Source organism: Rhinopithecus roxellana, chromosome 6 (assembly GCF_007565055.1).
Source record: "Rhinopithecus roxellana isolate Shanxi Qingling chromosome 6, ASM756505v1, whole genome shotgun sequence".
NCBI classification, from domain to species: Eukaryota; Metazoa; Chordata; class Mammalia; order Primates; family Cercopithecidae; genus Rhinopithecus; species Rhinopithecus roxellana.
The window spans coordinates 55,943,663-56,015,751 of record NC_044554.1 but is presented as its reverse complement, the minus strand read 5'-3'; the positions used below and the strand labels follow the sequence as shown (position 1 = coordinate 56,015,751).

At 36.2% G+C, this 72,089-nt stretch overlaps 1 pseudogene; it reads left to right on the top strand.

Annotated features, from left to right (window-relative positions):
- The first annotated feature begins 47,339 nt into the window (after positions 1-47,339).
- On the top strand, positions 47,340-47,901 carry LOC104656625 (annotated as a pseudogene).
- The last annotated feature ends 24,188 nt before the right edge of the window (positions 47,902-72,089 follow it).

Sequence of the window (72,089 nt, the reverse complement as noted above, 5' to 3'; positions counted from 1 at the left end):
TCTGAAGTTAGAAGATTCAGGCTGTATTATGTTGTGCCACAGTAAAAACACTTCCAAAATTCAAGTGGCTAAAACGTTGCTTGTTTTACTTATTGATCATACAACAGGCTCATCTCACCTCAGTCACACAGGAACTCAAGATGGTGGAGCTTCCACCATCTGGGACTTTGCCAGACACCAGTGAGAGAGGAACATAACAAAACATGTACTTGCTATTAAATACTTTTTTTTTCTGGAAGTCACACGAATTATGTCTACTCATAATTCATTAACCAAAGCCAAGCCTAATGGCCATGGCTATCATCAAAGACAGAAGGATTCCAATCCTCTCAGGTTTGCAGAAGGGGGAGAACTAAAAGATCTGTAAACAGTTCTAATGACTACCACAGTCTACACTTCTGGTAAGAAAATATTTAGCTATTTTTCCCACATATAAAATATGTCCTCTGCCTCCACCAAGGGAAGCAATCAAAAGTCTCTCCAGTCATGGCATCAATTTTACAACCCAGGATAAAAGAATGAGGATAGACTTGTACAATATCTTGATATTAGTTCTGGATGTGAATCTTCTTGATTTTAAGACCTATGGACTCTTCCAAAATCCAAAATATAATAAGGAAACCATGACAGACAATTGCAGTAAATATTCTAGAAGGAATGGGAGCCACATAGCATACACTGGTCCCACATAACAGAGACTTATCTACAGAAATCCTGAAAAGCTTCCGAAAAGACATGTTGAGGATTCCCCCTATAAGTTGGTAGGTATGATTATTGAATAGTCCTTGATTCTCCTCTTTGGGAATCATTAACCTGTTGAATTTTCTCCCTGGATCCACATGCTGTGTGATTCTTCTCTTTTTACATAAGCCTCCTTGGCTATATGTGAATCGGACATCAGCAAGATGTTCTTCTTGGAACCTGAGCAGTTCCCTCAGCTCACTTCTTGTCTGTAGATAGTTGGGAGCCCCAGGATCTTTTTAAGTCTCAGTCATGGTCTATTTTAGTTTCTAATGTTGATTCTTTTGACAGCACAATTCTCTCAAACATATTTTTGGCTTCTCTATTTTACTGCAGTTGGCTCTATGAGCAATGACCACACCCGTTTCTTTTGAGTCACAATTCTCACTTTGAATATTTTTTGCTTTCTCTTCCCCTTGCCTCTCTTTCTCAACTTAACTATGGGTCTAGGGCATATACAACCACACAACAGTATGAATATCTCATACTGTCTGCTAAGTTTCTGTAGTTGCCCCTTTTACCAAGTATTTAGCCATTCCACAACAAGGACTCCTACCCTCTTAGTCTGTAATAAATTGTCCTTGCTATCTACCATTTAACCCATTAAGTCAATACCACATATTGAAGATTGTTTCATAGCACTCCCTATATCAGGGTACTAGGAGCTCTATCAGTCGGCATGAACCAGATTTTGCCATAGTAAAACAGTCCCCAAACGTTGGTGATTTAAAAATACAAAGTTTTATATTTTGCTTATAATTTGGGATTGATGGTGGCTCTTCTCCTGCTCATCCTCACTCAGAGAAACAGGTTAATGGAATCTTCACTAATCATTTTGGCAAGATAAAGAGAATGTTACAAAACACATGCTGGCTCTTAATGGCTTCCATTCTCAACGAACTGGCTAAAGCAAATCACATGATAATATTTAACTTCGACAAGATGATGATATACAATCATGCCACATGCCTGGAGGAAGGAAAACAAAGCATATGGGAAATTATAATGATGCCTACTAGATGAACCAAATTAAAACAGTTTTTGTTCTTTTTCCTACTGAAGAAGCATGGGGAAAAATAATTGGATGCAATTGTTGGCTAAGATTGTTTCAGCTCTGACAGTGATGGAAGACTCAGGATATTATACGCACTGCCTTCCCGGTCGATGCTGTCCTATGATAGAGATGGAAGCACCAAGGCATTAGGTCTGACACCACTAAACATTCTTGACATCATACTCAATAATTTAATTCTGATTCATGCTCACCAAATTATCTTCTAATAAGTTGTCTTTATATGTAGCCTGCTCACAAGAATAAAAAATGCACCAACAAGGGAGATATAAACATTCTGTCTCTTTATAGCCATAATTTCCAGTGAAATTTAGTAAATCAGCATTCAACTTTTGTACTTTGTGTGAAATTTGTGAGCATGAGTCAGCATCACCAAATCTGACCAGCTCGGCTACACTGACACGATGAAACTCAGAAATGTGATAAATTCCAAAGTAAATTACTGCTGGAAAATCTAGAGGCAGGGGATCAACTTGATGTTTTACCCTTTCCTGGGAACCACATGAAAAAGTTTTTTTTGGGAAAACAGCAACAAACAACAACAATGAAATCTTGTATTTCTTCTTTTCTTCAAAAGATGTAGAGTGAAAAAGGAATCGTGGAAGAAAGAAACTTCATATTGTGTTTGGATCATAATCAGGTAGCAGCACCTGCTTGTGGGGAAAAAGCTGGGCACCAGATCAGAGCCTACAGCTTTTAACAGAAAAGGAAGTCAGAAAACAGATGCTAGTATAAACCACAGTGCAGAGTTGCTGAGGACAGTGAAAATCAGACCTGGTTATTGGAAGAAACCAAGACAGGACATAGAGCAGGCCTCAGCCAGTTTCAACTAGTGTAGAACACACTCAATTATCCCTGCTTTGTTGGACTTTTTGCTGATTTTTATACACAACAAGCTCAGTCTCATAGATTTTGAATTGATTATGACATCTGCCTGGAGTGCATTCTCACCAAATCCTTCAGCATAATTACAAAGCTGAGCAGGAGGTGGGGATTTGGGGGTCTAGAGTGAGAAAGTTCTGACTGTGCCAGCAAGTCTCTGTGCCATTTTTGTACCATAAAAGTGACATTCTATGATTCATGAATATTTATTGAATGAATGTTATGGGAATAAATGCTAAGTCATTTATTCCTTTATTAAAAGAGCAGGCCGGTTCTTGATTCCACGCTGGCAGAAGCCACAGAGAAACAAACACTAAACCTGCAGACATAATATCTTTATAAAAAGTAGGCTAATAACTGTGACAAAATGTAGGACAATAAGTGAGAGTCAGGAAGTTCTGAGGTTTCCAATCTTGGTCAGTTAACGACAAATCAATGCTATACAACCACACAAAATACCTATTATATGAAAGGCTTCACTGCAGTGACTTGTTTCTAGCCTGGGGCAGGACTTGCATCTACAACATGAATGGAGGTATGTTCAAAGGCAATCAAGGAAGATTTAAGATGCCTATGTCTTTCTGTTCTCCACCACTGAATTACTGTATCTATTCTCCATCAAGAGCAGTCTCCATCGAGAGAGGAGTAAAAACCAAAAATAGATGATCATGGGCCTGTCACACTCCAGGTAAAAAGAAAAAAAGAAATATATCCCCCAAATGAAGTACACTTCTAGTTGTCAGAAAAGTACCATTGGTTTTTCTGTAAACTGAAAAAAAATTGTTTAAAATAATGACTTTTTTAAAAAAAGTTAAAATTAAGAAACGAAAGAACCCATTGCCTAAGGGAAAAAAGGACCCAAGTCACTCATGCAGGCTCTTAAGTAAGAAATGCAAAAAGGAGATAAATATTTAGTTTCCAAAGCTCTGGGGGCTTGGGAAATAGAAGAGATAAACTGTACTTGTTATAAAAATGGAATCACATTAAGAGGGGAAAAAAAGAGACATTACTGAAACCATAGTCAAGAACATATAGAAAACAGCATGAAGAAAATAATGGGAAAATAAAAAGGAAAGGAGATTAAATTAAAAAGCAGGAACATAAGAGAAGTATAAGAAGAAGGGACAACATAAAATATATCTAGTGTCCATGAAGATAACAGAACTAATATAAAGGAAAAAACAGTATAATTAATGATTAATTTCTTGAAATAAAATAAAGCTTGCTCTACCAACGAATGATCCCAGGAGGTGCCAGGAAAACTTTAATAGAGAAAGATCCTTAAGAAGACAGATGGGAAATAATATTTAGTTCCTAAAAGATGGAAAGATATTAATAGGTTTTCTGGCAAAATTTCCAGTAATTTCTAAAGACAGAAAATTCAAGGCGACACGTGCCTCTCAACATCAAAACACCGATCCAAGTGTTTGATCTCCATCCAAACTATCACTAAAGTAGAAAAGCATTAAGCAGACTGTCTAAAAAATACAGGGACTAAATAAATTCAATATCTCAGTTTGTTGTCTGTTGTCAATAACAGAGTAGTTCAAACTGGGTAACGTGTAAAAAAAAGAATTTATTTCTTACAGTGATGGAGGCTGAGAAGGCCAAAATTGAGGGACCTCACCTAGTGAAAGCCTTCTTACTGGTGGAGACTGCAGAGTCTTAAGGTGGTGCAGAGCATCACATGGAAAGGAGGCTGAGTGTGCTAGCTCAGGTCTGCCATCTTCTTCCCCAGTGCCACTCCCATAACCCATTAATCCATCAATCCATTAATTCATTAATCCATGAGTGTATTAATGTTCAAGGAATTCTCTGCCTCAGCCTCCCAAGTAGGTGGGATTAGAGGCACCCACCACCATATCCAGCTAATTTTTGTTTTTTGTTGTTGTTGTTTTTTTTTTTTTTTGTAGAGACGGGGTTTCACCATCGTATCCTGGCTGATCTTGAACTCCTGACTTTGTGATCCACCCACCTCGGCCTCCCAAAGTGCTGGGATTACAGCCGTGAGCCACCACACCTGGCCTCATTTTTAAAGGTTTTTATTGGCATTATTATAGATACATACTACCTGTATTATTTATAGGGTACATGTGATAGTTTGATAGAAGAACACAATGTACAATGATCAAGTCACAGTAATTGGGGTATGCATCACTTCAAGCATTTATCATTTCTTTGTGTTAGGAACATTCCAATTCTGCTGCTAGTTATTTTGAAATACACAATATATTTTTGTTAAGATCTTTTTAAAGTCCTCATAAACTTTGTAACACTTGCATTAAAATCCTTGTATGCTATTCTATTACCTGTGTTGTCTCATCTTTGATTACTACCAACTATGTTTTCTTTGTAATATAGGTTATATTTTTTCTTCTGTTTCTTTAAATATTTAGTAATTTTTTATGGGCTACTGCACATTATGGATAATACATTGTAGAAACTCTGGATTTGAGTTTCTTTTCTTTGAAAAGTGTTGACTTTTGTTTTAGTTTAGCAGCCAGTTAACTTAGCTAAACTCAGACCCCTTGGTGTGTTTCCTCCATGGTAAGTGGTGGCTGAAATCTCTATTCAGTTCTTCAGACTTCTAGCTGTTGCTGTTTACTGGTGTGTCTCCCCAGTGCATGTCACACACACACACACACACAAAGGGTGGAATATTTACACAGATTTAATGTGATACTCTCCTTTTCCAGATTTTCCTCCTAATTTTCCAGTGGTTGTGGAAGCCACAAACTATGCCTCCCAAATCTTCAATCCAGTAAGGCTATGGTTTACTCTGAGTCCTTGTTACCTCCTTCTAAGGCAGCTGGAATTGCCCTCAGACAAAAAGCCATTTACCTGTGAATATCACTGGATGTAGCATATTTTTTTTTTCACAGTTGACTCCTCTCTTATTCCTGCCTGCTTTTATGCTATGCTTGCCTTTTAATAGTTAAATAAAATATTTTGTCAAGAATTTATACTTGTTTCCTGCACATGTATGAGTATGATTTACGCTACTTCCTCACTATTGGAAATAGAATATCTAATACATATTAAAATTTACATTTAAAAAGCAAATATCATGTTACTATCAAAGCTACAACAATTAAATGATTTATCACTGCATCGGCTCTCAACATATGATCCCTAAAAAAGATATGTAAAGGAATGTTAAATTAAAACAAACAAAGTCTTTAACTAAATTGTTTAAAAAGTGTCCTATGACACAAAATTAAACAGCTGTTTTAATACAATTATTTTCCTTACAGTTATTTCTTTGACACAAAAATTGTTATATAAACTCAAACAAGTGCTATAAAATAGTAATAATTTTTGACCTTGGTAACTTGGTATTTTACCTTTTGGGATTATTATTCTATGGAAATCTTTTTGTGGAATTAATAGTCTGTAGAATAATATTTTTTTTTTTTTTTATTTTTTTTTTTTTTTTTTATTTTTTTTTTTTTTATTATACTTTAAGTTCTAGGGTACATGTGCATAACGTGCAGGTTTGTTACATATGTATACTTATGCCATGTTGGTGTGCTGCACCCATCAACTCGTCAGCACCCATCAATTCATCATTTATATCATGTATAACTCCCCAATGCAATCCCTCCCTCCTCCCCCCTCCCCCCTCCCCATGATAGACCCCAGTGTGTGATGTTCCCCTTCCCGAGTCCAAGTGATCTCATTGTTCAGTTCCCACCTATGAGTGAGAACATGCGGTGTTTGGTTTTCTCTTCTTGTGATAGTTTGCTAAGAATGATGGTTTCCAGCTGCATCCATGTCCCTACAAAGGACGCAAACTCATCCTTTTTTATGGCTGCATAGTATTCCATGGTGTATATGTGCCACATTTTCTTAATCCAGTCTGTCACAGATGGACATTTGGGTTGATTCCAAGTCTTTGCTATTGTGAATAGTGCCGCAATAAACATACGTGTACATGTGTCTTTGTAGTAGACTAATTTATAATCCTTTGGGTATATACCCAGTAGTGGGATGGCTGGGTCATATGGTACATCTAGTTCTAGATCCTTGAGGAATTGCCATACTGTTTTCCATAATGGTTGAACTAGTTTACAATCCCACCAACAGTGTAAAAGTGTTCCTATTTCTCCACATCCTCTCCAACACCTGTTGTTTCCTGACTTCTTAATGATTGCCATTCTAACTGGTGTGAGATGGTATCTCATTGTGGTTTTGATTTGCATTTCTCTGATGGCCAGTGATGATGAGCATTTTTTCATGTGTCTGTTGGCTGTATGAATATCTTCTTTTGAGAAATGTCTGTTCATATCCTTTCCCCACTTTTTGATGGGGTTGTTTGTTTTTTTCTCGTATATTTGTTTGAGTTCTTTGTAGATTCTGGATATTAGCCCTTTGTCAGATGAGTAGGTTGCAAAAATTTTCTCCCATTCTGTAGGTTGCCTGTTCACTCTGATGGTAGTTTCTTTTGCTGTGCAAAAGCTCTTTAGTTTAACTAGATCCCATTTGTCAATTATGGCTTTTGCTGCCGTTGCTTTTGGTGTTTTAGACATGAAGTCCTTGCCCATGCCTATGTCCTGAATGGTACTACCTAGATTTTCTTCTAGGGTTTTTATGGTATTAGGTCTAACATTTAAGTCTCTAATCCATCTTGAATTAATCTTCGTATAAGGGGTAAGGAAAGGATCCAGTTTCAGCTTTCTACTTATGGCTAGCCAATTTTCCCAGCACCATTTATTAAATAGGGAATCCTTTCCCCATTTCTTGTTTCTCTCAGGTTTGTCAAAGATCAGATGGCTGTAGATGTGCGGTATTATTTCTGAGGACTCTGTTCTGTTCCATTGGTCTATATCTCTGTTTTGGTACCAGTACCATGCTGTTTTGGTTACTGTAGCCTTGTAGTATAGTTTGAAGTCAGGTAGCGTGACGCCTCCAGCTTTGTCCTTTTGACTTAGGATTGTCTTGGCAATGCGGGCTCTTTTTTGGTTCCATATGAACTTTAAAGCAGTTTTTTCCAATTCCGTGAAGAAAGTCATTGGTAGCTTGATGGGGATGGCATTGAATCTATAAATAACCTTGGGGAGTATGGCCATTTTCACGATATTGATTCTTCCTATCCATGAGCATGGTATGTTCTTCCATTTGTTTGTGTCCTCTTTGATTTCACTGAGCAGTGGTTTGTAGTTCTCCTTGAAGAGGTCCTTTACATCCCTTGTAAGCTGGATTCCTAGGTATTTTATTCTCTTTGAAGCAATTGTGAATGGAAGTTCATTCCTGATTTGGCTCTCTGCTTGTCTGTTGCTGGTGTATAAGAATGCTTGTGATTTTTGCACATTAATTTTGTATCCTGAGACTTTGCTGAAGTTGCTTATCAGCTTAAGGAGATTTTGGGCTGAGACGATGGGGTTTTCTAAATATACAATCATGTCATCTGCAAACAGGGACAATTTGACTTCTTCTTTTCCTAACTGGATACCCTTGATTTCTTTCTCTTGCCTGATTGCCCTAGCCAGAACTTCCAACACTATGTTGAATAGGAGTGGTGAGAGAGGGCATCCCTGTCTTGTGCCAGTTTTCAAAGGGAATTTTTCCACTTTTTGCCCATTCAGTATGATATTGGCTGTGGGTTTGTCATAAATAGCTCTTATTATTTTGAGGTACGTTCCATCAATACCGAATTTATTGAGCGTTTTTAGCATGAAGGGCTGTTGAATTTTGTCAAAAGCCTTTTCTGCATCTATTGAGACAATCATGTGGTTCTTGTCTTTGGTTCTGTTTATATGCTGGATTACGTTTATTGATTTGCGAATGTTGAACCAGCCTTGCATCCCAGGGATGAAGCCCACTTGATCATGGTGGATAAGCTTTTTGATGTGCTGCTGAATCCGGTTTGCCAGTATTTTATTGAGGATTTTTGCATCAATGTTCATCAGGGATATTGGTCTAAAATTCTCTTTTTTTGTTGTGTCTCTGCCAGGCTTTGGTATCAGGATGATGTTGGCCTCATAAAATGAGTTAGGGAGGATTCCCTCTTTTTCTATTGATTGGAATAGTTTCAGAAGGAATGGTACCAGCTCCTCCTTGTACCTCTGGTAGAATTCAGCTGTGAATCCATCTGGTCCTGGACTTTTTTTGGTGGGTAGGCTATTAATTGTTGCCTCAATTTCAGAGCCTGCTATTGGTCTATTCAGGGATTCAACTTCTTCCTGGTTTAGCCTTGGGAGAGTGTAAGTGTCCAGGAAATTATCCATTTCTTCTAGATTTTCTAGTTGATTTGCGTAGAGGCGTTTATAGTATTCTCTGATGGTAGTTTGTATTTCTGTGGGGTCAGTGGTGATATCCCCTTTATCATTTTTTATTGCATCTATTTGATTCCTCTCTCTTTTTTTCTTTATTAGCCTTGCTAGCGGTCTGTCAATTTTGTTGATCTTTTCAAAAAACCAACTCCTGGATTCATTGATTTTTTGGAGGGTTTTTTGTGTCTCTATCTCCTTCAGTTCTGCTCTGATCTTAGTTATTTCTTGCCTTCTGCTAGCTTTTGAATGTGATTGCTCTTGCCTCTCTAGTTCTTTTAATTGTGATGTTAGAGTGTCAATTTTAGATCTTTCCTGCTTTCTCTTGTGGGCATTTAGTGCTATAAATTTCCCTCTACACACTGCTTTAAATGTGTCCCAGAGATTCTGGTATGTTGTATCTTTGTTCTCATTGGTTTCAAAGAACATCTTTATTTCCGCTTTCATTTCGTTATGTACCCAGTAGTCATTCAGGAGCAGGTTGTTCAGTTTCCAGGTAGTTGAGCGGTTTTGATTGAGTTTCTTAGTCCTGAGTTCTAGTTTGATTGCACTGTGGTCTGAGAGACAGTTTGTTATAATTTCTGTTCTTTTACATTTGCTGAGGAGTACTTTACTTCCAATTATGTGGTCAATTTTGGAATAAGTGCGATGTGGTGCTGAGAAGAATGTATATTCTGTTGATTTGGGGTGGAGAGTTCTATAGATGTCTATTAGGTCCGCTTGGTGCAGAGATGAGTTCAATTCCTGGATATCCTTGTTAACTTTCTGTCTCGTTGATCTGTCTAATGTTGACAGCGGAGTGTTGAAGTCCCCCATTATTATTGTATGGGAGTCTAAGTCTCTTTGTAAGTCTCTAAGGACTTGCTTTATGAATCTGGGTGCTCCTGTATTGGGTGCATATATATTTAGGAGAGTTAGCTCTTCCTGTTGAATTGATCCCTTTACCATTATGTAATGGCCTTCTTTGTCTCTTTTGATCTTTGATGGTTTAAAGTCTGTTTTATCAGAGACTAGGATTGCAACCCCTGCTTTTTTTTGTTCTCCATTTGCTTGGTAGATCTTCCTCCATCCCTTTATTTTGAGCCTATGTATGTCTCTGCATGTGAGATGGGTCTCCTGAATACAGCAGACTGATGGGTCTTGACTCTTTATCCAGTTTGCCAGTCTGTGTCTTTTAATTGGAGCATTTAGTCCATTAACATTTAAGGTTAATATTGTTATGTGTGAACTTGATCCTGCCATTATGATATTAACTGGTTATTTTGCTCGTTAGTTGATGCAGTTTCTTCCTAGCCTCGATGGTCTTTACATTTTGCCAAGTTTTTGCGATGGCTGGTACCGGTTGTTCCTTTCCATGTTTAGGGCTTCCTTCAGGGTCTCTTGTAAGGCAGGCCTGGTGGTGACAAAATCTCTAAGCATTTGCTTATCTGTAAAGGATTTTATTTCTCCTTCACTTATGAAACTTAGTTTGGCTGGATATGAAATTCTGGGTTTAAAATTCTTTTCTTTAAGAACGTTGAATATTGGCCCCCACTCTCTTCTGGCTTGTAGAGTTTCTGCCGAGAGATCTGCTGTTAGTCTGATGGGCTTCCCTTTGTGGTTGACCCGACCTTTCTCTCTGGCTGCCCTTAAGATTTTTTCCTTCATTTCAACTTTGGTGAATCTGGCAATTATGTGTCTTGGAGTTGCTCTTCTGGAGGAGTATCTTTGTGGCGTTCTCTGTATTTCCTGAATTTGAATGTTGGCCTGCCCTACTAGGTTGGGGAAGTTCTCCTGGATGATATCCTGAAGAGTGTTTTCCAACTTGGTTCCATTTTCCCCCTCACTTTCAGGCACCCCAATCAGACGTAGATTTGGTCTTTTACGTAATCCCATACTTCTTGCAGGCTTTGCTCATTTCTTTTTCTTCTTTTTTCTTTTGGTTTCTCTTCTCGCTTCATTTCATTCATTTGATCTTCAATCGCTGATACTCTTTCTTCCAGTTGATCGAGTCGGTTACTGAAGCTTGTGCATTTGTCACGTATTTCTCGTGTCATGGTTTTCATCTCTGTCATTTCGTTTATGATCTTCTCTGCATTAATGAGTCTAGCTGTCAATTCTTCCACTCTTTTTTCAAGATTTTTAGTTTCTTTGCGCTGGGTACGTAATTCCTCCTTTAGCTCTGATAAGTTTGATGGACTGAAGCCTTCTTCTCTCCTCTCGTCCAAGTCATTCTCTGACCAGCTTTGATCCGTTGCTGGTGATGGGCTGCGCTCCTTTGCAGGGGGAGATGCGCTCTTATTTTTTGAATTTCCAGCTTTTCTGCCCTGCTTCTTCCCCATCTTTGTGGTTTTATCTGTCTCTGGTCTTTGATGGTGGTGACGAACTGATGGGGTTTTGGTATAGGTGTCCTTCCTGTTTGATAGTTTTCCTTCTGACAGTCAGAAGGACTCTCTGTTGGTCTGTTGGAGATTGCTTGAGGTCCACTCCAGACCCTGTTTGCCTGGGTATCAGCAGCAGAGGTTGCCGAAGATAGAATATTGCTGAACAGCGAGTGTACCTGTCTGATTCTTCCTTTGGAAGTGTCCTCTCAGGGGTGTACTCCACCCTGTGAGGTGTGGGGTGTCAGACTGCCCCTAGTGGGGGATTTCTCCCAGCTAGGCTACTCAGGGGTCAGGGACACACCTGAGCAGGCAGTCTGTCCGTTCTCAGATCTCAACCTCCGCGTTGGGAGATCCGCGGCTCTCCCCAAAGCTGTCAGACAGAGTCGTTCGCGTCTGCACCGGCTCCCGCTACTTCCCCTGTTGGTCTTCAGCTGTGCGCTGTCCCCAGAGGTGGAGACTACAGAGACAGGCAGGCTTCCTTGAGCTGCTGTGAGCTCCACCCAGTTCGAGCTTCCCAGCGGCTTTGTTTACCTACTTAAGCCTCAGCAATGGCGGGCGCCCCTCCCCCAGCCTCGCTGCTGCCTTGCGGATAGATCGCGGCAGACTGCTGTGTTAGCAGTGAGGGAGGCTTCGTGGGCGTGGGACCCTCCCGGCCAGGTGTGGGATATATTCTCCTGGAATGCCTGTATGCTTACAGCGCAGTATTGGGGTGGGAGTTACCCGATTTTCCAGGTGTTGTGTGTCTCAGTTCCCCTGGCTAGGAAAACGGATCCCCTTCCCCCTTGCGCTTCCAGGTGAGGCGATGCCTCGCCCTGCTTCAGCTCTGGCTGGTCAGGCTGCAGCAGCTGACCAGCACCGATTGTCCGGCACTCCCTAGTGAGATGACCCCAGTACCTCAGTTGAAAATGCAGAAATCACCGGTCTTCTGTGTCGCTCGCGCTGGGAGTTGGAGACTGGAGTTGTTCCTATTCGGCCATCTTGCTCCGCCCCCTCTAGAATAATATTTTTAAAAATGTTTTCTATTTCCATCCCCTAAGAGAACCATACTCTAATACTTTATATAGTTTATAAATATGCATATCCTATGGGTGATGCTATTTTTGTGTATAGTTTATGTACATTTTTGTATGTTAAAATGAACATATGCTAAAATTGTATTTAACTCATTAATCATTTAATGAGGAAATTAGGGGGATGACAAACCTGACTCAAAGAAACATAATAAACAGAATATATATTATATACATTCAGAGAAAGCAAAAATAAATAACACTGAAATAAGATTACTCAACTAAATCCCAAACTAGTTCATCTTACAGACAGAAAACATGAAACCTTTAGATTTACCATCTTTTATGGAAAAAATTATTGCCATGTTATTAGCTTCCTACAAATTAACATCTAACTCTAAAGAGTTGTAATTTGTTTGCTGCTCATCAGTGGTAAGTCCAACAAAAGCATATGTCCTTAGAGCAAGTAGATTCTTAAGCAAGTTTATTAGCATAGCATGACAATGAAGGTCATGCTGTCATTCTTTCTCCTTATTTCTAAGTTTACAATAATTTTTCTTAACAGTCCTTCCTAATGATTAAAAAGCAATCTCTAAGTGATGTTTAATTTATATAAATGGTATTAGGATATAAATGTTTGAAATCATTTATTTTTTCCTTTCAACATTATCTTTCTTTTGCATTAGATGGATAGATAGATAATAGATCGATCTTGTTTTATACTACTGCATGTACCACATAGTGTGCCTTCACCAGGTGGAGAGCTATAATCACGGAGCGGGGAAGAGTTTGATGTGGCTGAAAAATAAGGTCAAGGGAGAGAAATCCAGAAGACAAGGCTGGTAAGGTCAACTAGGGACATTTTGTAAAGGTCACACGTATAATGAAAAGTAATATTGTTGTCAAGGTTATAGTACGTTACCGGACAAAGGACAGGAAGTGCACTAAACCAATCTCAGAGAAATAATTAAATGACATAAAGATTCTCACATAATGTTACTCATAATGTTTTATGCAACAGTGAAAAGTTGAAAAATAAGTCAATGCTAAATACAGGCAGATGATCATGTAACTAAGAGTAGTATTTCAACTAGTTGCTATATTATTCATCAAAAATTACATTACAAAGAGTTGCAACAGTACACAACAATATGGGAAACAAAACAATATATAACCTTACAATATACTGATCAATTATAATGGTACATTTTAAAAAGCTTAAACACATTATATTTTCAAGAATTTTACTTACATAAAAATGTATAAATGGACTTGACACTACATGCAATAGTCAAATCAAGTGCTGATAAGCTCAAAAATATTTTAATTTTTTTGTTATGTTACATAATACTGTGAATATACATATTTAAGAATTTAATCCAAATAATCTTCAGTTACCTAAGAAATAGAAGATAATAATAAAATTTTAAAGTACAACTTACTATTTAAAATGTATCATACTTTAACTGGGCATCTAAATGTAAGTTTGTGTTTTGCAAAAACTGAAGTTAGGCTCCTAATAGCCATGATCTTTAGACATGAGTCAACAATAATTCTGATTAAAGACAAAGCGAGCATGGTTAATTTGGACCCTGGGATGTATAATAGCAGCGAATTGCCATAGTAGGGCATTTCTATAATCAGGAGGATTTTCCAGGTTTAGCTTCTCCTTTACATATTTACATTGACTCAAACTAAAATATGAAGAGTAAAAGGTCCATCAAAATGCTTACACAAGCTCACAGGTGGCTTAGTTCCAACTCTGCTGATTATGTCAATTAGGGCTCCAATAAAACTATTTTAGCCATTACAACATAATCAACCAGTGAAAAATATTTAAAAATCTGTACACTATTGGCATAATTAATAAAAATAAATAGTTATTTTCAATCTCACTGCATATGAAGTGTACCTTATCTTAGAGTTATAGAAAACTGAGATATACAGGCTACTTGATAATCAGTCAAGTTCATCCCTTCTACCCACTCTGTCTTAAATTTACATTTGGATAAACTAAGTGCCCTACTCCATGAAGAGCTTTTCAAAAGATTGGTATCTCAGAAATCAAGTATTTCAGTTTCTTATTTTGTACTGTCTCCACCTTGGAAATACCTTGGTGCCTTTTCTCATCACTTATCCAATAAATTATTTTCCAGATTCAAATTACAAATCACATTTGTGATTCCTTCCGTCTGGAAAACAATGCTGTCAAGTACTAAATTAAATTACGTACACATCAGCAAAATACCTCAAGTTCTGTTGATCTGTGATATTGTACCATGTATCTCTACCTCTTATGTTCTATTTTTCTACTTTAAAGGCATGGAATTCTTGACCCTCTCTTGTCCTTTTTCTCACTTCAACTTCATATTCTGGCTCATCTAGGAAATCTTACCAATCTGAGCCAGAAGGACTACCCAGTCAGAGATTCCATGAAGTTTAGCATATGCATACCTGGTCAAAATGTAGTAAAAAGCTTGGATTCCAATCCCCCACTGGCAGCAAGCAAAAAGAAAAAAGGATAAAATACACAAAATGATGTTTTGATAAAAACTAGACATCAGGCAGCAAAGGACAGTTTCCAGAGAAATGGAACAAATATTGTGAACTCAGTGATTGCACATATTACTACCTTGAAAGAATTCCTAGGCTTTGGCACAGAGAGGAGGAACACAGAAAAATCCTAACAGACTTGCTGAGTTGAGAAAGCAGAACTCAGAATCTAGGAAGATTTTTCAGGGCAGAGTAACAGAGAAAAGAGAGTGGTACAGAGATAACACTGGAAATCTACAGAGGGTCCCTCTGGACTATTCAACTGAATATTGATCAACACATGAGACCAAGGAAAGAACCACTGTAAAGCACTTAAAAGCATAAGAGGTGAGAGTATTCAGTGTTCATACAGGGGAGTTCCTTCCAGACACACTGAAAAAATATTTATAAGCCATTGTGTAGCATACATGAAGGTACTTTTCTCATTAAGGAAAAATAGTTTGAGCATTGCTCTGGTCTCATTTAAAAAACTGTAATTTAAAAAATTGTAAAGGTTGGCTAGGCGTGGTGGCTCACACCTATAATCTCAGCACTTTGGGAGGCTGAAGCAGGTAGATCACAAGGTCAAGAGATCAAGACCATCCTGGCCAACATGGGGAAACCCGTCTCTACTAAAACTATAAAAATTAGTTGGGCATGGCAGCATGTGCCTGTAGTCCCAGCTACTCGAGAGGCTGAGGCAGGAGAGTCGCTTGAACCCGGGAGGTGGAGGTTGCAGTGAGCCAAGATTGTGCCACTACACTCCAGCCTGGGTGACAGAGCAAGTCTCTGTCAAAAAAAAAAAAAAAAAAAAAAAAAAAAAAAAAAAAGTAAAGGTTATAACCAAAAGGATCGAACTATCTCCAAGTAACTTAACTGCATTCCAGAAGAAAGTTAAACATTAATAATATTTATGAAAACACCAAAATACCTAGCACCCAACAAGGTAAAATTCTCAGTGTTTTCCTCCAACCAAAAAATACCAGGCATGCAAAAAAAAAAAAAAAAAAAAAAAAAAAAAATTAGGAAATATGACATAGAGCAAGGATAAATCAAATAATTGAAACACAAACAGAAGTCAAGTAGATGTTAGAATTAACAGACCAGTACAAGAGTTATTATCACTACTACTAGCATTATTATTAAATTACTTATTAGAGATAAAAACTACTATGTGTTCACAAAATTTCAGACATATAAGATAGCAAAAACCCCAAATCAAACTCTTAAAGATGAAAACTACAATGTATGAGTGAAAAATACACTGGGTAAGATTAAAAGGTTAGACATGGGGATGGGCCAAAATGGCTGACTACAAGCAGCTAGTATGCACCATTCTCACAGAGAGAAATAGAAGGGGTGAGTAAATATAGTACTTTCAACTGAAACATCTAGGTACATGCATTGGAATGCATCAAGCAAACAACTCTACCCACGGAGAACAAAGAAAAGCAAGGCAAAATGACCACCTACCCCGGAGTAACATGAAGTCAGGAGAACCTCCCTGCCCAGGGAGGTGGTGACTGAGTGAACAATCCCAGGGACACACACTTCTCCCATGTATTTTTGCAACCCTTGGGTCAGGAGATCCCCTCATGCACCCACTCCACCAGGACCTACAATCTGACACAGAGAGCTACGTGGAGTTTTGGCTGAGCAGCTAATCATGTGCTGGGGCACACGCAGAGCCCCAGAAGCTGTGTATATTCAGGCTTCCCAACAAAAGTGGATGCAACTCCAGCAAAGCAGGGTTAGACCCCTGTGCTTACCCTTAGGAAAGGGGTTGAATCCAGGGTGTTGAGCAGCGAGGATCTACAGGTCCTGCTTCCACAACATTTCACAGGATAAGACCCACTGGCATGCAACTCCAGTCAGCTACTGGGGGCAGCATTACACTTCCCTGAGATGGAGCTCCCATCCATAGTATTGTTGCCTCTGGTGTAGCTACCCTATAAAAGTGGCCAGACTGCTTTGTTACACAGGTCCCCTATCTATTTCTCCACACTGAGTGGGAATTCCCAACTAGGGTATCCAGCCACCCACACCAGTTTTTTCCAGCTGGCAGCAGTTTCAGACTTCCCTGGGATGATGCTCCAGAGGGAGGGGCAGGACACCATCTTTGCTTTTTGCAGCCTTCACTGTTGATATCTTCAGGTATTGAAAAATCCAAGATGAATACAAACTGGAATGGACCCCCAGCATAGTGTAGCACCCCTAAGAAAGTGACCAGACTGTTATGTGGGATACCCATCCAGTACCTTCTCACTGGGCAGCAAAATGGAAAGGAAAGATAGTTATTAACCAACACCAAAACACACTTAAGTACACAGACCATTGACATTATAAAGCAACCACACAACACAATGACAAGATCAAATCGATATATATTAATACTAACTTTGAAAGTAAACATGCTAAATGGCCCATTTAAAAGGCACAGAGTGGCAAACTAGAAAAAAAAAAAAAAACAAGACCCAATGGCATTCTGTCTTCAAGAGACCCATCTCACATTCAATGACACTCATAAGCTCAAAATAAAGGGATGGAGGAAAATCTACCACGCAAATGGAAATCAGCAAAAGCAGGAGTTACAATCTTAATTTCAGACAAAACAGACTTTAAACCGGCAAAGATTTAAAAAAATGACAAAGAAGAACATTATATAATGGTAAAGGATTAACTATCCTAAATATACATGCACCCAACAAAGGAGCAACCAGGTTCATAGAGCAAGCTCTTAGAGACCTACGAAGATAATTAGACGTCCACATGGTAATAGTGGGAGACTTCAACACTCCATTGCCAGTATTAAACAGATCAGAGGCAGAAAATTAACAAAGATATTCAGTACCTGAACTCAACATTGGACCAAATGGATCTGATAGACTACTACAGAACTCTCCACCAAAAAAAAAAAAAGAAAAGAAAAGAAAAGAAAAAAAAGAACCCACATGACACATACTTTGAAATCGACCACATAATCAGACATAAAGCAATCCTGAGCCAACGCAAAATAACTGAAATCATACCAAACACACTCTTGGACCACAGCACAATAAAAATAGAAATCAAGACTTAAAAATTGCTCAAAACCATGCAACTACATAGAAATTAAACAACCTGCTCCTGAATGACTTTTGTGCAAATAATAAAGTTGAGCCCTAAATCAACAAGTTCTTAGAAACTAATGAGAACAAAGATATAACATACCAGAATCTCTGGGACACAGATAAGGCAGTGTTAAGAGAAAAATATTATAGCACGAAATGCTCACATCAAAAAGTTAGAAAGATCTCAAATTAACAACCTAACATCACAACTAGAGCAAATCAACTCCAAAGCTAGCAGAAGACAAGAAATAACCAAAATCCAAGCTGAATTGAAGGAGCTCGAGATATGAAAAACCATTCAAATGAATCCAAGAGTTGTTTTTTTAAAAATATTAATCAGATAGATAGGGTGCTAGCTAGACTAATAAATAAGAAAAGAGATAAGATCCAAATAAATGACAAAGGGGATGTTACCACTGATACTACAGAGATGCAACCAACCATCATATAATGCTACCAACACATCTATACACACAAACTAGAAAACTATGGAAGAGACAGTTAAATTCCTAGACACATACAACCTCCCAAGACTAAACCAAGAAGAAACTGACCCCCTGGAGATAACAATAATGAGTTCTGAAATTAAATCAGTAATACATACCTGACAATGAAAAAAGGCCAGTAAAGGATGTATTCACAGCTGAATTCTACCAGATATACAAAGAAGAACTGGTACCATTCCTACTGAAACTATTCCAAAAATTGAGGAGGGACTCCTCTCCAACTCATTCTGAGGCCAGCCTCATCCTGAAACCAAAACCTGACAGAGACACCACAAAAAGAAAATTTCAGGCCAATATTTTTTAGGAACATTGATGCAAAAAGACTCACCAATTGCTGGCAAACTGAATCCAGTAGCATATCAAAAAACTAATCCACCACAATCAAGTAGGCTTTATCCCTGTGACAGAACATTGGTTCAACATATGAAAATCAATAAATGGGATCTATCACATAAACAGGACTAAAGACAAAGACCACATGATTATCTCAAGAGACGCAAAAAAAGGCTTTCAATAAAAGTCAACATCCCTTCATTTTTAAAACTCTTGATAATCAGGGTATCGAATGAACATACCTAAAAATAATAAGAGCCATCTGTGACAAATCCACAGCCAACATCATGCTGAATGGGCAAAAGCTGGAAACACTCCCCTTAAAAACTGGCACAAGAGAAGGATACCCTCTCTCACTACTTCTATTCCATATAGTAAGTCCTGGCCAGAACAATCAGGCAAGAGAAAAAATAAAAAGACATCCAAATAGAAAGAGAGAAACTCAAACTATCCCTGTTTGCAGATGACATGATTCCATATTTAGAAAATCTCAGTGTTCACCCAAAAGCTCCAGCTGATAAACAACTTCAGCAAAGTTTCAGGATACAAAATCAACATTTGCAAATCAGTAGCATCCCTATATACTAACAACAGCCAAACCAACAGCCTAATCAGGAACACAATCCTATTCAGAATTGCCACAAAAAGAATAAAATTTCTAGAAATATGGGTAATCAGGGAGGTAAAAGATCTCTACAATGAGAAGTCCAGAGCACTGCTCAAAATAATCAGAGATGACACAAACAAACAGAAAAACATTCCATTCTTATGGATCAGAAGAATCAGTATCATTAAAATGGCTATACTGACCAAAGCAATTTACAGATTCAATGCTATTCCTCTCAAACTACCAATGATATTCTTCACAGAACTAGAAAAAACTATTTTAAAATTCATATGGAACCAAAAAAAAAAAAAAAAAAAAAAAAACAAGAGCCTGAATAGTCAAAGCAATTCTAAGCAAAAAGAACAAATCTGGAGTCACCATGTTACCCAACTTCAAACTATGCTACAAGGCAACAGTAACTAAAACAGCATGGTACTGGTACAAAAACAGAGCAGTGTAACAGAATAGAGATACCAAAAATAAGTCCACATACCTACAACCATCTTATCTTCCACAAAGTTCACAAAAACAAGCAATGGGGAAAGGACTTTATTCAATAAATGTTTCTAGAATAACTGACAAGCCATATACAGAAGATTGAAACTAGACCCCTTCCTTTCACCACATACAAAAATTAACTCAAGATGGATTAAAGACTTAGACGTAAAACCTAAAACTGTAAAAACCCTATTAAAAAGTCTAGGAAATACCATTCTGAACATTAACCTTGGGAAAGAATTTATGACTAAGTCCTCAAAAGCAATTGTAACAAAAACAAAAATTGACAAATGAAATCTAAACTAAAGAGCTGCTTCTACAGCAAAAGAAGCTAGCACAGATTAAACAAACAACCTACAGAATGGGAGAAAATATTCACAAACTATGCATTTGATAAAGGTCTAATATCCAGAAACTATAGGTAACTTAAATAATTCAACAAGAAAAACAATATTTTTAAAATGGGCAAAGTACATGAAGAGACATATCCCAAAAGAAGGCATACATGCAGCCAACAAGTATGAAAAAAATGCTCAACATCACTAATCATGGGAGAAAGGGAAATCAAAACCACAGTGAGATACCATCTCACACATAAGTCAGAATGGCTACTGTAAGAAAGTAAAAAAATAGCAGATGCTGGTGGGGTTGTGGAGAAAAGGGAACACTTATATACTGCTGATTATGTAAATCATGTAAATTAGTTCAGCCACTGTGGAAAGCAGTATGGAGATTTCTCAAAGAACTTAAAACAGAACTACCATTTGACTCAGCAATACCACCACTGAGTTACATACTCAAAGGAAAATAAATTGTTCTACCAAAAAGACATATGCACTCATATGTTCCTTGCAACACTGTTCACAATAGCAAAGACATGAAATCCACCTAGATACCCATCGAGAGTGAACTGGATAAATAAAATCTGGTACATACACCATGTAATACTACACAGCCATTAAAAAAAAAAAAAAATCACCTCCTTTGCAGCAACATGACTGAAGCTGGAAGCTTTGTCCACAGTAAACTAGTGCCAGAATGAAAACCAAAGACCACATGTTTTCACTTACCAGCAGGAGCTAAACATTGAGTGCACAATGGACATAAAGATGGGTACAAGAGAAACTGGAAATGACTTGAGGAGGGGGTAGGAGAGGGGCATGGGTTGAAAAACTACCTATCAAGTACTGTGCTCACTACCTTGGTGATAGGATAATTTGTAACAGCATCAAGCAATTTACCCATGTAACAAACCTGAACATGTATCTCCTAAGCCTAAAATAACAGTCAAAAAATGGGGGGAAAAAAAAGAATGACAATGCAGTGTTTGGTTTAGTTAATAACTAGAAGAGCACAAATATCAGGAAGGGAGAAATTGGAATGTATAACTGTAATATTCTTACATAACACATTAATATTATTTGAAGATAGATCATGTTAAGTCATAGATATAAACTATGGACACTAAAAAAGCAAAATAAATTATAGCTAACAAATCAAAGAGATAAAATGGAATAATACAAATATTCATATAATCCACTCAAAGTCAAGAAAAAATGAAAAGTAAACAAAGATCAGATGGAATAGAAAACAAATAGTAAGATAATAGACTTTAAAAGTCAAATTTTATAAATAATTACATTAAATACAAATGGTGTAACTCTGCCAATTCAAAGGCAGTAATCTTCAAACAGAACAAAAAGCAAGACCCAATTCTATTCTTTCTGGGGGAAAAAAAAAACCACTTCAAATTAAAGACAAAAATAAATTATAAGTAAATGCAAGTAAAGACCATGCCATGCTAACTCGAATAAAATGAAAGTTACAATGGTTATATAAATATCATAGAAAGTGTATTTCAGATCAAAGAATATTACCAGCGAATGGTTTATCAGAGGATCTCTCAATACAAATCACCATATTAATAAGTCAAAACAAACAACCAAAAACCCAAGTTACATATAATAATTTCAATGCAGAAATACTTTCGACCAAATTCAACTTCTATTCCTTTTTTGTTATTGTTGTCGTTTTTTATTTTGAGAGAGTGTCTCACTCTGTCACCCAGGCTGGAGTGCAGTAGTGTGAACACAGCTCACTGAAGTCTCAACCCCTGGGGCTCAAGCTATCCTTCTGCCTCAGCCTACCAAATTTCTTAAGTATTTGATAATTAAGTATTTGATAACACAACTTAAAAATAACTAAGAGTTTAATTGGATTGTTCGTAACACAAAGGATAAATGCTTGAGGGGATGGATAGCCAGTTTTCCATGATGTGATTATTACACATTGCATGCCTCTACCAAAATATTTCATGTACTCCATAAATATATAAACCTACCAAGGACCCAGAAAAAAATAAAAAATAAAATTTTAAACTTTCAGCAAACTCGAATTAGAAGAGAACTTCTGTAACTTAATAAAGGGCATGTGTGAAAAACTTAAAAGTTATCGTTCTTTTTTATTTATTATTATTATTATTATACTTTAAGTTCTAGGGTACATGTGCACAACATGCAGGTTTGTTAGATATATATACATGTGCCATGTTGGCGTGCTGGACCCATTAACTCGTCATTTACATTAGGTATATCTCCTAATGCTATCCCTCCCCCCTCCCCCCTCCCCGCTCCCCACTATAGGCCCCGGTATGTGATGTTCCCCTTCCTGTGTCCAAGTGATCTCATTGTTCAATTCCCACCTATGAGTGAGAACATGCGATGTTTGGTTTTCTGTTCTTGCGATACTTTGCTGAGATGATGGTTTGCAGCTGCATCCATGTCCCTACAAAGAACACGAACTCATCCTTTTTTATGGCTGCATAGTATTCCATGGTGTATATGTGCCACATTTTCTTAATCCAGTCTGTCACTGAGGGACATTTGGGTTGATTCCAAGTCTCTGCTATTGTGAATAGTGCCGCAATAATCATACATGTGCATGTGTCCTTATAGCAGCATGATTTATAATCCTTTGGGTATATACCCAGTAATGCGATGGCTGGGTCAAATGGTATTTCTAGTTCTACATCCTTGAGGAGTAGCCACACTGTTTTCCACAATGGTTGAACTAGTTTAGTCCCACCAACAGTGTAAAAGTGTTCCTATTTCTCCACATCCTCTCCAGCACCTGTTGTTTCCTGATTTTTTAATGATTGTCATTCTAATTGGTGTGAGATGGTATCTCATTGTGGTTTTGATTTGCATTTCTCTGATGGCGAGTGGTGATGAGCATTTTTTCATGTGTCTGTTGGCTGTATGAATGTCTTCTTTTGAGAAGTGTCTGTTCATATCCTTTGCCCACTTTTTGATGAGGTCATTTGTTTTTTTCTTGTAAATTTGTTTGAGTTCTTTGTAGGTTCTGGATATTAGCCCTTTTGTCAGATGAGTGGACTGCAAAAATTTTCTCCCATTCTGTAGGTTGCCTGTTCACTCTGATGGTAGTTTCTTTTGCTGTACAGAAGTTCTTTAGTTTAATTAGATCCCATTTGTCAATTTTGGCTTTTGTTGCCATTGCTTTTGGTGTTTTAGACATGAAGTCCTTGCCCATGCCTATGTCCTGAATGGTATTGCCTAAGTTTTCTTCTAGGGTTTTTATGGTTTCAGGTCTAACAGTTAAGTCTCTAATCCATTCTGAATTAATTTTCACATAAGGAGTAAGGAAAGGATCCAGTTTCAGCTTTCTACTTATGGCTAGCCAGTTTTCTCAGCAGTGTTTATTAAATAGGGAATCTTTTCCCCATTTCTTGTTTTTGTCAGGTTTGTCAAAGATCAGATGGCTGTAGATGTGTGGTATTATTTGAGAGGGCTCTGTTCTGTTCCATTGGTCTATATCTCTGTTTTGGTACCAGTACCATGCTGTTTTGGTTACTGTAGCCTTATAGTATAGTTTGAAGTCAGGTAGCATGATCCTCCAGCTTTGCTCTTTTGGCTTAGGATTGTCTTGATAATGTGGGGTCTTTTTTGGTTCCATTTGAACTTTAAAGCAGTTTTTTCCAATTCTGTGAAGAAAGTCACTGGTAGCTTAATGGGGATGGCATTTAATCTATAAATTACCTTGGACAGTATGGCCATTTTCCCAATATTGATTCTTCCTATCCATGAGCATGGTAAGTTCTTCCATTTGTTTGTGTCCTCTTTGATTTCACTGAGCAGTGGTTTGTAGTTCTCCTTGAAGAGGTCCTTTATATCCCTTGTAAGTTGGATTCCTAGGTATTTTATTCTCTTTGAAGCTATTGTGAATAGGAGTTCATTCATGATTTGGCTCTCTGTTTGTGCATTACTAGTGTATAAAAATGCTTGTGATTTTTGCACATTGATTTTGTATCCTGAGATTTTGCTGAAGTTGCTTATCAGCTTAAGGAGATTTTGGGCTGACACAGTGGGGTTTTCTAAATATACAATCATGTCATCTGCAAACAGGGACAATTTGACTTCTTCTTCTCCTAACTGAATACCCTTGATTTATTTCTCTTGCCTGATTGCCCTAGCCAGAACTTCCAACACTATGTTGAATAGGAGTGGTGAGAGAGGGCATCCCTGTCTTGTGTCAGTTTTCAAAGGGAATGTTTCCAGTTTTTGCCCATTCAGTATAATATTGACTGTGGGTTTGTCATAAAAAGCTCTTATTATTTTGAGATACGTTCCATCAATACTGAATTTATTGAGAGTTTTTAGCATGAAGGGCTGCTGAATTTTGTCAAAGGCCTCTTCTGCATCTATTGAGATAATCATGTGGTTTTTGTCTTTGGTTCTGTTTATATGCTGGATTACATTTATTGATTTGCCTATGTTGAACCACTCTTGCATCCCAGGGATGAAGCCCACTTGATCATGGTGGATAAGGTTTATGACGTGCTCCTGGATTTGGTTTGCCAGTATTTTATTAAGGATTCTTGCATCGATGTTCATCAGGGATATTGGTCTAAAAGTCTCTTTTTTTGTTGTATCTCTGTCAGGCTTTGGTATCAGAATGATGTTGGCCTCGTAAAACGAGTTAGGGAGGATTCCCTCTTTTTCTATTGATTGGAATAGTTTCAGAAGCAATGGTACTAACTCCTCCTTGTACCTCTGGTAGAATCTGGCTGTGAATCCATCTGGTCCTGGACTTTTTTTGGTTGGTAGGCTATTAATTATTGCCTCAATTTCAGAGCCTGCTATTGATCTATTCAGGGGATTCAACTTCTTCCTGGTTTAGTCTTGGGAGAGTGTAAGTGTCCAGGAAATTATCCATTTCTTCTAGGTTTTCTAGTTGATTTGCATAGAGGTGTTTACAGTATTCTCTGATGGTAGTTTGTATTTCTGTGGGGTCGGTGGTGATATCCCCTTTATCATTTTTTATTGCATCTATTTGATTCTTCTCTATTTTCTTCTTTATTAGTCTTGCTAGTGGTCTATCAATTTTGTTGATCTTTTCAAAAAACCAGCTCCTGGATTCATTGATTTTCTTGAAGGATTTTTGTGTCTCTATCTCCTTCAGTTCTTCTCTGATCTTAGTTATTTCTTGCCTTCTGCTAGCTTTTGAATGTGTTTACTCTTGCTTCTCTAATTCTTTTAATTGTGATGTTAGGGTGTCAATTTTAGATCTTTCCTGCTTTCTCTTGTGGGCATTTAGTGCTATGAATTTCCCTCTACACACTACTTTAAATGTGTCCCAGAGATTCTGGTATGTTGTATCTTTGTTCTCATTGGTTTCAAAGAACATCTTTATTTCTGCCTTCATTTCGTTATGTACCCAGTAGTCATTCAGGAGCAAGCTGTTCAGTTTCCATGTAGTTGAAAGGTTTTCTGACTGAGTTTCCTAGTCCTAAGTTCTAGTTTGATGGCACTGTGGTCTGAGAGACAGTCTGTTATAATTTCTGTTCTTTTACATTTGCTGAGGAAAGCTTTACTTCCTACTATGTGGTCAATTTTGGAATAAGTGTGATGTGGTGCTGAGAAGAATGTATATTCTGTTGATTTGGGGTGGAGAGTTCTGTAGATGTCTATTAGGTCCACTTGGTGCAGAGTTGAGTTCAATTCCTAGATATCATTGTTAACTTTCTGTCTCCCTGATCTGTCTAATGTTGACAGTGGGATGTTAACATCTCCCATTATTATTGTATGGGAGTCTAAGTCTCTTTGTAAGTCTCTAACGACTTGTTTTATGAATCTGGGTGCTTCTATTTTGGCTGCATATATATTTAGGATAGTTAGCTCTTCCTGATGAATTGATCCCTTTACCATTATGTAATGACCTTCTTTGTCTCTTTTGATCTTTGATGGTTTAAAGTCTGTTTTGTCAGAGACTAGGATTGCAACCCCTGCCTTTTTTTTGTTTTCCACTTGCTTGGTAGATCTTTCTCCATTTCTTTATTTTGAGCCTGTGTGTGTCTCTGCATGTGAGATGGGTCTCCTGAATACAGCAAACTGATAGGTCTTGACTCTTTATCCAATTTGCCAGTCTATGTCTTTTAATTGGACCATTTAGTCCATTTACATTTAAAGTTAATATTGTTACATGTGAACTTGATCCTGTCATTATGATATTAGCTGGTTATTTTGCTTGTTAGTTGATGCAGTTTCTTCCTAACATCAAAGAACTTTACATTTTGGCATGTTTTTGCAATGGCTGCTACCGGTTGTTCCTTTCCATGTTTAGTGCTTCCTTCAGGATCTCTTGTAGGGCAGACCTGGTGGTGACAAAATTTCTAAGCATTTGCTTGTCTGTAAAGGATTTTATTTCTCCTTCACTCATGAAACTTAAGTTTGGCTGGATATGAAATTCTGGGTTGAAAATTCTTTTCTTTAAGAATGTTGAATATTGGCCCCCACTCTCTTCTGGCTTGGAGAGTTTCAGCCGAGAGATCTGCTGTCAGTCTGATAGGCTTCCCTTTGTGGATAACCCGACCTTTCTCTCTGGCTGCCCTTAACATTTTTTCCTTCATTTCAACTTCGGTGAATCCAACAATTATATGTCTTGGAGTTGCTCTTCTCAAGGAGTATCTTTGTGACGTTCTCTGTATTTCCTGAATTTGAATGTTGGCCTGCCTTACTAGGTTGAGGAAGTTCTCCTGGATGGTATCCTGCAGAGTGTTTTCCAACTTCTTTCCATTTTCCCTGTCCCTTTCAGGCACACCAATCAGACGTAGATTTGTTCTTTTCCCATAATCCCATATTTCTTGGTGGCCCTGTTCATTTCTTTTCACTCTTTTTTCTCTACACTTGTCTTCTCACTTCATTTCATTCGTTTGATCTTCAATCTCTGATACTCTTTCTTCCAGTTGATCAAGTTGGTTACTGAAGCTTGTGCATTTGTCACGTAGTTCTCATTTCGTGGTTTTCATCTCTATCAGTACTTTTATGGTCTTCTCTGCATTGATTATTCTAGTTATCCATTCATCCATTCTTTTTTGAAGGTTTTTAGTTTCTTTGCACTAGTTACGTAGTTCCTCCTTTAGCTCTGAGAAGTTTGATTGACTGAAGCCTTCTTCTCTCAACTCATCAAAGTCATTCTCCGTCCAGCTTTGGTCCGTTGCTGGCCATGAGCTGCATTCCTTTGGAGGGGGAGATGTGCTCTGATTTTTTGAATTTCCAGCTTTTCTGCACTGCTTTTTCCCCATCTTTGTGGTTTTATCTGCCTTTGGTCTTTGATGATGGTGACATACTGATGGGGTTTTGGTGTGGGTGTCCTTTTTGTTTGTTAGTTTTTCTTCTAACAGTCAGGACCCTCAGCTGCAGGTCTGCTGGAGTTTGCTTGAGGTCCACTCCAGACCCTGTTTGCCTGGGTATCAGCAGCGGAGGCTGCAGAAGATAGAATATTGCTGAACAGCGAGTGTTGCTGTCTGATTCTTGCTCTGGAAGCTTCGTCTCAGGGGTATACCCAGCCATGTGAGGTGTGAGGTGTCAGCCTGCACCTCAGTTGAAAATGCAGAAATAACCCATCTTCTGTGTCACTCACGCTGGGAGCTGGAGGCTGGAGCTGTTTGACCATCTTGGGTGCCCCCACCAAAAGTAATGGTTCTATGTTATGACTCTGGATCTGATTACAGGACTGTATTCCATTACAAAAATCCATCTAACTGCATGCTTAAAATCAGTAAATGTTGTTTTATATAAATGATATTTCAGTGAATCTGGTGAAAAGTTACATTATAAAATCTCTCATGTAGAATGTTACTTTAACTTGCACGCTACTAATCATTATCAGGACATCATCTATCAATTTTTATTGAAAGGGACTTCTTATCCCTTCCTCCACACACAAACTACTCCATTTTAAAACACAAATCATGACAAATTATTCCTTTCATCAAGAAAAATGGTGTCTGTGTAACTTATTCCCAAGTTTTGTAATCTATTTTCTTCAGTGATATCTTCTGCCAAAAATTCATCATATTTTGTTTTCAGACCTTTCACAATGATATAAATTTTACGGATCAAAAATATTATAACAACCTATTTTTACATATGTGTCAAATCTTTCCTCCTAATTATTTTATTTCTTCTATTTAATAAACAAATGTCCCTGGTTATTACAGTTTGCTGTTCCCATGGAGAGTTTTATATACTTTATTTACACTGTCTCACCAAAATGATTAACAAGAATATCTTATCATTATTACTTTAGTGTCCCCAGGCAGAACCTGAAGTCTTCCTATAACTAAAAGCTGGCAGAAGCTATTGATATTTTTATACAGTTCCAGGTAAGACAATAGAGAGAGGTTAGAATAAATAGCTGAAGCTATTTAGGCTTCTTAATGCAACATAGATGAAAGGAGTCAAGAATGTAGTCCCAGGGTACCAAAAAAATAAAAAGAAAATTAGAGCAAGTGATAGAAAAGCCAGAGTCAGAAAAAAATTGACAATTAAGGGTTGTAGATAAGTGCAAACCAAGAATCAGAGACTTGAGGGCAACATCAGCAAAGGTAGAATTTGGGACTAATACATCAGCGAATTACTGGGATCTTCAGAATCAAAACAAAAATGAAATAGGAAGCATTCACAAGGTTTAAGCTTGAAAAAGTATGTCTGGATCAAAGCACCTATTTGCAGATAATTACCCCCAAGTGTCCATCTACAATCACTAACTTTAATCAAATGCTCCTCCGATATGTCCATACTCACACAGGCCTTGCTCTTCTGGCCCTGGAATACTTTGGAACCAAAAACAGATTGATGTAATGAAGGTAGGGGAGTCAGAACAAACAGTTTAATTAAAATAATATTTTTAGATGAATTCTCAAGGCATTTATGTCTAAATCAAGTATCTTTCTCTTTTTTTCTTTCTTTCCTTTCTGTTTTTTTTTTTTTTTAAACAGAGTCTCACTCTGTCACCTAGGCTGGAGGACAGTGGCATGATTTCAACTCATGGCAGCCTCTGCCTTCCCAGTTCAAGTGATTCTCACAGCCTCCCAAGTACCTGGGATTATAGGCACGTGCCACCAAGGCCAGCTAATTTTTTTTTTTTTTTTTTTGTATTTTTAGTAGAGGCAGGGTTTCACCATGTTGGCCAAGATGGTCTTGAACTTCTGACCTCAAGTGATCTACTCTCCTTGGCCTCCCAAAGTGCTGGGATTACAGGTGTGAGCCACCACACCCAGCCCCAGATAGCTTTCTTACTTGAAATTTTTGTTTCTATCTATGCTTTGGCTTTTCTTACCATTTTGATGTGTTCTTGGTATCACCTTGAAAAGCCCTGTTACTGCTTTCTCCTTTCTCATCACCTGATTCAGCTCCATGGATAGCCGACTAGAATGGTAGCCTACATAAGAATGTGGCTATAATTTTGCATATCCTTGGCTTCTCACTCTGCCTATTCTTTATTTCACAGTAGCAGCAATCACATATTGACAAAGACATATTGTTCAGAAGACTTTTCTAATACTTACAGAAAGTGCTTGCTAGAAGTATGTCTTGGATTATAATATTATTATTAACACAGCAATAGTGTTTAAAGAGTAATCCAGGATTCCAATGAATGTATTTTAGGCCACAGAGTTAAGAGCTCGTGTACAACTGGGCTTGTTGAACTGTATCTCTAGTCATCATTGTCCCGTTTGTTCTTAACAGACTTATCACTTGAATAAAATGAAATTCTCCCTCAAAATAAAATAGTTTGAGTTAGGGCAGGAAGAGAAGTTCTGATTTAAGAAAGATACACAGAGCTCAGAATAGCTCAGAGAATTTAGAGAGTCTCTGGGTTCTTTGTTCTTCCCCCCTCACCACACAATATACACAGAAATTTACCCTTAAAATTTCATCTCTCACTCTTTTATCATTAATATTTTTTTCCTATTTCACAATTTTCCTGAATTCTGTTTATATTTAGTCTTACTACAGAATTTATTGGCCACTAGGTTGTAATTTACAAGGACATTTCCTTGCAGATATATTCTGGAAGATGTCACTATCAACAGCAGAAATTCAGCTGACCTGACCAATCAGAAACATTCCATTAGTCTTTGCACAAGAATGTGCCCACTTGGACTGTTTAATGAATTGTAAAGCTCACAAATTGCAGCCACTGTGTCTAAGGAATGTGCTTTCTCATTAAACAAAATACATTATTTCTTGGCCTCCCCCACACTCAAAACATTCAATTTTCTTAATGACTCTGTAAGACAAGGTTTAGATAATACAGAAGGCATGGATATAGTATAATACTGAGGTCATAACAAATATTCAAAGTGATTCATGGAGGGTTAGCCACAGGGATTTGCCTCCTCTCTGAGGGATTTTGTTTTTGTAGGTTCACTCATAAAGATAAAAAAAATAGGCAATGGGATAGTGAATTGGAAAATATATTTGAATAGATAATTCGATTTCTATCCAGTGGCCAAAGAAAAAAAAAAAAAAAGAAACAGCTAAGAGGTCATAATATTGCCTCTGCCTTTTAATTCTCTAAGTGAAACAAGACTATAATATAATAAATCTACTTTAAAGTGATTCTTTTAAAGGTAAAATGTCAAAGGTAACCACAGAGAAGAAAGTATTTTAATCTTACGAATAATAATCTAAAATGGTTTTGGTATTTAGGTCTAAAATAAATGCATTGCTGGAGCAATCTGACCACGCAAATTCCTGTTACCGACAGGCAGTGTTGGGATTCCTGTTGTAAGCCTGATGTGGATGTCTTCCCCTCCCTGTTCCATTTCTAGAAGTTGTAATGTTAAGATACCATAATGCCTGCCGATGGTACTAGACAGAGTATTGCAGATGTTCTTTGAATGCAACAAGTCCTGCCTGCCTTACATACCCATGAGAATAGCTGCAGAATGGAGGCCATGATTAGAGGATGGAATTCAAAGACCATTATTCTTGCTTATGTTATTAATTAGAAACATTCTACATGTAAACAAGAGTTTCAGAGGAGCCTGTTATTAACGTAACAAAGAGATCTTTTCAGTATCTGCCATTTACACACACAAATGGTTCTCAGTGATTCCTAGAAATTGTTAGTAACAGTAAAATCAAGTTGTTTAGAGCTCATGGCCAGATTTTTCTCATTTTCCAACCTCTGTGCAGAGCATGCTGGAATGAGTTATTGAGGGAAACTCTAAGAATAGAAATACTATTAATTCATGCATGTGTAAAGTGCTTAACAGCTTGCAAAACACATGCATACCTGCTACCTCATTAACCTTCACGACCATAAGAGATATGTTACTGACATTATTGCCATTTTACAAATAAGAAAAAAGGAAGTTTAGGAAGCATAAATAATTTTACAGGATCACATGGCTACTAAAAAGTGGATTTGGAGCTACCATTTATATTTTTGATTGCAAGTGTTGGGGAGTATCTACACTGAACTAAAAAAATGACCAGCTAGCTCCAAAATAGAAAATACCTATAATTAGGCATGGTCCTCTCTGAACATAGCAAGTTATCTTTGCTGAACGCTAGATGTACATTTCAGTCATAGAAGCAGAGAGGGCATTGGTGGAATTTGGTGCGTCTCTGAGCAGTGCTCCTTAGAATGCAATTCACATATTGAGTTGGTCTGCTGTTCGTAACTGTTCTCAAAGGAGATAAGTGCCAACATGGAGAGTAAGCATTTGGAACGTTGCATGGCAGCTTCACAGAATAAATCTGTATCTACTGAATAACAAAAAAAATGGAGTTTATATTTTGAAAGTCCTTTTTAAAAAGTTTTACGTTTTGTATTCATTTATGTTTATTGTATTTTACAAAAGGAGCAGTCCACAACAAATTGCAGTAAGGAAATGGTTCCTCTCCCAGTTTTACATGCATGAGAAGTTCCACTTCAAGGAGACTCACCTTGCCAAGCTAGAGACTACATCTGTGTTCAAATTCCTCAGGGCGTCCTTAACAAGCTGTGTTCCACTCCACTGAATTGGCTTCCCATGAATTCTCTCTGAAGGTCCCCAACACATTGTTTTCTGAGGAAACCCTGAGTTTACACCAACATATCCTTCAAGGTCTGTAATGACCATTTCTGAAGAGTGGTTGCATTAGTTTTTTCTTGCTTTGTAAAAAGTTAGCCCAAACTCACTGCCTTAAAACAACACCCATCTATTATCTTACAGTTTTTGTAGGTCAGAAGGCTGGGCACACATAACTGAGTCCCCTGCTCAAGGCCTCACAAGGCTGAAGTCGACGTGTTGGTAGGACTGGGTTTTCATCTTGAGTCCATGGTGCTCTTCCAAGTCAGGTATGTTGCTGACAGAATTCAGTTTCTTGTGGTTGTAGGATGGAAGCCCCTGTTTTCTTGCTGTCAACCAAGGAGTACTCTCAGCTCCTAGAAGCTGCCTCAGGTTTTAGCCACATGGAGCTCACCAGAGGCAGTTCACCACATTTGTTTTCTTCCAAAGGAGCGGGAGAGAGATTCCAGTGTGTGACCTTCTTTTAAAAGGGTTACCTGATCAGGTTAGGCCCACCCAGGACAATCTTCCTTTTGATTCGCTCAAAGTCAACTGATTAATAGACTAATCAATGGCCTGGTATCCTGTTATGTTCATTGGTCCCAACAACAGTGAAGCTGAGAGGATTATACCTGGCATGTATGTTCAGATGAAAATTTAGGGTGCCTTTTAGAATTCTCACTACCACAGAGGTCAACACTTCATAAAAAGACAAAAGGAAAATACACTGCTCTATGGACTTGTCTTGCTACTGTCTTTAAAAAGTTTGCCCAATAATACTATTAATTAAAATATGTTACATTTCATTTATGTTGAACTTCGCTGATTCCATTGCAGACTCTGCCCTCAATTTCAGAGAAGGAAGTAGCATCTCTCTTAAGAGGCATTTTGATCTTAACATGCCAAAACAACAGAGTCTCTAGAGCCTTCATGCATCAAATTCAGACTCATCAATGTTTTCTACTGTGGCACTGCCAGATTGCTGGAATTATACTCATTACTGTAAATGGAATAGAGCACATAATCTTAGGATGAGGTCAGGAGAAGTCAGACTTTGAAACTAACAAAATGGACACATAGTACAATGCATGACAGCATCTGTAACACGTCTTGGAGTGAAGTTTTTTAGATAATTTACTTTGGAAACTAAGGCACCAAAAATCAAGATAAAATGAAATAAACTACAATCTTAGAAATCATAATAGTTCTGTCACTGGGTAATGTTATAACCGGAGGTTTGAATATGGATAAAAAATGCTGAAGAAGAAGTCATCAAAAATTAGAATTTTGCAGTCTCCAGTACTATTTAAAGACAATGACACTGAAAATCATTGACTTAAAAAAAGAAAGCAATACCTGTGGTGGTTACAACCAATATGAAGGAGTATCACTGAAGCTTAATAACTTTTCTCTTAATACCATTCAATTCTGTTCATTAGCAACAGGCACTAACATTTATATGGTACTTTCAAAAAGAATATTTCATGTTTTTATTGACACACTTCGATTCATTCTAAGCTTAAAGTGTCAAAACCACCTTCTCATGATGGCTTGTTTTGTCAAGTAGATTGTCTTAGTTTAAAAAAAAAAAAAAAACAGACATACAAAAAAAGCAAGCAAGAAAGGTACTCTATGCAATAGTTAGAACCCTTTGGTGCTGCAATGGCCTGGACTGGCATGCATTATTGAACTTAAAATATATTTGTCTCCACTTTGGCTTTTTACATGCTTGCTCTCTCTTGCTGAGTACTTATTTTCTCTCTTTCCAAATCCAAATAGTGGATAATGGTAAGGAACTAATTACTCTCAAGTTTATATGTGATATGGTGAAAAGGCCAGCCAACATTTCTAAGTTCTATGTTACAGTGATGCAACCCAACCCTGAGGGTACAGTTAGTCTTAAATGAACAGAATACATTAAGTTTTTGACTTGAGCAGCATAATCTGGACTTCTTTGTGCTCTACCAAAGAATAACTACTTAGTGAGGCCCATATTTCTAATTAAATTAAAGTGGCATTCACTAAAAGGATGACAAAGGACAATTCTTAAAAATATATATAAACATGACATACAGATTTAAACACATTGAAAATCTTATTTAACTCATTAATTAATGAGAGAAATTGTAGATGCTGCAACTCTTTCAAAAAGGCACTCAAAGCATCACACACTCATAGCCTTATTAGAAATGCTGAAACATTTACAATGGATGCAAAAACTAATAAAACTGCTTCATATCTAACATCCACAGATTGATAATCAATTGCATTCCACCAGACACAATTTAAATTTCTATGGACAGTAATCTTTTGCATTGCTATTGGATTTCTACAGGTTAACTTCTTGTCAGTATTGTGAAATAGCCTAGTTAAAAACAGAATAAAATGAAGGCAGACACCTCTACAGGATCAGACAATCCTTGAAGTCTTCAGCATTTCATTGAAATGATATCCAGCAATCTCTTCTGCCCATTTCAAAATCTTGCCCATGTATATAGAAACATTTCCTAGACAACAAGGAAAGGATTCAGCAAGACTACAACAACAGGCCTGGACTGGCATGCATTATTGAACTTAAAATATATTTGTCTCCACTTTGGCTATTTACATGCTTGCTCTCTCTTGCTGAGTACTTATTTTCTCTCTTTCCAAATCCAAATAGTGGATAATGGTAAGGAACTAATTACTCTCAAGTTTATGTATGATATGTTGAAAAGGCCAGCCAACATTTCTAAGTTCTATGTTACAGTGATGCAACCCAACCCTGAGGGTACAGTTAGTCTTAAATGAACAGAATACATTACATTTTTGACCTGAGCAGCATAATCTGGACTTCTTTGTGCTCTACCAAAGAATAACTACTTAGTGAGGCCCACAGAGAAAGAAGGAGGTAAATCAGTTAACATTAACATCAATGAAGACAATCATCTTATCCTCTCAGCCATGGCAAAGGGCTGGAGATGAGGGGGCTATTATAAAACTAACTTTATTTTTACCAGTTTAGTGATCTTGTATAGATTAAAGGTTGCAATTATCTGCCCTTCTGGGGGGGTATAAATACTAAACTTAGAACTTCTAACTTTCAAATTCATGTATCTTTTTACTCAACCTTTCCTTTCCTAAAGACAGGCTTCCTGCTCCAGATTTGCTAACAGAAGGGGACACTGTGGGAACATCTTGATAATTGAGACATCGTTAGTCTAATTACTTATATCACACCCCTGCTTCACCTTCACCCTCCCCCATTTCTTGGAGAAGCATCTGCTAAATGTCAGTAGTTAAGATGTGTCAGACAGAATCCAGAACTGCATAGCTTAGTTGTTGGGAGGTAGCCAGAGAGAAGAAAAGGAAGAAAAATATTTCTTTCTTTCAAATTCTTTTCTCAGTTGTTATGCTGATTGTTTTACAAAAGAGAAGAGTCCAACAAAAATCTAAAGAGAGGATAATTTTGTGCCTGTGTGAGTATGCTTGAGCATATTGGGGTGTGTGTGTGTGTGTGTGTGTGTGTGTGTGTGTGTGTGTGTGTGTGTGAGAGAGAGAGAGAGAGAGACAGAGAGACAGAGAGACAGAGAGACAGACACAGAGAGAAAGATTTGCCAGTCAGGCAGGAATAAAGGTATACACACATGCGGGAAAAGGTATGACATCATTGGCATGATTCATTTGGTTGTTAATGATTTAATGGCTCTTTAAATAGGATGGAGAGTGGAACATACATAAAACTTAGCATACCACTTATACCCTGATGGATCAGACCTTAAAGTATAGCTATTGAACTAGATGCCAGTCATTTCTAGGTCTGATTACTTGGGGATGATATCTATTATTAGCTGTCGATGGTCAAAATTATATATATTGTATATAAAACGCAGAGGTAATAAAAAAGTACTTTTCTTCACACACCACCACCTCATTTTGTAAGTAATGATGTCATCTACAATCACTAAGTATACTTGCTCAATTCCATAGAATGGTGGTTCTCAACTTGGGGTACCCTTAGAAGACATAATTCCATTTCAGACCTACTGCATCAGAATACTTAGAGAAGAAGCCCATTTTCAAAACCCCATAACATATTCTTATCTATACCAGGGTTTGAGAACCACTTTAGAGAAGGTTCCAGGTTTCTGTGAACAGCCAGATCTATAATATCAGTAGCCACTCCTAGGGAACGGACATGTACAGTACAGGATGGGGATATAAAATGGGAAGAAAACAGTAATAAAATTTTTTGGAAAATAGGTAATCATTAATGCATAAGTCATTTAATAATTTGTTCCTTATAGTATAGAAAGACCAAGGGAAAATATAAATATATACATTTTATCCTCTACCTACTCTCACTTTTAGTTTAGACCACCATTGACGCATTTCTCCTCAACAGACTGAACACAGGGAACTCTGTATTCTCAATGAGGGTAGGGACCTTGCTGTGCTCTTTGTTGTATTTTCAGTTTGGGGCATGTAATATGGATTTAAATATTTGTTGAATGAAAGAATTAGGTACTCAGAATCAGAAATAATTGTGGGTTATAACTTCTTTGACTTAGACACAATTTTTTTTTTTTTTTTTGTTCTGTTCTGTTTTATGGAAGCTTCACTATTCCAAGAAATGACTATGGCGCAAAAAACCTTTATGTCTTGTCTACTTCATTCCATCACCAGGGGCACAAAAGAGCTTTTTCTACTCCACAATGCCATTTGCCTCTGAAGTCAAATGTCCCTCTGTGTTCCCTAATGGGGAACAAATTTTTCCATTTATTCCCCATTAAAATAATATAAAATTTTTCATCAAATTCATATTCTTTGCTCCAATATCTGAATTTTGTTTTGGGGGCCAATAACAAAAACAAAACAGTAAAATAAAGTGGACAGATGCACCTTGTTCCTGCTCCTTTCCCCTGAGCATATCTCATTAATATATATATGCATATATATATTCCCCTGAGCATATCTCATTTGTGTGTGTGTGTGTGTGTCTGTGTGTGTGTGTGTTACTTATTAGAAACATGTTACTTTTGGCCATGAAGTCACCCACTTCTTCCAACTGTAGCAAAATTAACAAAAGTGGAACTTTTGCTCACTTCTCTTGTTTCTATAATTTACTATGCGGCTCAGGCCTTTGGTTGAAACTGCTTTGAATTATTAAAGGGAACAACATGTTTTCCTTTAACTGAACATTTTGCAACATTTAATAAACCAAAATTACTCATTCACAGAATTAAATTTATTAGACATCTCCTATGCTTCAGGCACTGGGGATACAAGTTGAATAAGACACAGTCTCTGGACACTTTCTAGGGGAGGAGACATACAATCAATGTGTGTAAATCAAGGATTAGCATGTGAAAACTATCCTGGTAGAAATATTGATATGTTGAGATATTGAGAGTACAGAAAAAGGATAACAAAACATGACTAGATTCTAAGGAAAGACTGCTTAGTAGAAGTGATGCTTGTACTGAAGCTTCGAAGACGCCAACGAGCTACATGATAAGTATGTGTTGGAAGGGAGTAGGACACTCTTAAGACAAATTGAATGACAGTATTAGGTATGAAAGTATGAAATACAGGAAGACATATTTGGGAAATTAGAGTCTGCTACAGCTGGAAAGCATACAGAAGTGTGGAGGGAGATTGACTGCAATACGAGCATTAGAATGAGATGGAGAACGTATGGCAATTGAACAGAAGTAAATAAACTGATGGGCAGAGAGTTCAGAAATAGACTCAAATACAACTTAGTACATGACAAAACTGTTAGTTCAACTATGAGAAAGGCAACTGACTTTTCAATAGTGGCTGGGGCAACTGGGTAATTATTTGGGGCAAAAAAAAACAAAACTGTAGCCCTATCTTACTTATAATAGCAAATTATATTTCAGACGACTCAAAATAAAAAAATCATACCCTAAAGTCTTTAGAAGAAAATATACATAATGATTTTCTTACTAGTGGTGTCCTTTATAGGACATGACATCTAAGGTAAGAAAATATAAAGAAAAATGTTGAACATCCTGCCGACTTTTAAAAGAAGAGCAAGAAATTTTGAATGATATAAGTAGCTTAAAAAATTTAAGGTGCTACTGACAAAATGAAAATATATACCTGCAACGTAATTTGATAACAGTGAATTTAGCAGTTACCTTTATTATTATATTTATTATTATCATTATTTTATGTTTTTATCATTTATAGGCAGCATTTAATTTAATCATTTCAACAACTCTGTATTCCTATTTCAAAAATGAAAGATATATAAATCTCAGTGAGCTTGTTCAAAGTCCTAGAGCTAGTGATTCTAGCACTACAGTTTGCACTAAGCTTGGATTGATTCCAAAGCCTATGTATTTAAAAACTATAATACTAAATCATAAAAGGATAAATATCCATTTACACAAAAATTCCTACAGATCAATGAAAACCAAAAAGAAAGTATGTTACAAAGAAAAATGGGTGAAGTATAAGAACAGAGGACACCTTCTCTTTGACTCTCTTTTAACCCCTTATTATACATTGCCATATAAATAAAAATTGGCACTAAATAGTAAAAAGAAAAAGAAAACATTTACTAATCAAAAACAAAACACGAAAATTAGAAACAAGATATTACTTTTTACCTATCAATTTGGCAAAGATTAAGAAAACTGATTTATCTACTTTGAAGATAAAGTGAGGGAAATATCCTCCCTGGTACTTTTAATGGGAGTATAAATACACATAAACTTTTGAAAAGTATTTTGGAAACATTTACCAATGTTTTAGTTGTATATATCCTTTGACTCAGAAGCCACATATAGGAACATTTCCTAAATTGCTGATCAGATAAGCATGCAAATATGCAGATAATATGCAGATAATTCATCACATTCAAATTGTTTCAAGAACTAGAAACAATTTGAATGTCCAGCATTATGGAATTGGTTAAAGAGTACAGCCATGTATCCTGGTTTTCCTAGGACAATTCATGGCTCTTGTTTCATCATGATTGTAAGTAGGGTTCCCTTTCACTCTCAAGTTTTTTCATTTTGAAAATTAAAGTATAAAATCCGTTTATTTAAATATTTTAAACAATACATTTCTCTATGGTCACTGAAAATGACAATGTAAACCTATATTATCTGACATTAAATGTCTTATGTAACATAGTTTTGAATTAAAAAGTGTATAAAACAGGTTACAAAATATAACTACTATATTTTAAAAATATGTATAAATGTGTATGCACACTCATTTAGCTATTAGATATTTATTACTATCATAAATTAATAACTGGTGGGCTTCAGGCAATTTTTTATTATTCACATTTTTATAGTTTGAACTTTTACAATAAATGTATGTCATAAATACAATTAAGCTGTTTTCATTTTGGGAAGAAAAGCAGGTAATGAACATGCAGATATCTGGTAAATCAGGTAATATTTTAAAAATAATAAGTTAAACAAATTTCTTTGTGCCCATCAGATATTAAACTTTTCAAGTTAAAATCTATTTAGTTTCAATATAAAATATTATTTTTTATGAAAAGGCACAAAGGCTTATTAAATTCAATAACAGTTAATCTTATTACTTATATTTAGTAAAGAGATATATGATGGATGGATAGATAGATAAGTAGATAGAGGATAGTTTCAGAATTAAGCCACCAAGTGTTTAGATAGATAAATAGATAGGGGACAGTTCCAGAATTAAAGCTACCAAGTATTTCCTCCAGGAGCAGTTTGGCTTTTCCCCTGTGGCCTCTGCCTAGGCTGGTGTACCCTGTGGAGCACCGAACATGTGTGAAGGGGCCAGCTGTGGCAGATGCTACTCCAGGATGACTTAAAAGTAGGGCATCCTTAACCCATCTGAAGAGAGAAAATAGTGGCACGCAACAGTCTGCAAAAGGGTTTTTCAGATACCTTCACCTGAATGAGAAACCTGCCTCTCACAGGACCTCAGACGTCTGATAGAGCTACATGACACCAAGATAAGTAATGATGTCAGCAAGGCGGTAGAGTAAGATAGTCTAGTGCTCAGCATTTTACAAAAATACCTATTTGAACAACTGTTAACACAACATAATACCTTCATAAGAGCTAAGAAAACCAAGTGAAAGATTACAGCATCTGGGTGTGACAAATAAGAAAAGATTGATTGAAGAGAATAAAAACAGTTTCTCATTACCCACATTATTCTTTCACTCATCCCAGGCAGCATGGCTCAGATACCTATTGCAAGGGAAAGGACAATGAAATGAGAACCAGATTTTCCTCTTACTTCCAACAAAAGCCCCACCTCAGTAAAACTCAGTAATAGGCAGGTCCCCACAACCTCATACTCCAGGCTGGTATCTGAAGACTTAGAATCCACCCAGGTCAGGCTCAAGCACCTGTAAATCTTCTCTTCAGGCTGGCTCTTAACATATAGGCTCTAAGTCCACTGCTACCAATCAGGTGACAGGCTAGCCTGGCCATTGATCACACCATATTGTATGAACAGAATCTCTGAATAAGTTGACTGATGAAGGGTTTTCTCTACTGAAGGCAATCGGTAAAGACTGGAATAAGTAACAACTTTTTCAGATGTACAGACAGTAATGCATGACCATAACAATCATGAACTATCAATGAAACGTAACACCATCAAAGAAACATAACAAAGCATCAGTAATCAACTCTAAAAATGGAGATATATGGACTGCCTGACAAATAATTCAAAATAATCCTATTGAAAAAGCTCAGTGAGCTGCAAGAGAATACATACAGAGAACCATATTAAATCAGAAAAAAAAAAAGCAAACAAAATGAGAAGTAAAACAAAGAGAAATCATTAAGTTCTGGAGCTAGAAAACACAATAGGTAAACCAAGAAATTCCATTAAGAGCTTCAACAGTAGACTCTCAAAAAGAAAGAATCAATTAACTCGAGATAGATCATTTGAAATTACTCAGTAAGAGGAACAAAAACTAAAAATAAAAAATAACGAAGAAATAGGAACTATAAGACACTGTCAAGAGAACCTATATACATGTTTTGAGTATTTCAGAAAGAACACAGAAAGAGGAGGAAAGTGTATCTAAAGAAAACTTTCCAAATCTGGAGAAATTAATATCTGATTCTATAAGGCCCCGAGAACCACATATGTGTGTGTGTGCGTGTGTGTGTGTATGTATATGTATATGTAATATATTCAAAAACTCCTCCATAAACCCTGCTGCCCCTTCCCATGCCACTGTTGGAAGACAAGCCATGGTTAACAATTTTCTGCCTTTAAATGGCCTTTAAAAGTAACCCAGTTAAAGGGAATTAAATGTGTACTAGTAAATTTCTGAAGCCACAGCTCTGCTGTAGACAGCATACTATAATATTGAAAATCTCTACCTTCGTCTCTAGCTGTAAGACCATAGGCAAGCTTCTTAACCTCTTGTGTGAAACAGAAATAATGGTGCTTTACCCTCAATGGTAATTAAAATGCATTATCAGTTGCTTGGCATAGCACACAAATAGTGGTTAACTTTACTAGACTCCTAAACTCCGTGAGAGAAGACCCCCTTTTATTTTGTTTACTACTGTGTACTGCCAAGTGCCTGGCATATGATAGCAGTGTCTCAAATTTTAGTTGACTGCTGAATGTAAAATTATTGATCTTAAAGTCGTGAATTCTATTTTGTAAGCGTTTAAGCCTTTTCCCTTTGTCAAGTGTAATTCTACTATCAAAAGAAACTTTAAGAAAGAGAATGTTATTGATGACATGACTTTCCATATTCACCTAATGTGTTTTAACGTATTTTGGAGTATCAAAATGTATGGCCTCAATATTTTAATGTTATTTTCCTCTATTCAAAACTGGAAAAGGTCCTCATTATCAGCTCAAATCCAGATGCTATTCTGGCATTGAAAGTTTCATCATCAAGCTATACCAAACATGTCACTTAGACCTTTCAAAGTCTCAGCAGAAATTCCTGCTTTGAAGACCTCATTCTTATCACTCCTGGTGCACACCCATTTTCACTCCCAAGTAACCCAAATGTGAATAGCGCTCTTGACCCATCCCTGCTCACAACCAGCCCCACCTTGAGGTCAGACTCTTTATTAATCTCCATCAGACCATGAGACTCAAGGGCTGGCGATCTGTCTTTTTCCATCATTGTATTCCCAACCTTGTACAGTGTCCTTCATGAAATACATATTTGATGAATGAAATCTTGGAATTTTTTTTTTTTTTTTTTTTTTTTTTTTTAGATGGAGTCTCACTCTGTTGCCCAGGCTGGATTGCAGTTGTGCAATCTCGGCTTATTACAACCTCCACCTCCTGGACTCAAGTGATTCTCCTGCCTCAGCCTCCCAAGTAGCTGATACTACAGGCATGTACCACCATGCCCAGCTACTTTTTGCATTTTTAGTACAGACAGGATTTCACCACGTTGGCCAGGCTGGTCTCAAACTCCTGAAATCAAGCAATCCACCTGCCTTGGCCTCCCGAAGTACTGGAAGTAAAGGAGTAAGCCACTGCACCCGACTGAAATCTTGAATTGTTAACTTGGGTTTCCTACGTGTCTTTTTTTCTAACAAGCCTCTAAACACCTGTAATATGTCTTTTGAATCTCCCACAACATCATTAAGATTCACAATAAATAATTATTCAGTTGAAAAACAGAAGGATTTATTTATTTTCTTGGAGCTTTACTTTTAGCTTTTCAAAGACCAGTGTGAGACCAATTGCTAAACACCAACTGCTACTAAATCTTCTAAAACTGCTTTAAACTACTGCTGCCTTCTATCGTTTATCTGTAGAATAGTTGAGAATTACAGCAGCTTTAATGGGCAGAGATAGTGAAATAACAAGAACTTTTTCTAAAGTGTCCGAGCTACCATAGTTCTTTGTCCTGTACCTACTATCAGTGCTTTGAAAATGAGGACAAGAAGAAATTTAACTGACAGAAGAAGGATGGAGCTGAATTTTCTTGTAGTATTGGATGCTTGACTTCTGTTTTGTCCATACACCATATTTTTCATTTATTTTATAGAAAATAAAGAATTAATATGGAAGATATGCAGAAACAAAGCCAAAATAAAGGCTTGGGGGTTTTTTGCCTTTTATGACAACTTTTAAATGGAAAAAGGCTGAAGGACAACTGTAAAAGTCACTAAATCTACAAATCAGAAATATATTTGTGCGCCGTAAAACATCTGTCTTTTAAAGTTTTATCTTGAAATTTTGATATTTAGTTCTATTATTTATAATTAAAAGAAATAACATCTTCAAATACTGTGATGGTAAACAGTATATTTTAAAATATAAATCAAGTAAGGTCATAGCTTTAAATAAGCAAACATTCTCATCATAATGCAAATGTTAAAATGACTTTCCAAACTAAACATAAACAAACTAAAAAGTTCATCTTATAGCAATAAACTTGTATCTGGATTACTTGATATCTAACTTAGCCCAGTTGTGATACCAAACAATCCACTTTTTCTTTTGATGACAGTGTCTAACATTCTTTCACTCATACTAAAAACATCACTGATACAGTCATATCCACTCTGCTATATCCATCTTTGCTCTAAAATTTTATGATCATATAGTTCTATTGAACAAATGGCTTTATTGCTACATATGGTTCTTTGCTCAGTGCAAAAAGAAAAAATATAACTTGCATTATAACATTTATACCCTGTGAGTGCCTTGCTGATAAATGGTACATATACAAATGTCTATCCACAGTGTTTCTATTTGCAAGATGAATGAGCAGTGAACATAGATGTTGCATGACTCGCTTAACCAGAATCATCAAAAACTGACAAGCAGAAGGCTGGCATCAACCTCCATAATGAAAAACTATGATCATTTAATCAATCATTGTCAGCTTTTTAATGCTTAATTGCTGTGATTCCTTTCTCTTTCTAAATAAATATTCACTTTTGTACCTAATTGATACTCATAATTTAGTATTCAAACCTAAAATGATCCTTAAGATTGCAAAAGCTCTAGGCCCCTTAAAACCTGGATTCTTCCTTGTAAGCAGTGATTGCCTTCATTTCTACTAATATGTTTATGAGAGTATGAGAAACCGTGTACACATTCACAATACAGTAAAGCTGAAACCACAGATTTTTCCCACTGTTCTTGTAGTTAATGAAAAATATGACTTGTTACAAACTGCCACAAAATTACTAGAAAGAATACAAGATTTTCTGAGCAATCTGGGAGAACATTAATACGCTGTCACCTTGTTTATACCCCTTGAATCAATAATCCCCAGAAAGTGAGTCAAAAATTTCTTTATCTCATGAGTACTTTATTTCCAAGCTATTGACTGTCATTCCCATCTTATCTGGCCAAGATCTCTCTTTCAGCTAGGGGATACAATTTCCAGAAAACAATCAGGATGTAAGGGGAATACTGATGACATATTTTGAGGAATCTTCAAGAGCATCAGGAACAGCCCTGGCATTGGGGTGTTCAGAGTGCACTTGATCCATTACAGCAGAGAATCTAAACCCAGGGGAACCAGAGATCTATTGTATACATGATTGTACAAGACTGTATGCAAAATTTGGAATGCACATTACTGAGTACTTCGTTTGTTTTTTCATTGAGATGACTGAGATCCAAAAAGGTTATGAACCTCTAATATGGAAAACAAACACACACAAAAACATAAGCTACAGTAGGTAAGTTGTAGTAAGATAGTAAGGAGGTAGTAAGATAAGGAGGTAGAGTCTGAGATAACGAGGCAGATTCTAAGGTAGTAAGATAAGGAGGTAGAGTCTGAGATAAGGAGGTAGATTCTAAGGTAGTAAGATAAGGAGGTAAAGTCTAAGACAAGGAGGTGGAGGTAGTAGGATAATGAGGTAGAGTCTAAGGCCAAAACATCCTAGGTTATGATCCTGGCTTTCCCACTTACCAGCCATGTGGTACCCAAAGGTTACTTGGACTCCTTATTCTTAAATTTTCTTATCTGTAAAATAGGGATAATATTAGTATCTACCTAATAAGGCTTTTGGGAGGATCAAATTAATGAAAATATGTAAAGTTCTTGGAACAATGCCTAGAATATGGTGAATGCTATGTATATGTTAGCTATTATTATTATAAAATTCTGCTAGGCACTTGGAACAGAGTTTGAAATTTCAACTATGAAGCAAAAAAAAAAAAAAATGCCTTTTGGAGATAGGATAGAGGGAAGGCATTTTGTACACGGAAAAAAATGTGTCTGGAAAATAACTTATTCCTAGATGAAGGAATGGAAAATTTAAATATCGACTATTGCACTGGAGTCTATAAAAATATTGAGGTTTTTAAAAATGGATTTCAACTTAAAGAAATTTATAGAAAGAGTAACCTCTACAAATTTATGTGCATCCTGAAACACACACACACACAACTACAAATCAGTCTACTTCTCTGAAATTAAATAAAAATACTTTTAAGAAACAAGTAAGAAAACCAAAAAGAGAGCAAAGGCTAGTTCAAGGATATAACAAGGTACAGTGGATGAATGAGAGACAGATGGGATAAGAAATAATTTCATAGAAATTGAAAACACGGCTGAAAGGACAAATATCAATTTTCTTTGGCAGCAGTAAGAAGCAGAATTGGCATTGTAGAATATTGAGTTGGTGACATACTGGTCAAACTTGACAAGTTTCCCATAAGCTAGAGGGAAAGAGAAAACAATGAAGAACACAATAGATAATGAGAAGAAATAAGAAAGACGCAAACTCAGGATAACAGTTGTTCCTCAATAAGCAAAAAAGAATGGAATCTAAAACAATAATAAAAAAACACAATTGCTATTTCCTTACCTAAAAATCAAACAAACAATTAGAAAAACAAAAATGTGGCCGGGTGTGGTGGCTCACGCCTGTAATCCTAGCACTTTGGGAGGCAGAGGTGGGTAGATCACCTGAGGTCAGGAGTTTGAGACCAGCCTGGCCAACTGGTGAAACCCCATCTCTACTAAAAATACAAAAATTAGCAGGGCATGGCGGCAGGCACCTATAATCCCAGCTACTCTGGGGGCTAAGGCAGGAGAATTGCTTAAACCTGGGGGGCAGAGGTTGCAGTGAGCCAAGATCACACCGCTGCACTCTAGCCTGGGTGAAAGAGTGAAACTCTGTTTCCAAACAACAACAACAACAAAAAATAAATGTTATCTGTGGAGAACACTATGGAGGTTCCACAAAACAACTAAATATAGAACTATCACGTGATCCAGGATTCTCTCTTCTAGGTATATATCCCCCAAAAATAAAATCAATATATTGAAGAGATACCTGCACTCTCATGTTCATTGCAGCACTCTTCACAATAGCCAAGATTTGGAATCAACTTAAGTGTCCATCGACAGATGAATGGATAAAAAAATGTAATATTTATCCACAATGGAATATTGTTCAGCAATAAAAAGAATAAAATCCTGTTATTTGCAACAACATGGATGAGGCTAGAGGACACTGTGTGAAGTAAAAAAAGCCAGGCACAGAAACACAAACTTCACATGTTCTCACTTATTTGTGGGAGTTAAAAATTAAAACAACTGAACTCATGGAGATAGAGAGTAGAATGATATTTACCAAAGGCTGGGAAGGGCAGTAGTGGGAGAGGACTGGGGGAGTGGGGATGATTATTGGGTCCAAAAATATAGTTAGATAGTATTTGGTAGTATAATTGAGTGACTACAGCCAACAGTAATTTACTATATATTTATAAATACCTAAAAGAGTAGAACTAGAATGTTCCTATCACAAAGAAATGACAAATACTTGAGGTGATGGTTGCCCCAATTACCCTGATGTGATTTTTACACCCTGTATGCCTACATCAAAACATCACATGTACCACACAAATATATATACCTACTATGTACCCATAATAATTAAAAATAAAATATTAAAAAAAGAATATAAAAATGAGGTGGGATCATTACATGCCAGATTAACTCAGTGAAAAGAAATCCACACTTAAATCTATGTAACTTTTTTCTTTCAGTTACAGGGCAAAAGAGAAACTCCTATCCGCGCCCGAGGGAAAAAAAATAACACACAAAACAGAAGGTGCCATCATGGGGGTTGTCATCCGCCCCAAGGACCGAAAGGTTCGGCACAAGGAGCCCAAGAGCCAGGATATTGGTCTACCTGAGGCTGTTGGTCAAGCTGTACAGGTTTCTGGCCAGATGAAACAACTCCACATTCAACCAGGTTGTGCTGAAGAGGTTGTTTATGAATCGCACCAACAGACCACCTCTGTCCCTTTCCCCGGTGATCCGGGAGATAAAGCTTCCTGGCGGGGAAAACAGAAAGGCTGTGGTTGCGCTAACGGATGACGTACGGGATCTGGAGGTGGCCAAACTGAAGGTGTGTGCACTGCGCATGACCAGCTGGTCCCCGAGCGGCATCCTCAGGGCCGGGGGCAAGATCCTCAGTTTCGACCAGCTGGCTGCGGACTCCCCCAAAGGCTGTGGTACCGTCCTGCTCTCTGGTCCTCGCAAGGGCTGAGAGGTGTACCGGCATTTTGGCAAGGCCCCGGGAACACCACACAGCCACACCAAACCATACTTCCGCTCCAAGAGCCGGAAGTTCGAGCGCGCCAGAGGCCGACTGGCCAGCCGAGGCTGCAAGAACTAACTCTAGATCCTATCCTGTTACTAAAGATTTTTGGATGCTGAAAAAAAAAAAGGAAGGAAGGAAGGAGGGAAGGAGGGAAGGAGGGAGGGAGGGAGGAAGGAGTTAGAAAATCTAGCTGTGTTCAAAACAACAAAATCTGATTTTACTTGCTTGTCAGGAAACAACAAAGCAAACTCAATAGCCATTTGATTGCAGTAAAACTGTGTATTCAGAAACTCCAGGTGAATTAACTAGAGAAACAAGGAGAATTCAGAAACTAAAAGGACTGTAGGATCTCTTCCCCAGGTTTATGCTGTTTTAATTACATTATTCTGTAAACTGGTTAATACACCTGCAGAATCATTCAGTTTGGCTATGGTTGTTTTGTTAGTCATGGCTTAAAATTATCCAATTCCTCTTCGCACTACCCATCTCCTTTAGTCATATTAAGTAATGAAAATTAAGGAACACTTATTTAAGAGTCCTTGGTATGTTGGCAAAGACCGATCATACCAAAAAATCACACCTCTTATGCTCAAAAAAAAAAAAAAAAAAAAAAAACTTCGATAAATTGCAAAATGCAGACATTATCATGCAATAAGCTTTGATAACTTAGAAAATAAATCTAGAAATTAAACCAAGATTGAAACAAAAATAACCAAAACATCTGGAAGGTAAATTACTGCTCGGGAACTCTTGTAATACTTCAAAGATTCAAATGTAAACTGATGATATGAACTGACTGTACAAAGAGAAAAATGTCCCTAACTGTTTCATGCTCAAGGGAATGTCTCCTTCTGGCCAGCCACCATCTTCCATACATCCTTCTCTCCTCAGGGATCAGATGGCTCTGTTGGGGTGCCTTCCTTGCCTTTCTGCCAGTTTAGTGATTGATTATCTATCTTTCTTACCAAGTCAGTCTGTACACTGAATGTGGAATGGATTCAGCAGTCAAAGGAAGAAGTGGAAAAACAAGATATGATATGGCTTAGGTAAAAATCTGTTTTAAGCAGCAGCATCCTAAGGATGTAGCAATTCCACTTGGCTGTACAAAGAAGTGAGCTTCTCTTGTTTTGCATGCAAATGCAGGGTGCTCTCAAATGCTAGAAATATGTTTTTTACAGAGAGAGAGATCAGCAGCCGAGTCACCCCTCTTCACAAATATCCCCCCAAAACAATAAACTAAATGGTTACATTAAGAGAAACAGATAATTTCCCTCTGTCCCTTCTAAAATGGAATGTTATGGTGCAGCCCCTATAACTGAACACCTAGAGAAGTAGCAGTCTGAGAGACAGGATAGGACTAGATACCCATACAACCTGGGAATAAAGCTAGAAAACTGCTTGTGTTTTTTCCAAAGAAGCAAAGCAGCTGTAGAACATTCAAGTCCAGTCAATATGTAAGCTCAGAAATCGGCCGGGAAAATAAAACTATTTTAATGTCACATAACTAGAAAAAAACTGGTGGCAAAAGAGAAGACATGAGATCTCCATTATAGGTCTAAAATGGCTGTTTCCTACTCCCAAGCAAACAATGACATTTGGTCTATTAAGGAAAAATGAAGGCCTTGAGAGAAAACAGGATGTAGGGAAGAATTTTTGCATTTTTGCTGTCCCTTCTCCTTCTTTATGAATATGAGATGGGGAAACTTAAAGAGGAAGAGCCCAGGAAGGGTTTGGGGGAGAACGAAATGTAGAGAATACCAGAATAAGATTGGGAGAAGAGAATGTGTTGCAGGACAATAAATACTGTGAAGGTTTTCTATTGTTTTCATTCTAAAGTGTGACATTTCAAATAAGAACAAAAATGAGCAATGGAGCTAAAGAAATCCTACCAGACACGTAAACTGTGGCTGTCACAGGTGCTCTTCCTTTGTTCTGTTTTAGTGCTCCACGCTTGTTCCTTAACACATTTTAATGTAATTGTTTGAAGCTGTGTGTCTATTGTCATTAGACTCAGAGACTCAGAAGCAGGTCACCTGCTTGTCTCTTGGTTGTGCAACTTCCTCATGACAATTACTGGTCATTAATATTGTCGTATGTATCCTCAAACCTACGACTAACAGCAGAAATCCCCTGCAAGCTCTTAACTGAGACAGCTTTGAATAGCTTCAGTGGCCAAGAGCTCATTACCTATACAGATAATTTGTGTAATTTAATGGGTTAACTCAACTACTCAATTGGGTAATTGAAATTATTACAATATACTTAACAAAATTCCATACAAAACTAAATGGAATATATCTACTTTGCGGTCTCTCTTTAAAATCTAACTTCTGCTAGCATATATCCTCTTTGTCATAAACAATTTACAGATGCAGAAACTGAGGCTGAAAAACGTTAAACACCTTGCCCAAGGTGAGATTGCCAGGGTTAATGGCTCTTCTGGGACTTAAACTCAGATCTCTTTTATTTCATAATTTATGAACATAAACACTACGCTGTCCTGAAAATAACTACATTTTCTTTAAACGCATCTTTTTATAAGTGGCTTCTACAGCACTATAAATCTCAAAATTCTTTCTCCGTATACCATTTGTCAGTTTCTCTCTCAAATTGCGGCCCTGAAATTAACACAATGTTGTCAGTTAAACACAGAGTTCAGGGGGATTATTACTAAATTTGGTTTGGACCCCAGAAAGCCATCTTAGTAAACTAAAATTGTGTGGGTGTTACCAAACTTGTATTTTGTGATAAATAAAAGTTTCAGATTATTTTTATATAAATTTCTTCAAAGAAAGGTCTTCCCAATCTAGTTATAAAATTTATTGTTTTAACTAAAATGCCAGATCATTTATCTTTGTTAAATGTCATCTTTTTTATTAAGCCTGCACAATCATTTTAAAATTTGATTGTGACATCTATCATATTAGCTAGTCTCTGAATTTTATGTCATCTACAAATTTGATAACCATGTTTTCTAAGCATTAAGTCATGTCATTGCTATAATATTTAAAGGACAAGATAAATCAGAGAGGTTACAAATATTCTATTAGAAGTGCCCCTGAATACAAAAACAACTAAACTTCTCTGGAAAAATTGCTCAAATGTGTAGGACAGTAATCCAGACAATACTTCGCCATATTATTAACCAAGAAACAAGAGTAACCTTTAGTTAAATGCTGTGTAGAAATCATCATACCCTACATGTCAACCCCTTCAAAACGGGACAATTTGTTCTTACATATTTTAATTAATCAATCCATATTGGCTCCTGCTCACATCATCTTTTCTACAGGCTCAGAAAACATAGGGCTAATAATATACCCTGAAGTTTTCAGGGATTGCAAATGTTGTGTGTTTGGGGATCTTGTTTCTGGGAAAGGAAGACACGGGTCTTTCAGTGGAAGATATAGTGAAAACACACTAATATTCTTTATGGTACTATGTTTTTTTGTTTTTGTTTTTGTTTTTGTTTTTTGTTTTTTGTTTTGAGACGGAGTCTTGCTCTGTGGCCCAGGCTGGAGTGCAGTCGTGCAATCTCGGCTCACTGCAAGCTCCACCTCCCGGGTTCACACCGTTCTCCTGCCTCAGCCTCCCGAGTAGCTGGGACTACAGGCATGCGCCACCATGCCTGGCTAATTTTCTGTATTTTTAGTAGAGACAGGGTTTCACTGTATTAGCCAGGATGGTCTCGATCTCCTGACCTTGTGATCCGCCTGCCTCGGCCTTCCAAAGTGCTGGGATTACAGGCGTGAGCCACCGTGCCTCGCCGGCACCATGTTTTTTAATATTACGTGATTACATGTTGGTCTTTCATTTTCATCAACAGACACATCCTGACCATTTTATCAACTTCACAATAATATGTGCCTATCTTTTATATGTTTGAATGTTTTGAAACTTTCTCATTGTGTTACACATGTATGGTGTTATGAAACCAGAAGACAGACTATATAGAATTGTCACAGAGTTTAAATTCCTTAATATTGCCAAAGCAATTTGCCATCCAAAATACATCTTGTCATTTCAAACCTTCCTAATAATTTACTATACTGGCCCATTCTTCAAAAAGATAAACACATCATCCTATAGTACTTTATTTTAAAATCTATCTCATCTTACAATAAGGATTTTTTAAAAAGTTTTCCAATCAAAATCATAGATTTAACCTAGTATTATATGTGAACTCTTATTCAGTGAGCCTTGGTTTCAGCAGGTAGATTTGTGTAAGTCCTCATTTTACATTTTATGATTTTATTGATTTTGACCATGCATGATTTAGCTATTTCAGTCTGTCTTTTGTTTCTTTTGAAGTAGGAACTGGCCTTCTCTGAACCTTCTCTGGATCTCCAAGTTTTTTGCACGTTTCTTAGGTATGTTAATTAGGCATTCTTGAAGTGTTGTCCCCGTGGGGATACGCTGATGACTTAGGTCATTTGAGTCTTTGCCGTGCAATGGGAACGTGAATCTTACTGCAGTTCCGTCAGGTTCCACATGATGGTGGCCTTGTCTCCGCAAACCGGACTTCAGGTCCCTGTGTGCTAAGTTTATTGGCCTCAATTTCAAGCTCTGGTCATAAAGCAGCTGTCAACTTGCCAGAGCCCCTGTGAAACAGCTGGGATTCTCAACTTGGGCTACATCCAACACCTGTGGCTGAGACACAGGGATTGTGAGAGATAGGACGCTTGCCGAAGAGCAATGGGACTATCTGAACATTCTAAAATTCTAATTTACTCAAGCATGTTTGGTTTTGAGTTTTACTTTTCTGTAGAATATTTTCTTAACACAATTCAAATGTTGAGGATGCAGGATTGAGGTGCAAAGTGAAAATTTAAATAATGCTGTATTCTATACTGTGCTTATTAGGCTTTACTTCTAATCATTTACCTGTCTCTAGAGCTGTGCTTTCTGATACAGCTAGCAAGCCACATGTTGCTCCTGAATACTTAAGATCTAGTCTGAATTGAGATCAGCAGTAAGTGTCAAATACACATGAAATTTCAAAGATTAAATTTGAAAAAGGTTATGTAAAAATTATACTTTAATATGAAAAAATAATATTCTGGGTACATTGGGTTAAATATATTACTAAAATTTATTTCACCTGTTACTTGTTACTTTTTTTACAGGTGGCTACCAGAAATTTTTAAATTGTATGTTACTTGCTTTGGTGGCTCACATATTTCTGTTGAACTGAGCTTGTCTAGAAGCCTCGATGATGTTTACTAAACACTGAGGGTTCTTGTATTCCTTTGCAGTATTTTTCTCATGAAATCTCTCAATTCCTCAGTGGAGTTATCAGATGTACCCTAGAATCTGAATTTTCAGGAGGTATTGGAGGCCTTGATATGGCTCTGGAATGGATACGTTTTAGAACGCTCCCAGAGAAAGCTTCATGATTATAACTGATCATCAGAATTATGTGGAGAAAGCATTATAATTCATTTATGATTCCCTCTACAGATATGTTGATTCTATAAATGTGGGTTGTTGGTATTTTGCTCTATATTTTTCTTTCCCTTTTCCTTCCTCTCTTATAGCTTTACCAATAAAGTCAGAGTGATATCCATTTAGGGAAATACTCTGCTGCCTGAAGAAACTGATGTGAAGGGAATATGATTATTAGGGGGCTACCAAGACATATGGGTTGAACAAGAGTGGAATGAAGGTTGGCACCTTCAGCCATATTCTAGGGTTGTTCTGGTGTTTCAGAGTAGGGCATGTTCAATTATTTAATCAGAACATGAACGTAAATGAAAAATGAATCAATTCACCCTAAGGTATAAGAGGTTGACATATAACTATGAAAATTATGTGGAATTTCTTCTTAATATTTTATTATCCCATAATTACAAAATTACATATATTGGACACCCTTTAGATTGGAGAGCCATCAAGCCTTTCCCTCCATTACTTAAATATATCTCGTCTACATTTTGAAGCTGATGAATCTTCATTTAACATGTTTTCTTAGGAAAGAAGCTCCTGAAGAAGTAAAATGCATGCATTTGAAGTAGCCAACAGACTTGATGGGGTAGTTGGGGCACTTCTAAGTATTACCTGAAGAAGAGGTGCTGGAATTCATTAGAAAAAATAGAGTTTAATAGGAAAGTATAAATATTTCACAGAACTAAATTGAAATTCTGCTAAATATTTTTACTTTTCTATTAAACCTCTATAAATTGATTTATATTTACTTGAATTGATTTATATATTGATCTAGTCATTACCTTACCTAGCCATTCACAATATGGGTGCCTACTTCATATGTGTCAGATGTTAAGGATTGAGAAAAAAAAAAAATTAAAATGGTCTCTGCCTCCATAGATGAGTGACATCTCACACACAAAAAATGCTCTTTAGCCAGAAGATTACCAGATGAAGGACATTTATAATACTGTATTCACTGTTGAAATACATAGTTTTAAATCCAGAAAACAATATAATAATAAAAAGCCAATACTAACTATGCTAACTAATACTTTTTAAACACCTACTAGCTATCACAAGTAGTGCTAACTGCTTTTCATAGATTATTTCACAGGAATTGCTTAGGAGAGGTAATATTGTTGTCACTGTTTTTGCTTATAGGAAAACTTAGGTTCATTGAGGGTAAGTTCAAAGTCACACAAGAAGTACAACAGCTTGAATGTTAATGCAAGTTTTCTTGTGGCACAATTCCCAAATCCACTGAAGACTGTACAAAGAAAATACATTTGCTTGGCTTTATAAAAAGAAAACATATTAATCATCCAACATGGAGCCAAGGATCAGAGCAAAAGTTTCCTTACCTTGTGAAGTAATGGGATTGACATCACAAAGAACAGAAAAAAAAAAAAAAAAGAAATTATTGTCGTTTTTTGCATGTATTTTTCAGGAGTTGAGTTATTTCTAAATTATAGGTCACAGAACCAAATACAACTTTACAATATATATGTGTCCCACAACTTTAAAGACAAAAATGTGAAGTCAACAGCAAAGTTTTTATTATTCCACTCTTCCCTTTCTGTACCTCTATTCTGGTGTCAGTATTATTTTCTGTTTCAAGAAGGGAAAATCATATGATGCAGGCTGGTCCAGGAACCTTGACAAGAAAGGCATATGTATTCAGTATGGAATTCTGGTAAATAGACAACAGTAGAACATTCTAGAACAAGTTTAATCATAACAATCTCCAAGCTAAAGTGACTATAATGTCTAAGACTGTAAGAGTGCACTCGATTGAGAGGACATTGGTTATTCCAGGCATAATTCATTGCATCATGTATATTCTTCAAACTCTGCTTCATAAACTGGGATAGAACAAAGCAATTGCATAGAAGACATGTGTTCCCCAAGGGAATTACATTTTTTATTTTCAGTATACAATAGATATGGACAGGGCGATATTCTTTGACTATAGTGCTGGGCTTATATCTACTTTACTAATTGCAATGTGTGCTTATATAGTTAGATGTTTGCTCACGTTTGCTTACATAGTTAGATGTTTGCCTAATCAGTATGCCCACCCCAACATCCCTGAATGACACAAAACCCCATTTGTTCTAAACCAATATTGTAACTAACAAAATTGCATTTACAGCTACTAATTCCTGGCCCAAAGCCACATTGTTCTAATTCAATTGTTCAAAGATATGTCCTGACATCATTATTTTGTGGTTTGAAATGTTTGCTTGTTTTTGTTCTCTAGGTAATCACAATGTTCTATTATGTTTAAAGACCTCAGGTTAAGACAATAAAGAAGAATATATTTTAAAACTGCTTAGACAAAAACTAATTTTTTTTTTTTTTTTTTTTTTTTTTTTTTTTGAGACAGAGTCTCACTCTGTTGCCCAGGCTGGAGTGCAGTGGCGCAATCTCGGCTCACTGCAAGCTATGCCTCCCAGGGTTCATGCCATTCTCCTACCTCAGCCTCCTGAATAGCTGGGACTACAGGCGCCCACAACCACTCCCGGCTAATTTTTTGTATTTTTAGTGGAGACGGGGTTTCACCGTGTTAGCCAGGATGGTCTCAATCTCCTGACCTTGTGATCCACCCACCTCAGGATAAAAACTAATTTTCTATTGCTTGAGGATCTACAGTTTACAGGGCAAACTGACTATGTATATGGTCGATCCTCATTCACAAATTCTGTATGTGTGAATTTGTTTACTCCCTAAAATTTATTTGTAACTCAAAAATAAATAAATGCGACACTTTCACAGTCATTCATAGATGTGCATGCTCAATGCAATGAAAAGTTTGGGTGGCCCAACATAAAATTCCCAACTGTGGTAGAAAAAGGTGACACTTTGCTTTCCTATTTTAGCTCTTCTAATAAAAACATGTCCTTTTTCACTACATATTTAGTGCTACATTTTTCACCTGATTGAGTTTTTTCTTGGTGAATTCACTGTTTAAGTGGTCCCCTAGTAAAGTGCTGAACTGCTGTCTAGTGTTCTTAAGCACAAAAAGTTTTGATGTGCCTTCCGGAGAAAATATGTGTGTTAGATATGCTTTGTTCAAGCGTGAGCTGTAGTGATCATTGAATCTGATTTCAATGTTAATGAATCACAATCCATATTGAAGAAGCTGTCTTTAAACAGAAACAAACATAAAACATTTATAGATTGATGAAATATTGTGAACAGAGGCTCACAGTAATGTGTCTCTATAATTCTTCTGGGAGCAATGGCTTAATTCAGTGTCTGTGCACCTTTACAGCACATAAATACCACAAATAAAATGAATTGACTGCATGCATCTCTCTATAGAAATCCAAGGTTTTTTTAAATATAATAGATAATTATATTTTTAAAAACACATGTAAGATTATGTTGGAGGCTACTTCAGTTTCCTAATATTTAATCAATAAATAATATTTTAAAAGAAAAAAGAAAACTATACAATAGGATTCCTCAGCGTAATTTGATCAAGATTATGCTCAAACTTGCAGAGATGGAGTAAAGATAGAGGAACAGAAGGCTCCACCCATTGTCCCACCTAAGAGGACACCAATTTAACAGTTATCTAAATAAGCAAAGCAACTTCATAAGAATCAAAAATCAAATTGAAAGCAATATCTGCTTTAACTTTGTATCACTGAAAAAGGCACTAAAGAGGTAGAAGAAACAGCCTTGAATCACTGACATCACTCTACCACAACCCCTGGCCATCGCGAATGGTGCCCAAAGTGTCTCTGGGTGCTGGGGGAGGGAGACACAGCAATATGAGGCATGGAACTCAGTGCTATCCTAGTAATATTGGAGCAGAAAGGAAAACTGGAGCAAATTCAGCTGATGCCCTCCCCTGGAGGGCACATTTAAATCAGCCTTAGCCAGAGGGAATTGCTGATCCCAATAGTCCAAATTTGAGTTACCATAAACCTTGCCACCAAGGGCCAAAGGGCTCTGGGTCTCTAAGTAAATTTAAAAGGCAGTACAGGCCAAAATTAGAAGAAGAAAATAAATAATAAAGATAAGTGCAGAAATAAATGGCATTAAAGTAAAGAAAACAATACAAAAGATCAAGGAAACAAAAAGCTGTTTTTTGAAAAGTTAAACAAAGTTGACAAAACTTTAGCCAGACTAGTTAAGACAAAAGAGAGAGAAGATCCAAATAAATAAGATATGAAATGCAAAAAGAGACATTACAACTAATACTGGAGAAATTCAAAGAATCATTAGTAGCTACTAGGAGCAACAACTTGCCAATAAATTGGAAAATCTAGAAGAAATAGACAAATTACTAAACAAATACAGCCTACCAAGATTGAACCAGGAAGAAATCCAAAACCTGAACAGATCGATAACAAGTAAGTGAATTGAAGCCATAATAAAAAGTCTCCCAGTAATGAAAAGCCCAGGATCTGATGGCTTCGCTGCTGAATTCTACCAAATATTTAAAGAAGAACTAAAACCAATCCTACTGAAACTACTCTGAAAAATAGGGAAGGTAATACTTCCAAACTCATTCTGCAAGGTTAGTATGACCTTGATATCAAAACCAAACAAATACACAGCAAAAAAAGAAAAAATCTAGGCCAATATATCTGAAGAATATTGATACAAAAATCCTCAACAAAATATGAGCAAACCAAATTCAGCAATACATTAGAAAGATAATTCATCATGACCAAGTGGAATTTATCCCTGGGGTGCAAAGATGGTTCAACATACACAAATCAATCAATATGATACATCATATCAACAGAATGAAGGATAAAAACCATACAATTATTTCAATTAATGCTGAAAAAGCGTTTAATAAAATTCAACATTCTTTCATCATAAAAACCCTAAAATAAATAGCTATAGAAGGAACATACCTCAACATAATAAAAGCCATATGTGTCAGAGCCACAGATAGTATCATACTGAATAGGGAAAAAAATGGAAATTCTTTCCTTTAAGATCTACAACACAACAAGGATAACCACTGTCACCACTATTATTCAACATAGTACTGGAAGTCCCAGCTAGAGCAATAAGGCAAGAGAAATAAAGAAAAAGTATCCAAATTGAAATGGAAGAAGTCAAATTATTCTTGTTTGCAGAATATGAAATCTTATATTTGGAAAAACCTAAAGACTTCAAAAAAACTATTTGAACTGATAAACTAATTTAGTAAAGTTGAAGAATATAAAATTAACATAGAAAAATCAGTAGCATTTCTATATGCCAACAGTAAACAATATGAAAAAGAATTAAAAAGTAATCTTATTTACAATAGCCACACATGAGATTAAATATCTAACAAGTAATGTGACCAAAGAAGTAAAAGTTCTCTACAATAAAAACTATAAAATACTAATGAAAGAAATTGAAGAGGACACAAGAAATGGGAAGATATTTCATGTTCGTGGATTGGAAGAATAAACATTGTCAAAATGTCCATACTACCCAAAGCAATCTACAGATTCAATGCAGTCCCTATCAAAATATGGCATTCTTCACAGAAAAAGAAAAAAAAAAATCTAAAATTTTATGGAGTGAAAAAGGACTCAGAATAGCCACAACTATCCTAAGCACAAAAGCAAAACTGGAGGAATCACATTTCCTGACTTCAAATTATACTATGGAGCTATAGTAACCCAGACACCATGATACTGGCATATAAATGAACATATAGACCATTGGACAAAATATATAACCCCAAAAGTAAATCCACACACTACAGTGAACTCACTTTTGACAAAGGTGTCAAGAACATATACTGAGGAAAAGACAGTCTCTTCAATTAATGCTGCTGGGCATGTGTTTATTGCAGCACTATTTACAATAGCAAAGATATGGAACCAACCCAAATGCCCATCACTGATAGACTGGATAGAGAAAATGTGGTATGCATACATCATGGAATACTATGCAGACATAAAAAGGAATGAGACTATTTTCTTTGCAGGGACATGGATGAAGCTGGAAGCCATCATCCTCAATAAAGTAACACAGAAACAGAAAACCAAACAACTCATGTTCTCACTCATAAATGGGAGCTGAACATTGAGAAGACATGGACACAGAGAGGGGAACAACACACACCAGGGCCTGTTGAGAGGTAGAGGGTGAGGAGAGGGATCTTAGAGGACAGGTCAATAGGTGCAGCAAACCACCATGGCACACATATCCTCTGTAACAAACCTGCACGTTCTGCATACTTATCCCGGTTTTTTTCTTTTTAAGAAGGAATAAAGAAAAAAAAAAAAAACATAGAGTTACCATATGGAAAAAAATATATCAAAAATGATGCTGGGAAAACTGGATATCTATATGCAGAAGAATGAAACTATAAGCCTATCATTCACAATATTTGAAAATGGGTTAAAGACTTGTATCTAAAATCTTAAACTATGAAACTACTACAAGAAAACACTGGGGAGCCAGCTGGGCACGGGTGGCTCATGCCTGTAATCCCAGCACTTTGGGAGGCCATTATATTAAGTGAAATAGGCCAGGCACAGAAAGGCAAACATCGCATGTACTCACCTATTTCTGGGATCTAGGAATCAAACCAATTGAACTCATGGATATAGACAGTAGAAGGATGGATACCAGAGGCTGGGAAGGGTAGTGAGGGTATGAGGGGGAAGTAAGGATGGTTAATGGGTAAAAAACAAAAATAGTTCAAAGGAATGAATATGACCCACTATCTGATAGCACTACAGGGTGACTATAGTCAACCATAACTTGTTACATTAATACATTAATTACTTAATTGTACATTTTTAAATAACAAAAGAGTGTAATTGGATTGTTTGTAACACAAAGGATAAATGCTTGAGGGGATGGATGATACCCCATTCTCCATGATGCGATTATTTCACATTGCATGGGTGAAACAAAACATTTCATGTGCCCCATAAATACATACACCCACTATGCACCCACAAAAATTAAAAATAAAACAATCTAAGAAACAAAAATAAGTACAAAAGTAACCACTAGAAAAAAAATGCAAATCTTCCTAGATAACTTATTTTTCTTACAAATTAAAGAGGAAAGAATATATATCTTGTAGAAAAAGGAAGATAGCAAATATAATACAAAGAATTACAAAATGTATGGCAGACTGAGTCAAATCATATTAATCATTCTAATAAATGTGAATAGTTTAACTTACCTAGTAAAAAATGTCTAAATTTATTACACAAAGCAAGAAACAACTGTATGCTGAAATCGTTAAACAAAATGATTTAGAAAGACCAAAGATGAATGATATAATAGCAATAGCAATGAGAAAATAAGGGGTGCAGTGCTTAAATCAGAAAATGTGGAATTTTAGCTAATGTACATCAGTTGTGACAGAGAGCGTACTTTTTAATGCTAAACAACAAGTCACAATGAAGGTATAATGCCTAGAAATCTATAGGCACTAAACAACGTAACAACCGCATTCGTGAAGCAAAAACTGTAGGATATTCAATATGACATAATTAGAAATAAAATAATGAGACGCTAATGTACCATTCTCAGTACAAAACAGAGCAATTGGTCAATAAAAAGAAGACAGAAAAACTAAAGAACATAAGCAACCTACATAAGGATATGTATCAAAATGTACACCCTACAATACAGAAATTCACAAAAATGATCAAACATAAAGTTAAAAATAAAAGTTCGCAATAAAAAAGGCAGAAAATTCTGTAGAGATAGAGATATAGTACTCTCCTATCACAACTCAATAAAATAAAAAATAATTAACAAAAAATTTTAATCTCCTATTAAACAACTCTTTGGTGACAAGGGAAAACAAAAAGTACAGAATTTCTTTAAAAATAAATGACAAGAAAAACACTACCTATCAGAATTTATTGAATATATTTTAAGCAATGATTAGAAGAAAATTAAATGCACAAAACACTTTCATTGGTAAAAATGAAAGAATATGTATAAATAAATAGCAGCTCAATAATCTAGTAAACTAAATAGCAGCTCAATAATCTAGTAAACTATCAACAAATTAAATCAGAACACAAGAAAGAAGGTTAAAAAAGTTAAAAGTAAAAATTATTGTGATAGTAAAACAGTAAGCCAAGTCATAGAAGTTATTGCTTTAAAAAACAAATACAAATATGGGCAATTTATTAGCTAACTTGTTCAAGAAGAAATGAGGAAAGAGCACAAATGTACAAATTAAGAAATTATAAGGAGGAAATATCCACTGAAACAAAAGAAATTAAAACTTACCACAAAAATCTATTTTAATTTAAGCATTAACATGAGGTAATTTAAAAATTACCACAAGGCAATTAACATGCTTATCACCTTGTTTACCTATCATTTTTATGGTCATTTAAAGTGTCTTAGTTCTTTTAAAACATATAATACATTATTATTGACCATGTTAATTAATTTAATCATCCCACAGTGTGCACATATATCTAAGCATCACATTGTACCTCATGAATGTATATACATATGATTTGTCAATTAAAAATAATATTAACTTAGAAAATTACCACAAGGGCCTATTCTATGCAAATATTTTGAATCTCACATGAAATGGATAATTTCCCAAATAAATATATGTTTACAAAATTGACTCCATTAGAGTATGTGTGAACGAAGTGAGCAAAAAAATTGACTCCATCAGATAGAGGAAGATTAAACAGACCAAAGTAGATAGAAGAAATCAATAAAATCATTTGAAAACTACTCAACTTTGTAGGCATTTTAGCACCTTGTTCAGAAGAATTCATACAGAAATTCTACTAAAGCTTTCAATACTCTATAAATTCTTCCAGACTACTGAAAATGAAGACATTTTCTCAACTTTTTAATGCAGTTATGAAGTCAATCTAGTAAAGACAATAAAAGTAAACGAAAATACAGATTAATGTAATTTATGAATTTCAATGCAAACATATAAAATAAAATATTAACAGATTCAGCACTATATTAAGAAAACCAAATTTGATTTGTTCCAGGATTGCAAGTTTGGCACAACATTAAGAAATCCATTAATATTGTGCAATGTAAAACATAGTTCTTGACATTTTCTAGAATATAGAGATGAAATTAGAACTGAAAGATGGAAATATGAGAGAAAAGTGAAAAGATACGGACTATACCACTCAAAAGTTCACAAAATTTAACCATTGGGAATTCCCAGATGAGAACACTGAGACAATTTCAGGAGGAAAAAATTCAAAGATGGTTTTGTTGTGGTTTTTAAAATATCCCTGAGATGGAGAAAAAGACTTTAAGAACAGATATTGATAGATGAGAGATAGATAGGTAGATAGATAGATAGATAGATAGATAATGATAAAACAAATGAGGCAACATTTAAATCATGGGTGAATCTGTACAAAAGATATATGAGAGTTTTTCATATTGTTCTTATCAATTTCTACCAGCCAAAATAAAAAGAAACAAAAAAAAAGTGTAGTGAAACACTAATACCCACAGTATGTGTATTTCTTTTAGAGAATATATAAACAAATGAATAGTTCTGAGATATGATGATTATGTAATTAAATAACTTATATAAGATTGTTTTTTGCTATTTATTTAGAAATATTTTCTCTTTCAGTATTTTATTGACCCAAATTACTAAATATGTTACAAATACTTGAGTAATAAAAATATGCTCCACTTAAGAGATGCCTGAATTAGGAGAAAGATGAACACATGAACCAATATATGTAGGTTAATATATAAGTCCTATAATAATGATGTTAACAAAGTAACATGGGAAAATTTTACTAGAGGAACAAAAAGAAATTTTCAGAGAAGCATACTAATGCAATTTCATTAGAGTTAGAATACAGAAATATTCTATGAGATCCCTATTCTTGAGTCAATCATGAACATTGAGGATAATGGAGGTTTGAGGTTGAAGTGAGAAGCTATTCTTTAATTGTGTCTTGAAATGCTGACTCAAGCGACCTCACTAAGATATTTCATCATGTGTTTTCTTCTGTTTTTGTTTTTGTTTTTTGAGACAGAGTCTCACTCTGTTGCCCAGGCTGGAGTACAGTGGCACGATTTTGGCTCACTGCAACCTCCACCTCCTGGGTTCAAGTGATTCTCCTGCCTCAGCCTCTCGAGTAGCTGGGATTACAGGCGCATACCACCATACCTGGCTAATTTTTGTATTTTTGCTTGGAGATGGTGTTTCACCATGTTCACCAGGCTGGTATCAAACTCCTGACCTCAGGTGATCCGCTGGCCTTGGCTTCCCAAAGTTCTGGGATTACAGGCATGAGGCACCACACGCAGCCTTCATCATGGTTTTTGATGACCATCTGACTAGAATTGAAATTTTCCTATTCATCTTTTTTTCCAACTAATTTCTTTTGTTGACTTTTCCAGTTGTGCCAACCATCCAACCATTGAAGAACCCAGACTCTATTGCTCATCACTTTTATGCCAGTTTTTAAAGTTGTAAACCACAAATTAAGAAAATTTTACATTTATTATAAGCAGGTAAGTTTACCTTAAGTAAGAAAGCTCCCGAAAACCACATTTTTGATTATGAGAGACATTGTATATTTTAAATCTTATAAAAATTACATTATTACCAAAAAGTTCATGAAAAATGGGTAACAATGATGAGGGAAAAGGAGGAATGATACCTGACACTGAAATTAGAGCCTGAATCCCTGGGGTATATTGGTACAATGATCACAGAAATGTATGCTGTTTTGAGAAAAACCACCATTAATGGTTCTCTCCTTATATGCACTAAATTGTATAATGACACACTTTGGTGTATGATTTCTATGAAAACAGAATTTTATGTATGTATTATAACTATAAATTATTCATATCATTCAGTATGTATATATTTTACAGAACTTAAGATGGTAGCAGAGAAGACATTAACCAGGAATGTTCCAAGGTTAAAATATCAGTGGCTGGCAAAGCTATTGCCAGAAGAAATTTATCTCAACTGATGAACAGGACCATTTGTCAAATCAGTTGAGGAAAACAGAAAACAAAAAAGATGAGTAGGACAGCCCATCACGCATACATGGGAGTTGTGTCTCCCAAAATAGATTGAGAGAACAAGAGCTGTCATGACTGTCTAAGCAAGTGGCTTCCCAAAGTGGATAAAATTTTTCAAGCAAATGACTTCCCTGTGGAGGTACCTGCAGGAATAATTTCATCATGAAAATACAAAAGATGTCTTCCTCATCTGTCAGCCTTATCTCAGAGCTTCCTTAACGCATACTGCAATCCCAAGTAAGTTCAATCTCTTGTTAGTACCAATCAGTCTTCTCTTTCTGTCTCCCCATGCTTTGATCTCAGAATGTGAAAGTCATGTTTACAATGCTTGTTAAAAGTCAGGTCATGATTTTCCAATACCCTATATTTCTTTTATAAACTCAAAACTACAGACAAGGTAAAAGCAACAAAAATACTTATTTAAAATGTTCTGCAAGAACGTTGCACTTTATTTAGCTTTTTCTCTGATAGAGATAAAATATAGTGGAATTTTATCATTCTTATACAGACAATGCATTTCTACTAGAATCAATGAAGACTCTAGTATTGGATTTTTTAGGAGTCTTTTGATATTCCTGGTTCATAATGAACTTGTTTTAATTTAAAATCCCTATGGTTTTAATTATTTATTTTTATATCAGTAGCTGTTCGAGCTAGTTTCTCTCCTATTTTGTACACGTGAAATTGATTTTTACAAACCATAAAAGCTTTTCTGTTTGTTTACAGCATCCACTCATAATTTCTTGCCTCTGACTACATTGATAGGCAGTTTGCATTCCCGCCTGCATTATTCTCTGACCTGATATCTCTTCCTTTGCATGGCACTGCTAGATTACTGTTTCTCAAAGTCCCACGTTGATCATGTCATTCACATGCTTGAAATTATTTAATAACATTCTACTGTTTAGTGCATGATATCCAAGCTCCTCAGTCCACAAGTCAAAACACTGCACTATCAAAATCTTTTCCAGTGTTATTTTCCATCTCTTCTCTGCATAATTCTGTGTTCCTGACAATGAACTTGTATATGGAGTTAGTTTTTTTGCTTTATAAACACCTCTTTGCTCTTCATGTTGTTTCTTTTGACTATTTTTAATTTTTATATTGATAAATAATTGTAAAACCTTAGAAAAGTTGCAATAGTACTAAGAGCACTGATATAACACTTAACCCAGATTTAGCTATTGTTAAATTTCTGTATTTACCTCTTCGTTTTGCTCCATATAAATGGCCCACCTTCTATTTTGAAAAAATAAAAAAATGCTTTCTCTGAAATAGAACTTTTATTTTGATATAATTTTAGATTCACGTGAAGTTTTACAAAAGTATCCAAGGAAGTCCCATGCAAATAGTAAATAAGGCTGGTAGTAAAAAGCCTATACATATATACATTGGTTTACCCAATGGTAACATGTCGCAAATCCATAGTAGAATAGAACAAACAACATATTGACATTAACAGTCAAAATGGAGAATATTTCTATCACAACAAAGATCCCTCGTGTTGCCCTTCTATAGTCTTGCCCAGTTCCCATATGCTGCTATCCTTTCCATATCCATTCATGCTATAATCTGCTTTCTTTTTCTATATTTTTTTGTCTTTTCTGTAATGCTATATAAATACACTTATACAGTATGTAAACTTTTGCCACTGGACATTTTCCCCCAGCATAACTCTCTGGAGATTCGTGCAGATTGTTGCAGGTAAAAATAGTTCATTATTCCTTATTGCTGAACAGTATTTTGTGCTATGTGGGTACTACAATTTGTTTAACCATTCACCTGTTGAAGGACATCTGGATTGTTTCCAGTTTAAGCTGTTACAAATGAAGCACCTATGAGCATCTATATGCCAGTTTTTATGTGAACCTAAATCTTCATTTCTGTATAATAAATACCTAGAAATACAATTGCTGGATTGAATGGTAGCTGCATGCCTAGTTTTTTAACCTGCTGCCTAATTGTTTTCCCGAGTGGCTGTAATATTTTAAATTTTCATCAACAACCAATTTCTCTGCATTCTTACTAGCATTTAGGATTACAACTATTTTTATTTTAGCCATTTTGATTTGTGCAGAATGATATATCATTGTGTTTTTAATTCAAATTTCTCTAATGGCCAGTGATGTTGAATATTTTTATGTGCTTATGTCCCATCCTCTTAAGTGAAATGTCCATTCACTCATTTATTTTTTGGTGGGGGAGGGGGGCGGATCGGAGTCTCACTCTGTCACCCAGGCTGGAGTGTAGTGGCGCGATCTCCGCTCACTGCAAGCTCCGCCCCCCGGGTTCACGCCATTCTCTTGCCTCAGTCTCCCGAGTAGCTGGGACTACAGGCGCCGGCCACCACGCCTCACTAATTTTTTGTATTTCTAGTAGAGACGGGGTTTCACCGTGTTAGCCAGGATGGTCTCCATCTCCTGACCTCGTAATCCGCTCGCTTCGGCCTCCCAAAGTGCTGGGATTACAGGCCTGAGCCACCGTGCCTGGCCCATTGATTTCTTTTGCCCATTGTCTAATCAGATAGTTTGCTTTTTGAGTGTTTACTTTTGAAAGTTCTTTGTATATTCTAGATATTAGAAATAGGATAAACACAAATAAATTCAGACCCAGACATATTATAACAAAATTGTTGAAAGCCAAAGAGAAAATCTTGAAAGCAACAAAAGAAAAATGACTTGTCACATACAAGGAACCCCAATAAAATTAACATCAGAAACAATGGAGAACAAAAGACAGTAGGAAAACAGATTCAAAGTACTAAAGGAAAACATTTTCAACCAACAGTCTTATAGCTAGCAAAACTATCACAAATGAAAGCAAAATAAAGATAATCCTGGGTAAACAACTGATAGAATTGGTTTCTAGCAGAAATATATTTTAGTAAATATTAATGGAAATTCTTCAAGCTGAAAGCACATGACACTAGACAGTAATTCAAATCCACAGATAAAAACAGCACTGGTAATGATGATTATGTAACTTAAAAGGCAGCATAAATGCAGAGTTCTCTTTTTATTTCTCTTTCCTGATTTAAAAAGCAATTGCACAGAAGTACATATGTATATTTGTATTGTGGAGAATATTACAAATAGAAATGTAATGTATTTGACAACAGCACAGAATTAGTGTGCAAGAACAAAGCTGTATTGAAGAAAGTAATTAACCCAAATGGTAATTTGCATCCACAAGACCAAATAAATAAAACAACAAATAGTAAATAAAGCTGGTAGTAAAAAGCCTATGCATTAGGCATGGGCAAGGACTTCATGTCTAAAACACCAAAAGCAACGGCAGCAAAAGCCAAAATTGACAAATGGGATCTAATTAAACTAAAGAGCTTCTGCACAGCAAAAGAAACTACCATCAGAGTGAACAGGCAACCTACAGAATGGGAGAAAATTTTTACAACCTACTCATCTGACAAAGGGCTAATATCCAGAACCTACAAAGAACTCAAACAAATATACAAGAAAAAAACAAACAACCCCATCAAAAAGTGGGCAAAAGATATGAACAGACATTTCTCAAAAGAAGACATTCATACAGCCAACAGACACATGAAAAAATGCTCATCATCACTAGCCATCAGAGAAATGCAAATCAAAACCACAATGAGATACCATCTCACACCAGTTAGAATGGCAATCATTAAACAATCAGGAAACAACAGGTGTTGGAGAGGATGTGGAGAGATAGGAACACTTTTACACTGTTGGTGGGATTGTAAACTAGTTCAACCATTATGGAAAACAGTATGGCAATTCCTCAAGGATCTAGAACTAGATGTGCCATATGACCCAGCCATCCCACTACTGGGTATATACGCAAAGGATTATAAATTATTCTACTACAAAGACACATGCACACGTATGTTTATTGCGGCACTATTCACAAAAGCAAAGACTTGGAATCAACCCAAATGTCCATCAGTGACAGACTGGATTAAGAAAATGTGGCACATATACACCATGGAATACTATGCAGCCATAAAAAAGGATGAGTTTGCGTCCTTTGTAGGGACATGGATGCAGCTGGAAACCATCATTCTTAGCAAACTATCACAAGAAGAGAAAACCAAACACCGCATGTTCTCACACATAGGTGGGAACTGAACAATGAGGAAACTTGGACTCGGGAAGGGGAACATCACACACTGGGGCCTATCATGGGGAGGGGGGAGGGGGGAGGAATTGCATTGGGGAGTTATACATGATATAAATGATGACTTGATGGGTGCTGACGAGTTGATGGGTGCAGCACACCAACATGGCACAAGTATACATATGTAACAAACCTGCACGTTATGCACATGTACCCTAGAACTTAAAGTATAATAAAAATTAAAAAAAATTAAAAAAAAAAAGCCTATGCATATATACTTGCTCTTCTTCCTTCTTTTACCTTTCTTAGATGATATAAAATTGTACAAAGTAATAGTTAAAGCAATATACTTTGGGGTTTGTAAACTATAAAGGTATGCTACACAACAATAATATCACAAAAATTGTGAAAAGGGAATAGAGCTATATAGGAGTAATGTTTATATATCTAATTGGAATTAAGATACTATAAATCTGAGAGTAAATTCTGATAAGCTAAGATGTATGTGATAAGCCCCAAAGTAACAATAAAGAAAATAACTTTTAAAATATAGCTTAAAGATCATTAAATAAATTTAAAAATTACACAATAAATATTCCCTTAGTGCAAAAGAAAGCAGGAAAGGAGCGATACAGGAACAAAAAGTAAGACACATAGAAAACAAAAAGGAAAATGAGAGACATAAATACAACTTTATCAATAACATTAAATGTGAATAGATTAAACAATCCAATGATAAGGCATATGTCTGGTTAAAAAAACAAAACCCAACTATACATTGCCTGCAGGAAACACACTTTCTGTACAAAGATACAAAGACTTGAAAGCAAAAGGATGAAAATGGATATAATAGTATATCCATACAAAGACCAATCATAGCAACCCTGAAGAGACTATACCAATATCAAAAAAAAAAGACAGATTTTCAAAGCAAAATGTTATTAGAGAAAAGAGATACTGTGTATAGAAATAAAAGGATCATCCATCAGGAGGATAAAACAATTATGAATACATACATGCTGACCAACAGAGCTTGCAAATATATGAAGCAAAACTGACAGGACTGGAGGGAAAAATAAATAATTCAATAGTAATAATAGAAAACTTCAATACCCTACTTTCAATAATGGATAGAAAAATTAGACAGAAAATGAATAAGGAACTAGAAGACCAAATAACACTATGTACCAACTAACCCTAGACAAGATCTATAGAATATTTCATTCGACAACAGCAGAACATCATCTTATGTGCACGTAAGATAGACCTTCTCCAAGATAGACCATCTACTAGGCCATAAAGTGAGCCTCCGTAAATTTAACAGCACTGAAATATACAAAATATGTTCTCCTCACTCAATGGAATTAAATAAGAAGTCAATATCAGAAAGAAATTCAGGGAATTTACAAATATGTGAAACTTAAATAACACTCCTGAATAACCAATGAGTCAAATACATCACATGGAAAATTAGAAAATACTCTTGAAAGAATGAAAATGAAAACAAGTCATATCAAAACTTATGGGATAGAGCAAAAGCAGGGCTTGGAGGGAAATTTAAAATATCCACACCTACATCTTTTAAAAATCACATTTTCTATATGTTAATTTCTATATTACAGGATTCCATTTATATAAAATATTCTGAGTAGGCAAATCTACAGATAATAGATTAGTGATTATTCATGGTGGGGAGGGGAGGGATATTTGGGGTAATTGAGGAATGACTGCTAATAGGTATGTGGTTTCATTATTTTGGAGTGATGAAAATGGGTTTTGTTTTTGTTGTTTGTTTTTTTGAGAAAGAGTCTCACTCAGTCACCTAGGCTGGAGTGAAGTGGCATGATCTCGTCTCACTGCAATCTCTGCCCCCGGGTTCATGGGATTCTCCTGCCTCAACCTCCCAAGTAGCTGGGATTATAGGCGCCCACCACCACACCTGGTTAATATTTGTATTTTTAGTAGAAATGGGTTTTCGCTATGTTGACGAGGCTGCTCTCGAACTCCTGACCTCAGGTGATATACCTGCCTCAGCCTCCCAAAGTGCTAGGATTACAGGCATGAGCCACAGCTCCTGGCAGATGAAAATGTTCTAAAATGTATTGCATTAGCAATTTCACAACCCTGTGAATATTTAAAAAAATACACAATATTGAATTACACACTTTAAATGAGTAAACTGTACAATTTTACTTACATTTTAATGAAGGTCTTATATATATAAAACAAATTGAGTGTGTATTTGTGAGTTTATTTCTGGGTTTTCTGTTCCATTCATCTATATGTCTATCTACCAATACTGTACAGTCTTGATTATTGTAGATAAATAATACATCTTGAAATTGGGTAAAGTGATTCTTCTCATTTTATTATCTTTTCCAGGAAAAAAAATAGCTATTCTAGTTTATTTGCCTTTCCATATAAGTAAGAAGATAATCTTGCATGTATCTACAAAAACTCTTGCAGAGAGTTTGATAGAAATTTCGTTAAACCTGTATATCAATTCAAAAAGAATTAATATGTTTACTTTACTATTCCATGAACACAGTATGTTTTTCTATTTATTTAGGTCTTTTATTTTTGTATCATTATTTTATAGTTTACAGCATATGTCTTGTATATTTATTAGATTTACACCTAAGAATGAAATGAATCTAATAAAGCTTTGCTGAATCAATCTAACAAAGATTTGCTTTGTTATTTGCATAATAAAGATATCAATCTAATAAAGATTTGCTGAGTCATTGCAAACAATATCATATTTTTAATTTGTGTACATATGTATGGTGTATGTGTATATATACATTATATGTTTGCTGCTACTATATAGATATAATAAATTTGTGTATATTTATTTTGTATCCTGGGGCATTCCTGGACCCACTTATTGGTTCTAGAACACATATGGGACAGGTTGAGGTGCTTCGTTATAGCCTTGCAAGCACACAAGTCTGGGCTTCTCAGTCCACTTTTGCTGCTGTGGGTCAGGGATGGGATCAGAGTGTTTTCAGTGGTGTTGGCTGGAGTAAACCAGCTATTGTTTAAATGTTTTCTGTTTCATTAGGCTGTCCTGCTCCTGGTCCTTTGGCTGTATAAAGCATGCTTTTGCTCTCTTCCTGCTTTCCTTCTTTTTTTTTCTTTTATTCTTTTCTCTTTCCTTTCTTTTCCTTTCCTTTCCTTTCTTTTTCTTTGCTTTTCTTTCTTTTTTGTCTGTACCCATTGGTGTTTCCTGGTTGTTGGCTTCTTCAGCTTCAAGTCTGAGATATATGAAAAAAAGAAAGATAGAAAACCCACAGAACTCACCACTATGTTGTTCTTCAAGTCCTGAAATTTGGCTTTTCTCCAGTTTTCAGGGTATTTTTACATTCATTCTATGTATCATGTTCAGATTTGTTCAGCTTACTTAGCAGGAGGATTAGGGAAAAGTATATCTAATCCATATTCCCTGAATTGGCTGTAACATATAAGGCTTTTTTAGACTGCTCATTCGTTTATGTATCTCCTATGACTTTTCAGAGTTCACCAAGAGTAACAGAGACCATATGTTCTGAAATGCCAAAATGTTTACCATTTTTTCCTTTATACAAAGCAAGTATCAATCCTACTTCATGCTATAATTTTCATATGCATTACATATACATATATTACAGACTAAATAGACAATGCTTTTGTTGTTTTAAACAGAACATGCTTTTAAAATATGAAGAATAGTAGTCTTTTATATTCCCTCC